General features: G+C 41.7%; 2 protein-coding genes across 3 annotated transcripts in view; one reads left to right on the top strand and one right to left on the bottom strand.

Moving 5' to 3' along the window:
* The window catches only part of JPH1 (junctophilin 1), a gene marked incomplete at both ends in the record, with an annotated part of 84,980 nt that extends 76,178 nt beyond the window's left edge, over positions 1–8,802 (bottom strand). For both annotated transcript variants that reach the window (XM_082015368.1, XM_082015369.1), the window contains 2 exons: positions 1,005–1,761; positions 8,424–8,802. In XM_082015368.1, coding sequence (XP_081871494.1) covers positions 1,005–1,761; positions 8,424–8,802 — 1,136 coding nt within the window. The remainder of the gene's footprint in view (positions 1–1,004; positions 1,762–8,423) is intronic.
* A 28,286-nt stretch (positions 8,803–37,088) lies between these two features.
* Positions 37,089–46,675, top strand: GDAP1 (ganglioside induced differentiation associated protein 1). The gene is made up of 5 exons (XM_081996942.1): positions 37,089–37,209; positions 38,817–38,990; positions 42,588–42,682; positions 43,145–43,259; positions 46,292–46,675. The coding sequence occupies exons 1-5, from the start codon at positions 37,104–37,106 to the stop codon at positions 46,672–46,674; spliced, it is 873 nt and encodes a 290-aa protein (XP_081853068.1). The 5' UTR covers positions 37,089–37,103; the 3' UTR covers position 46,675.
* Positions 46,676–72,089: the final 25,414 nt, after the last annotated feature.

Here is a 72,089-nt window from a genome sequence, read left to right as displayed (position 1 = left end):
CCCATCACCTCAATTTTTTCAGCACTAGGTCTTATGTACTGACAGAACATGAATGGGATCCAGTAATTTCATAAAGTTAGCAAAGCAGAGCAGTAATAGCTAATGTGATATGCTGTCATGTAATGCCTTACATATATTTATAGAAGTAATTGAGTACATGCTACCCTCTAGTTCCTTAGGTGACCAGTGCTCAGAAAGGTTCTTTAAGAGTATGCTAACTTCATGTTTGTGTCTCAACTAGTTTTCACTATGAGTCATCCATCTATTCAAGCTTTCCCACTTACACAGTTTTCAGTCTTTCCTGTATTCTTTATGACTGTCAGAAAAAGGATAGTCACTGAGCACACACTACTGACCACACTAAATCAGGACTCAGTTGTTCAGCTGTAAGTGTAATGTGACATCCTCTTTCTAAAATAGCATGAAGATTTTCTTTCATGCACATTTCTGGGCTCTTTTTTTGGTCCACAGCATATTTCAAGAAAAGCCTGCCTGAGGAAACAAACTAAAAACAACAGAGAAACTGCCACAGAAACTTATGCAAAGGCATTAAAAATCAAATAACTTCTTAAAGAGCTCTCAGGCTTAATAGTAAAACCTATTAAAATTGTCTATACTGATTAAATTTGTAATAATTCAATTTCAGACAGCTTTGCTTGGTTGTTGGTTAGGAGTTCAAAGTGAAAATAATGGTTTTTTTCCTCTACTACTAATACCTCTGCACTTCTATCTCAAACACTTGGCAGGGGTGTGAGGAGATGACGACCACCACTGTTTGAAGTGGTGGTTATAAGATCCAGACGAATTCAGACTGCAGGAGAAGCATGTAATGTCACTAAAGTCAGTGGAGTTACACACACAAAACAAAGGTTTTGTGTGTGTAAAGACAACATTTACACTCTTGCACGTTTGAGTCTTTTGTCAACAATAAGAGCTTACATATTGTAACACGTTTTTGTTTCTGAAAATTCAGTGATCAACAAATATGTTTTGCAAAAACATACCTTGAAGTTGCAATTTCAACTTTGGTTCTTGCCATGGCAGCTGCTCTCTGTGCACCTTCTATTGCTCTATCCACCTTTTCTCTAGTTTTTGTGTTCCGTATTGGTATAAGTTGCTTTCTTATTCCACGGACCAAAACGTTATTTTTGTATTTTCCCTCTTCTTTGGTGCCATCTGGAAACATGGTACATCCATATCCATGCCTCCTGTTATTTAGCCATTCTCCTTCATATTTCATACCATTTGAACGCTCACTAATACCAAAACCACTGCGCTTGTCATTCTTCCATTCACCCATATAGGCTTCTGTAGTGGTGGCATCAACATGGTCTTCCATAGGGCAATAATCGCAGTCACCGTCTCCGAAACTAATTGTAGAGTTGGCATCGCTAGAACTAATTCTGCTCATAGCAGCATCACTCCTGACAGAGCTCCGTTTGCTAGATATCGATGACCTAGATTCAGATTTTCTAAGTTTTATACTACCAAGGAGGGATCCTCTTCTGAATAAGCCTCCTTTTTTCTTAATGCCCATGGCTTCTGGATCACTGTGAAAATTGAGCACAAAGCCTCCTCTTGTTCCAGCCGGACTGTCTGAAGTGACGTCATGCAGAACAGTGCCATTGCTCTGCTCACTTCGAAGTGAAGCTAAGGACGTTCGGAGGGGTGAACGGATCACAGTTGCCATGCCATAGGGCACACTCTGACGTACACCATATCCATGTCGCATCCCTCCTGTCCATTGCCCCTGGTATGTACCTTTTAAAGTAATAAAGAGAAATTAAATTTAGGAAGCTGTAGAAGACCTAGTACTCTACATCCAGTATGCTACAGGCAATACTATATTGTCAGCTCTGTTTTTGGTAAGAATGTATGCAGAAAAATCACAGCACATGACACAGTAGTACACAAGTACTTTTATTGCTTGTGTTTCTTACAAATTATTTTTCCACTTAACAAAGCCGTCACTTTCCCAGCTGAAGTATTTTATTTTGGCAATTAAGACACAGTAGCTATAATCATAAGCATTTTTTTAATGGATCTGTGCGTGAAAAATTTTCAAGATAAATTTCTAAAGCAGGACTCCCTTAACAAATTTTTAAGGTGGTCAGCTGGGAAGGTGGTCAGCAGAAGCAGAGCCATGTCATACACAGTCAGTTGGGGAGGGAGACAGGGATGGAGGGAAGGGAGTGAGCTGGACACTCATGGCTCTTGCCTGCAGCTGCTCACAGAAAGAGCAAGGAGGAGCAGTAAACATCCTGTTATCCTGGGTTTAAGGTGATTACAGACCTCTTCTTGTCAGGCTGTATTTGACAATCCACTTGTCTTCAGACAGGCCTTGGGATCTACTGTTATAAACCTCTATTAAATATTCTAAAGTTTTTGCATGCACTTGAATGGAAGAACAAAACCTCAGTATATAATACACTTTTTATGTATGCATGCTTGATAGCAACATTATTTGGTATCCCCAGTATCATAAATATGGCACTGCATTCTGCATTATGTTGTGACAGATCAGAAACATGAATCCTTTAGCACTTTTTTTGCCGTTCATTCGTTCTGCAGTTCGTAAGAAAGGCAAGGCAGTGATAAACAGAATATTGCACGCCATTCTATTATGAACACATTTCATTGTTGCAATCATAACTATTTTTGTAATTTTTTTCAAACAGCAATGTAAGGAAGAGCAACATGGTATTTGATATGAGATGTCACAGATATCCATGTAACAGAGTCTATGCAAAGCTGCATCTGAGCCAAAACCCAGCATTATCAGATTACTACTGCAGACAATTTTTTCCTTGTATTCTCGAAAAGCATTTTCATTTTCATGAGATACATACGCCAGTGTCTGGTCTCTGAAAGCCATTTGTACCAGATGTTCTAAAGGAAGATGCCCAGAACCCCACAACTAGTAAATACAAGATAATTTGCTTTCTAAGATCGTTTCACTCTAATTCCCATTAAACTGCTTTAATCTCCTCAAAATTAAGTCTCTCGCCCACCTAGCACTGCTTTTTTTTTAAAGCTATTTTGAGTCTGAATATTCTTACAGAAGGATGAATAAGCAACCTTTAAAATATCATTCTTTGATTTTGATCTGCTTTAATTGGAGCACCTATTAAAAACTATTCTTCAGAGAAATAAATATCAAATGTCAAATTCAGTGATTGACTAAAAGTTTGTGAAAATATTTGTGAAATACCTGCAGCTTTAGATGTAGCTCAAAGCTTCATTTGCTTTGAGATTCGATCTCCTTTGTATAAGCATACTGTTCTGGTCACGTACATGACAATTATCTATCAAGTACTAATTTACTATATTCCCTCCCCTGATAAATTACACTTCAATGTTAACATGCAATTAAATTTGCCAAGTGTGCTTTCTTTATTATATAATACTAGATAGGTTCAACAACATAACTATTTTGTGTTGGTAGAAAATTCTACCAAGTGGAAGGTTTTTGTTTTAACAGATGGCTGTTGACACAAACAAACAACTTTCTTCATTTCCTTCTCCTTCTCTGTATCCTGGATACCTACTGCTGCACTGGTTGTAAGGGTGCTGAATCTAGAAACATGATTATTTTAAAAAACTCAGCATATGGAGAATAACAAATAGAAACATGAGCACAAAGCACTGGTATGACGCATTCTGTAAATACTGCAAAAATACAGCCACGGTGTATTATTTTTCTTTATTAAACAGACATTTCCCAGAACTATATTAATATTTTATGAGCATAAATGACTACATTTCATCCATAATTGTATCTGGGATCCCTCTAGTACTGTAATGATATGCTGGAGCTAAGAATCTGGCTACATATACTTGCTGCTACATACAACAATCTGTCTAACATTCTGAACTAGTTAATTTCATTTTAAAATAATAAATCTAATTCTGATTTTGATTATACCACAGTATTACATTAGAGCAGCAACTCATAATTATGGCTCTCCATGTTGCTATTTGAGTGTCAGACTCAAAGTAGAATCAACTTATTTCAGTATGGAATTTTATAAAAGTACAAAAGGTCAGCCTTTTATCTTACTAATATTTTGTTTTAATTAATAAACATGCAAAGCTCAGAAATACCTAATTCATTTAGGACTTGTATTTTTCACTGCTCTGTAGAAAGAAGTGGAAGTGGTCACTGCCGTCCATAAGGACACTAAAACCAAGGACAATCAATGTGCTGCTATTTACTTGTCCAATTTTTCTTTCTGCTGGGGAAATAAAATCAATGCAAGCTTCTTCTAAAGAGAAAATAGTCAATAAGGAAATGGAAGATTCATACTGAATTGGTCCTTAGAAAGTACCAAAGACATTTAGTTGGAATTTTGTGCAGTCTTGCAGATAACAACTATCTCTTCTATCACTAGAAATCCATTAAGGGAAAGGCTTCTGATACTAGTGCTAGTAATCTGACTTAATTTTCCCTGATTTTTTCAACTTACATTTTAAATGAAAAATATTTTAATGGCATATGGAGGGCAGTGTCAAGAATGCAGATACAAGAGACCTGTACAGTAACTTGACTAACGATATCAGACTGTAACTGTACCATCTTCTTCAACAAAAGAAATTTTAGAAAACTTTAAATGAGCAAGATAAGGTATGTTAATATTGCAATATAATTAAATACTACAGCATATGACATAAGACATGACAAAAAAGCTTTGCCGATATATGAAGATACAAACATACACATTATTTACCTGTGTCTAACTAGAGATATAAATATGAATGATACACCAACAAGCACACCTTATCCTGCTTCGCCTTATACTATAGCTGACTGTTCAAAGCAGTTCCTGGAAGGGTCAACTGTTAAAATTTCAATTAAAAACGTAATTACTAAGCTAATTTGAAATTGTATTTGACCGTAAAACAATAACATTGTTCAGCATTAATCTTCCAAAGGATAGACTTAGCATCCTTTGTAACCAAAGAAGCATTCAGCCACGACTTCTACTGACCATCTATCTGGTGTTTAATTGGTTCCCTTGAAAAGGTGTTCATATTTTGAGCCTGACAACTATTAGAAAGTATGTTTTCTCCTCTTGCTTTTGTTGGCAAACTGCTGTAAGGTATAATTTCATAACCCATCTCCTTACATTGTGCTATCCCTCCCAAAAAACCCTCGGCATATTTTACAGATGAAAATGTCATTGCCTACTTGCAGATAAAATTTAAAACTACGCTGTGTGAAAAAGTTGAGAGGCCAAGGACCTATTAACTACGCCACTTGCTCTTATCCTTTACTTACATCCTCTGTGGCTTAACAAATTCATTGTTCCATCAAGATTTTTGCATGCTTTTCAGACTCAAATGTTAGATAAGCAGACATCTAGAAAGAAGACTACTTAGAAATCAATGAACATATGTACCACTGATGACCTTTGCTTAAGGATTCATTTGCCACTGACTGACCTCTGTGGAACAACAATGCACAACTTTACAGCAAGACGCCTGTTAATTGCTATTGTTGGCAGGCCCATAAACTTCTAGCTAATTTACACATACAAAAATCTCAAATTAGGCCCTAGTCCCTCCATTTAAAAAAAAAAAAAAAGCAGCTCCAGTAGGCTTGCAGAGTCACACAGATTCAACAAAATCTAGCAATTTTAGAAGAGCCACAAAAATCCAGATCGCTGTAGGAAACCTGATGGGCCACTTGAAGGCCCAGCATAAGCACACGCAATGAATGGAGGATCATGGTTTAGAATTCACACTGTTTTCCTTAGAGATTTGACTGAGTGACAATTTTAAGCATTTAAACGCAGCATGACAAATATTACTTACGTTGTACAAAGTGTTGTGTGCAGAAAGACTGAGGAACACTGACAATGCTTATGTTCCTTTTTCCTCCCTCAACTACATCTCCTAATACCACCAATGCATTTTAAAACAACATACTGGGGAAAAAAAAATAAAATAAGAGAGGCCTGGATTTTAGTGGGTTTGAAAACAAATTGAAAATTGGCATAGTCTAAACAGTTATTTCCCTATGCTGGTATTCTCAGGTCATAATAAAGGAAGAGCTTGCCTGCAAATATTTCACAGTATGTTAAAGACGTATGTAAATCTGGTTTTCTTGTAAAAACATTTCAGACATTCTTCTGGTATACAAATACAGCTATTGTTCCCAGAGCACAAAAACAAAAACACATCTGCAAACATCTGTGACGTACTGCTTTGCTCCATTCATGAGCACTTTCATTAAAATCAATGGGACTTCACACCCTCTGTTCATATGAACTGCAACACGTAAAAGACTGGGGCCATGGTAACAGATTTCAGTTAAGAGGACTAAAAATCTCACAGTGTGAAGTGCACACTTCATATGCTGTTTCACACAAAGGATTTCCTGTGGGGTCTAAGTCTAAAAATTTAGAGAATTTACCTCCAATTATCAATATTATATTGAGATTTAAAAAATTCCACAAGAAGCCTAAATAAAAAGAAAAAAGGAACTTTAGTTTGAGGAAAATCAGTCCTAGAGCATTTACTAGAATGGCAATTTACTCTTCTGGAAAGAAAATAAAAATTACAAAAAAAAAAAATGGCCACTGCAAATTCAGCTATTCTTCAGCTTCTAATTTACTAGCCAAAAGAAATATAATAAAAATGGAAAAGTCTATTGTGTAGTGAAAGTGAAACTAAAATTCTGATCCTTTTCATGCTTTATTTTTGGGGGTTTTGTTTGTTTGTTTTTGTTTTGTGTTTTTTTTTTTTTTTAAATCCCCAAACACATATCTCAGCTGACGTTGAGCATCAGAACTTTCCACACCAGGAAACAATTTTCAGACAGCTAGAAATATGTATAAACAAAGGGATTAAAAGAGTTCAAGGTACAAAAAGCACAGTGCATTTCATTTTTTGAAGGAAATGAATCGTACCCAACTCACTACATTCTGCATTTTGGAAAGGAAAAAAAAAAGGACCCCAACAGTAAACATCTCTTCTTCTGCTTAATAGCTATTTTCTGACATTATCCCAGAAGTTTGACCACAAATCTCTTACCAAAAGTCCTTGAAGAAACAAGCAACAGCATCAATCAAGAGATCTGAAACATGGGTTAGTCCTTTAGTTGCACCATGTGAACACTACCTCTGATTTTGGTAAATTCTATTTCTCACATGTTACCTAAGCACGTTGCTCAAAGCTGAAGCGAGCCGCATTTCTGTAAAAAAAAACCAACAACTCGCTAGTCCCAAAACCAAGACCAGTTTTTTCCTGTTACAGGGGAACAAAGGAAGCTGAAGAGCAACTCCACAAAAGTTGCAGGTGGCACTTCCACTGATGCCAATGACATTACAGCAGCAAAGGAGGAATTCAAAAATATCAGGTGTATTTTTTTGTGCAGTGCATGAAATGACAGAGGTACAAGAACTGTAACTGACCGTTCAAATAAGCTCCAGTCCTAAGTGACCTTATTGAACCTTGACTTCTTGACCACTCCTAACTTAAGGAGGAGGGCAGACTGCCCAATCCTCCCTGCACGCTGACCGGGAGCTCAGCCCTAGAAATGCTCACTCCTTCGTGGTGAAGGGTGCAAGAGGCAGGCCTGGCTAATTTCACGACACAGCTCCTACTCAGACAGTATCTTTAAAACTGTACTATAATTTAATAAAATAGGAGTTATTACATGAGGGTAGACCCACGTTTCATTGATTTTATGCAAGTTGCGGACCCACCTCATGACCTTTAGCGTCCTGTCTACAAGCCGACTGAGTGTTGAGTGTATGAAGCTACCCCCGCTAGCAAAGCAATCGGGCACAAGGGCTGGCTTGTTAAGTTCTTGCTGTTTTACCAGGAAAACAGCGCACAGGGAGCGGGGCGACGAGCTCGCCTGCCTGCTCTCTCTCCGAGACCGGCCCCGGTTATCGTTATCGAGGGCGGGGAGCCTGGCAGCCGCCTCAGCGGAGAAAAAGGAAAGCTGTCTGCCGGCGGCCCTAATGCGGATTTCTACCAGCTGGCCAGGAGAAAGCGACGAGCCCGACCGCACCGCCCGCCCCGGGGCCCGGCCCGCGTCCCGGCGCGGCCGTGCCCGGGAGCTCCTCACGGAGCGGGGCGGAGCGGGCGCCGGGCACCTGTGGCGCTCCCCGGCCGCCAGCGGGGCCTCCGGGAACGGCGCGGCCGACCGCCGCCAAGAAGCGCGCTCCCCGCCGGATACGGCGCACGGAGCCGGGCGGGGGAAGGAGAGGAGACCCCGCCGCGCCGAGGGGACCGCCAGGCTGTGCCGCGCCGAGGCGGACGCCGCGCCCGGGCCCGGGCCCGGTGTGAGGGCGGCGGTTGGGGACGGGGGTGGGGGGAGGGGCCCTGCCCGCGGCGCGCGCGCCCACGCAGGCGCGCCCCCCCTCCGCCCCCCGCCGCCGCGCGCGCGCGGGGCGCCCCCCGCCGGCGCCCACCTCCGTCCCCGTAGGTCTCGACGCCGTATCCGTCCTGCAGCCCGTTGCTCCAGGTACCCTCGTAGCGGGCCGGCGTGCTGAGGCTCTGCCGCACCCCGTAGCGCCCCTTGAAGCCGTGGGACCACTCGCCGCGGTACATCCACCTGCCCTTCGTCTCCACGCCCAGCCCGTGGCGCTTGCCCTGCGCCCAGTAGCCCAGGTAGGTGTTGCCGCTGGGCCAGGTGTAGCCGCCCGCCACCTCGAAGCCGTGGGACCAGGAGCCGGCGTACTCGCCCTGCCCCTTGGGCCCGGTGCAAATGCCGTGCCCGTGGGCTTTCCCGTCCTCCCAGCCGCCGCAGTAGGTACCGCCATCGTCGAAGTCGAACCGGCCGCCCGTCATCCAGGGCAGCGGGGCGAGCGCGGCGCCGCCGCCGCCTCCCGCCCGCCTTCCCTGCCCTGCCTGCCCTTTCCGCCCGCCGACCGGCCGGCCCCGCCGCTCCCCTCGACTGCGAGCGCTCCGCCGGCCGCCCGCCCAGCCCAGCCGCAGCCCCGCGGCGGCAAGCGGCGCCCGCCCCCCGCCCCTCCCTGCCCGCCCCCAGCCCGGGACCGCCCCCGCCCGGGGCCGCCGCCGGGCAGGTGCGCGCCCCGCGGGCTGCCCGGGGCTGCGTGCGGATGAGCTTGCTCCCCGGGAGGGAGCGGGAGCAGGCGGGTGCCCCCCCTCCCCGGGACAGGTCTCCGTGTGCTCTCCCCTCCCGGGGGAAGCTGCCCCCCCCGCCGTGCTCGGGGACGCGCGTGTCTCGGGGCGGGGCGAGGCCGGGGCGCGCGGGGGGCGGCGGGGCCCGGCCCGGCCCGGCGGTGCCGGCGGCTCCGTACTGCGGCCCCGGCGCTGCCGCCCCTTGGGCTCCCGGGCAGGGTGCCGCCGCACCTGCCGGCACTGTGCGACAAGTGGGCAAAAAAAGAGAGTGCTTTCAAGTGACTTTTAATTCTGGGTTTTTTTTTTTCTTTTTACTTTCTCTGAGCTTTAAGGCCGGTTCTAGGCCGCAGCTGTTGCTGCAGAGCACAGCCGAGCTGCGCTCTCTCTCCCTGTTGCAAACCGCACGCGGAGCTCACCTTCCCGAAGGAGCAAAACCGGGAGTTCCACGGGCCGGGAAACACGGGCCACCGGAACGTAGGCGGTACCACGGCCTTTCAAGGACAGCGCTGCTGGGAGCGCAGGCAGGGAACTCTCGTCATGCCCGCGGCCGTTGGGTGACCGAATGGCTCTAAACCCTGCCAAGCACTCCTTTGCCAGATTTGATAATCTGATAAAAAACATACGGGCAAATGACAGGAGAAACACGGAAGCGTAAGAAATAGCAGAGAGAAACCGCAGAGAAAAAGCTGTTGTCATTCGGCATCAGCTTTTTTGTTCTTTTACAGTTACAGACCAGGACTGGAAGAAAATCGGAAAGAAAATGTTGCTCTTCAAGGGGGATTTTGTTAAAAGCATAGATCATATTTAGTCATGGGGAGTGGTACTACCTGGACACCGATGATTTGGAAAAGTGGGGAAATAGCAATGGCTACATCAGTAGTAGAGAGTGAAAGCAGAAACTTAGTTGCAAATGAAAGATTTGAACACAAACTGTCAGAAGTTGAAACAGTCAAAGCTTCAGAAATTTATGCCAAACAGCCCAGTTATAAGCAGTCCTGACTTAAATCTAAATGCAATTAAAATACTGCACATCCAAAATATAACCATTTCACCTGGACATTTTCACACTCTTCTGTGTGCATTTTTATTCCACGCTTGCACAGTTCAGTGCTGAAGTATCTCTGCTCTTTCCCGGAGAGAGTTGAGCACCACAGCTGGTGCATGCCCCCATCATCTCCTCTCTCACCAGAAGAAGTGGGTGCTATAAAGCCTCGTTTCTGTTCCAGTAAGGGACTTTGGGATTCCTGCTTCCGCTTGAATATGCGTAGGTAGAAGACCATGCGCACACCTTTGGGCACCTGCATACAAAGAGAGAAAGACAACATCAAAGACTTGTGCCTTGTCCATGAGAAGATGGGGAAGCTTTCAACTCCCCTTTGTGCCCTGGGAATTTTGTTCCATAGCTTTGGAGTGCAGAAACCCAGACGAGAATGTTGTTTCTGTAGCACAGACGTTATGCAGTCTTTCATGTATCTTTGGTTAAGTGTGCTGAAGTTAAGGACTGAGACCTTCACAGCGATGTGAGCTTTTGTGGAAAGCCATTAGTGAGAATGGAAGAGAAGTCTGAAAAGGTTGCAGTAGGTGGGATTGCTGAAGAAGATGCAGTTCAGTATCCTCTGGGTATTTCCTGAGCTCATCAGGTTTTATACCCTAAATATCTCGCATTTCTTAGTCAAGAAAAAGATTGGAAACAATTGTAGTGATGGCACGTGTGCTTTGAGGAGTTCTGCTATTTTCACTCGCTCAATCTCTCTTTTCTGTTTTCTTTCCTCTGACACAAGATAAAACCCTGTCATGTTTTAACAGAATTTCAGAAGAGTGAAATGGTTTATATGGGTGCGGGGAACTACATGTTGGAAGTCAGCATACCTATAGCTGGTAGCAGTTTAGAATTAAACTAGTAATTGAGGTCCGCTGTTTATAACCGCATGTTGTTTTATGAGCAGATTTTTATGAAGTACCTGAGTTGTCATGGCTGAACTGGAGCTGCTGAGCATTAGTTTTACCTGCTGTGGGGCTAGTATTGCCTTACACGGTGTTTCCGGGTGCTATGCACACAACGGAGGTGTGAGGCCGGTATTGCCTTAGACGATACTTTGCGCCCCATGCACACCAGGACAGGACCTGCACAGAGAGGAGCAGAGGTGGCGTGGGATGACTGGCTAGCAAGTCCAGACAGTGCTTCTGCAACTCAGCAATAGAAGAGATGGGTCTGATGAGGGAGTGTGGGACTCCCCCAGCCCCTCCATGGGTCTGAGATGCTCCTTTGAAGAAGTGTCCATGCCCTGCTGCCTGACGGCCTGGCTGGTAACCACGGTTGTGTAAGCCCTTGCCTGCCCGGGTGTTACATTTGGCTCAGTATCAGTGAATTACTGGATTTGCTGTCGTTTCCACCTGAATAATTGTACTACTGAATAGCTGGATTTGCTGTTGTAATGACCTGGATAATTGCACTACTGATGTATATGTGTGACTGCACTGTAACTTAGCCTTAAAAGGTCCCTTTCAACCCAAAAATTCTATGATAAATTGTTTATATCTAAAGCTGTTGGTCTTACATCTGTTATTGTATCCCAAACCTATACCTAATTGGGGCTGCCTTAAGTTCTTATATCTGTACACTAGAAGATGTCGTACCATTGCATTAATGAAATAAGTATCTGCTTGTTAGTCCTTTGGTTTATGCCTTGGTTTAAATTTTATAGGTTTTAATATTAGATCAGATGAACCAACAAGACTGGATGGGCCAGAGGTGAACAATGACAATTTTAGGAAGGAATCCTATACATTTTCTTCTGTTGTCGCAAGCGTGTCAATGGGTCTTTTTTAGTGACCTACAAATGATGCTAAAATAAATGGTAATTTTGCATATAGTTTATATTTCCAGGTGTATTAATTTAAATGAAGTAATCAATTTAAATGAAGTTGACACTTGATGACAAGATGAATTCATCACTGCCAGACTTCTCTTATTAGCTTTTCAGCAGGGGATAAATTTTGATAGATGTGGAGATAGAATTGCTTTGCAGGGAACTCTTAGTATCACTCAGCCAGGTCTTGATGATGTAAGAAGACGCAAGTGTCTCATTGCTGATGATGTTGCAGATATATAGTTTTTTGCCGACAGATTTTGCATTGACAAGCCACAACTTCAGTTCATGCCACTTTGTGTTTGCTTCTGGCCAGGATGTAGGTAATGATCATATGCAATGTGTAGCATGTATGTGTTAAATGTTAAAACCTCAGATCCACAGATTTTGTTTCCTTGGACACTTCTGCCCAGTATCAAGTTAAAAACTGTTCTAAAACTCCACAGATGCAGGAAGTAAGCAGTTATAGGCAGATGAATGAGTTTACCTGTTTTGTCTAAAATAAACATAATTGCTTCCACTTTTTTTTTAATCTGCCTTACAAGAGTTCTTTTCTGAAGTCATTGTGTCATGTAGTGTTCAGAAAACACAAGGTCTGGGTGCAGTTTATTTATCATGTACAAAAAAGTGTGATTTTTGTTGTATATTGGCCAAATAGAGAAAGTTTACCTTGAGTAGTTCTGTTGCTGTGTAAGTCATCACAGCACTAGGTCGGATGACACTGTATGTATGCAAAAACTGTGCTGCAGGGTTATATTTGAAAAGGTCCTTGGTGCAGGGATGGTAGATACAGCACGTGAAGATATTAAACTCCAGAGATTTAATATTAACTAGATACAAAACTGCTGAGTTTAAACTATTAGTCTATAGATATCTGATGCATGAATAAAAATTAGGCACACATTCTTAAACTTAAAAGCCTGATTCAGCAGGGAATTACTTTAAATACTTTAGTAATCCCATTTACTTCAGTGGGACTACACATGAGCTTTAAATTAAACATCTGCAAGATATCTGTGCTCAAATAAAGCAAAGCTCGGAAGAATACTCTCAAGTGCTTTGCAGAACAGAGGCAGGATGCTTAACTGATGAGCTCCGTGAGCTGCGCACTTTGTATTGGATGAGTTCATACACAGGACTGCTGTGTGGGAGGCAGAAATAGAGAAGTAAAGGTAGCACAAAAGGCACAGTGCAGAAATTTCAGAGGCAAGTAGGTCTTCCCTGGCTCCGTATGAAGAGCCACAACTTTTATGCCGATTTTTGTGTCGGGAGTCTAAACTAACATTTATAAACATAGTTCCGTATAGCACAAATTATGTTGTCTGACTTCTAGGACAGGAACATACCACTTTTTCTTACTATACTGCAAATTCACATAAGTTACTGTGGATACTGAAACAGTAATTTTACAGCATTTTTTCAAAAAAGTTGCTCTAATATTTGAGAAACATTGTGTTAAACATAGTGAAACTACTCTCCCAGCTGCATCGGTAAGTGTCAGTTCTACCTTGCACTTGAAGCTGGGACCAAGCCAGTAAGATAGTGTATTTAATTCCAGAGATATTATGCTTACGCAGTGAATACAGTTTTTCTTTGCAAACGTGCTGATAAAGCTTATAAAAACAAAAATACAAATCCTTTGCTAACTTGAAAACAAGCTATGTTCTGTATCCAAACTTCTATTTTCAGCATTGTTCTAAGCAACTGAAGTAGATTTTAAATAAAAATGCTGTTTAATTTTTTTTTTAAAGAAATGCAGTGTTTTTGTTGATCATCTTTGTTTCTGAAGTGATTTTACCAGCAACAGAACTCTCCATACAAGTAAGATACAGTGTATTGGAATGATTTTTAAAAAAATGTATAAAGATATTAGGTTATCTTATAATGATGGTATGCAATAGTGTTATGATTATGAGTACTTATGAAATTATGGAAAGATATGAAATATTGTTTCTGCCTGGGTCTTGTCAATGTTTAGTGTTTTCGTTGTGGGTTGTTTGTTTTTTTCTATGTCTGCAGAACAGAAATGAGTGCATCACTATACATTAATCCACTTTAAAAAAAAAATTAAGTCCAAACGTCTTTGATTTTATAGCGGTTGATTTGAAGAAATGTGTAACATCATAATGGTTACCCTAAATTACCACCCAAATTATATAGGTGGAAAAGATCTACAAAATCAGATTTATCCCTAGCAAGTTTTTCCTAAATGGTGATATGAATCCTGCAACTGTTGCAGTTCAAGTCTTCCTTCCTCAGGGAAGGTGGAAAGGGTTTATTGTTTTCCTCTTTGCAGCAGATTCATAAGTGATTGAAGATGGCTTGGCATGTCTTGCTTTAGCCCTTTTCTTTAGCCTAAGCAGGCTGTATCTTCCATTATTTCCTTCTAGACCTTGTGACTGCCACTGTTGCTGTTGTCTGGACTTTCTCAAATTATGTTATGTATTTGTTAAAGTCTGATTTTGAAAACAAAGCACATTACTTGGTTAATATTGTGCCTTATTAAAGCAGCATAATTCCATCTGACTTCCAAATGACACTATTCTTCCACACTGGTGCCAGGAATCAGCGATGTGATGATTCCTTCCCCATTACCCCCCAAAAGAAGGTGATGTGTAACAGCTCGTCTGCAGTGTGTGATTTGCCATTGTCCTAATCCTCTCAAACAATATTCTGTGTAACTGGCTGCTTCACAATTTGTATTAGTGAAATTGAGTTTCACTCGCACAGGTTTTCACTAGCACACTTTTTTTTCCCCTTAAAATTATTTCCCCAGCTTAAATTAATTTTAATCCCATATTGCAATTCCTCCCTGGTTTCTAACAGTTTGCACATTTGCACAAGCAATAACTGAACTCTTCCAAGACCAAAGTTATAAATGAACCTATTGACTCTAAGGATCTGGTACAGATTAGCATTTGATACATACTTTAGCCTTGGGACTTAGTAAGTAATAACCATTACTTAGTAACTGTAAACAGTGTGTACTTTCTTACCACAGCTTTGCCTAAATCACCTTTAATGAGCATCAGCAGCTTTGTTGAAGTCAAAATACATAATATCTCCTGTAGTGAAGACTGAAACAAAAAAGCATTTAACATTTTTGGTTTATCTCAGAGGTGCGTCTGAAAGCTTTCCTTCCCCGCTGAGCACTGGCAGAGCCCTTCCCTTTGCCCTCCTCCTCCGAGGCCGTCTCCTTTCCTTTTCTGTTGCTTCCTAACTAGGTCTCATTCTGTGATTTAGCCTTTCTGATTTTGCCCCTACATACTCGCACTCTTCTCTAATATTCTTCCTTTAGTAATTTGTCCTACTTTCTACTTGCGTATGCTTCCTTCTAGTGTTTCAGCATCATTGAAGAGCTCTCAGCTTAGTCAAGTTTGTCTTGTGATACTCATTTTCCCTTCACATCAGCGTAGTTTGTGTTTATGCCCTTCACACTGTTTCTTTAAGAAAACAGATTGTTCTTTTTTGGAGTTTATAATAAAATAAAACAAAACCTCATAGAGAGCAAATCGAAGTTCGTGGTTTTTACAAGACAGTCCTGGCCAACACTGGCTTGAGATGCTCATGCTCCCAGCCCTCCGTGCTGCCAGCACAACTGTTTCTTCAGTGAGCTGTGATTTGGATCAGGGAACCAATCCAGCTTAAAAATAATCCAGCAAAAAGATTTATTTTTATTTTGCTCTTAAAGCTGAATCGTTTGTTCTGTTTGCAGAGCATCTATACGAACAATTGCCCTAATACAATTGAAAGCATCCAGAAAAGCTGGCAGCTTTACAGTTCACCTCTTTTGTTTTTAATTCCATACTCTTTTTCCTAGGAATTACAAATAACATTTTCCCCAAATCTTTCACCCAAGTTGCTTGCAGTCTTGCATTCTCAGTCAGTTTGCTCCCTGTTTGTTAAAAGGAAAAGATATTCCAGATTTGATGTAGTTACCTGCTGGGTAAAAAAACTTTTGCCCAGAACATGGTGCTGTAATTGCCCTGAGGCACCTTCCCAGCAGGTCCCTTGGTTGTTGAAGTCCCCCATCTTCACCCTGTCCTGTGTTTTGAAGAGCTAACAGCAGCACCCAAAGCCCTCGAGTCTTGCACCGTCATGTCCTACAGGTTTTCCATGTGTCTGAAGAGGTCCATGGCCTGATTGAAGCTTTTCCTGTTGTTTGGAGCATTTGTATAAGCTCTCAGGTCAGCTAAAAATTGGGATCGTTTCATGATTTCTTAGTGATGTGCAAAGCATCTCTCTCTCCTGCCTGGATGTGTATTTTGTGGCTCTGTTTTGTTTTAAATTGTAGGAATGTCATACTTCAAGTTCTTAATTCCTCTGGTAATTTTCATGTAGATTAGCTAATGAGTTAAATAATTTTCATACATATTGCTTTAATACTGTCGTGGTTTAGCCCCAGCCGGCAACTAAGCACCACGCAGCCGCTCGCTCACTCTCCCTCCCACAGCGGGACGGGGGAGAGAATTAGGAAAAACCTCGTGGGTTGAGATAAACACGGTTTAATAGGACAGAAAGAAAGAAGGGAACAATAATGATAATACCAACAAAGGAATGTATAAGAACAAGTGATGCCCAATACAGAAATTGCTCACCACCCCGTGATCGACAGCCCGTCCCCGAGCAGCGATTTCCGCCCCCCCGGCCAACTCCAGTTTATGTACTGGGCATGACGTCGTATGGTAGGGAATATCTCTTTGGCCAGTCTGGGTCAGCTGTCCCGGCTGTGTCCCCTCCCAGCTCCCCGTGCACCCCCAGCCTGCTCGCTGGCAGGCCAGCACAAGAAGCTGGACTGTCCTTGACGGCTCAGCAACAACCCAAAACATCAGCACATTATCAACAGTTCCTCATCCCAAATCCAAAACACAGTCTCACACTAGCTTCTGTGAGGAAAACCAGCTCTATCCTGGCTGAAACCAGGACAGTATCCACCCCTTATTCCATACCATTTACGTCATGCTCAGGTCCTATACTTTTCAATACATTCCAATTATTCATTATTACTCTTCCTGTCCTTTAATATATACACACAGATATCACTCTCTTAGTCCATGGGCCATCACTTAAAATGTCTATGGAGTTCAGTCAGTCCATGACTCTGGGCTTCATCCATCATAGCAGTCTCTCAGGGCAGGGGAGATGGTATGTGGTGTTGGATTGTCATCTGGCACGGTCCATGTCCATGATCTGCAGGTCGAAGATGTCGATCTCGAGGGATTTGTTGGGCGCAAGCTGCTGAAGCCAGTTCTGGTTTCATCACTGCTGCACGTTGCTTGGTTTCAGTGAAGCTCATTCTTCATCAGTCTGGGTGATTCTTACTATAATACCATTGATATGGTAGATAGCAGCCATAGTAGTAATGTCATTCTGAACAATTAACATAATACAATTCAAATCATTGACTGTTTTCACCCAAAATCAAGTCTCCTTGAGGTACACATCGGACTTCCCCATCCTTCCGCATTACCCACCAAGTGCACCCAGGTCCCTGGGCAAAGGCAATCCCACGAATGGGTTTGCCTTTTCCTAATGCAGGAGTAACCCAGACTGTCTTCCCCAGCATGTTTCTCACATGCACCACAGGGACTTTATCCCCTTCTACAGTACGTAGAAGTTTTGATTGGGCAGGGCCGGCTCTATTAGTAGATCCCCTAGTGTTGACTAACCAGGTGGCTTTGGCTAAATGTTTATCCCAATTTTTGAATGTCCCATCACCCATTGCTCTCAGTGTAGTCTTTAACAGTCCATTGTATCGTTCAATTTTTCCGGAAGCTGGTGCATGATAGGGGATGTGATACACCCACTCAATGCCGTGCTCTTTGGCCCAGGTGTCTATGAGGTTGTTTCGGAAATGAGTCCCATTGTCTGACTCAATTCTTTCGGGGGTGCCATGTCGCCATAAGACTTGCTTTTCAAGGCCCAGGATAGTGTTCCGGGCGGTGGCATGGGGCACAGGGTATGTTTCCAGCCATCCGGTGGTTGCTTCCACCATGGTAAGCACATAGCGCTTGCCTTGGCGAGTTTGTGGAAGTGTGATATAGTCAATCTGCCAGGCCTCCCCATATTTATATTTCAACCATCGTCCTTCATACCAGAGAGGCTTTAACCGCTTGGCTTGTTTGATCGCAGCACACGTCTCACATTCATGGATAACCTGTGCAATAGCATCCATGGTCAGGTCCACCCCTCGATCCCGAGCCCATCTATATGTTGCATCTCTTCCCTGATGGCCTGAGGTGTCATGGGCCCACCGAGCTATAAATAATTCACCCTTATGTTGCCAGTCCAGATCCACCTGAGCCACTTCAATCTTAGCAGCCTGATCCACCTGATGGTTGTTTTGATGTTCTTCGGTGGCCCGACTCTTGGGTACGTGAGCATCTACGTGACGTACTTTTATGACGAGATTCTCTAGTCGGGCAGCAATATCTTGCCACAATTCAGCAGCCCAGATGGGCTTGCCTCTGCGTTGCCAGTTGCTCTGCTTCCATTGCTGCAGCCACCCCCATAGAGCATTTGCTACCATCCATGAGTCAGTATAAAGATAGAGTACTGGCCATTTTTCTCGTTCAGCAATATCTAAAGCCAGCTGGATGGCTTTCACCTCCGCAAACTGACTTGATTCACCTTGTCCTTCAGCCACTTCTGCAACTCGTCGTATAGGGCTCCATACAGCAGCTTTCCACCTTCGATGTTTGCCTACAATACGACAGGACCCATCAGTAAACAGGGCATATTGCCTTTCGTTCTCTGGCAGTTCATTATATGGTGGAGCCTCTTCAGCACGCGCCACCTCCTCTTCCGGTGATATTCCAAAATCTTTGCCTTCTGGCCAGTCCATGATCACTTCCAAGATTCCCGGGCGATTAAGATTTCCTATTCGAGCCCGCTGTGTAATAAGTGCGACCCACTTACTCCACGTAGCATCAGTCGCATGATGCGTAGAGGGGACCCTCCCTTTGAACATCCAGCCCAGCACCGGCAGTCGGGGTGCCAGGAGGAGCTGTGCTTCAGTACCAACCACTTCTGAGGCAGCTCGAACTCCTTCATATGCCGCCAATATCTCCTTTTCAGTTGGAGTATAGCGGGACTCAGATCCCCTATATCCTCGACTCCAAAACCCTAGAGGTCGACCTCGAGTCTCTCCTGGTGCCTTCTGCCAGAGACTCCAGGTAGGGCCATTCTCCCCGGCTGCCGTGTAGAGCACATTTTTAACATCTTGTCCTGCCCGTACTGGCCCGAGGGCTACGGCATGAACTATCTCCTGTTTGATTTGTTCGAAGGCTTGTCGTTGCTCAGGGCCCCATTTAAAATCGTTCTTCTTCCGGGTCACTTGATAAAGAGGGCTTACAATCAGACTGTAATTTGGAATATGCATTCTCCAGAAACCCACAACACCCAGAAATGCTTGTGTTTCTTTTTTGCTAGTTGGTGGAGACATAGCTGTTATTTTGTTGATCACATCCGTTGGGATCTGTCGACGTCCATCTTGCCATTTTATTCCTAAAAACTGGATCTCTTGTGCAGGTCCCTTGACTTTACTTTGCTTTATAGCAAAACCAGCTTTCAGAAGGACTTGAATTATTTTCTTCCCTTTCTCGAAAACTTCTTCTGCTGTGTTGCCCCATACGATGATGTCATCAATGTATTGCAGATGCTCTGGAGCTTCACCCTGTTCCAGTGCAGTTTGTATCAGCCCATGGCAAATGGTAGGGCTGTGTTTCCACCCCTGGGGAAGTCGATTCCAGGTGTATTGGACACCTCTCCAAGTGAAAGCAAACTGTGGCCTGCACTCTGCTGCCAAAGGGATCGAGAAAAACGCGTTAGCAATATCAATGGTGGCGTACCACTTGGCTGCCTTTGACTCCAGTTCATATTGAAGTTCTAGCATGTCCGGCACAGCAGCGCTCAGTGGTGGCGTGACTTCATTCAGGCCACGATAGTCTACTGTCAGTCTCCACTCTCCATTAGACTTTCGCACTGGCCATATGGGGCTGTTGAAGGGTGAGTGAGTCTTGCTGATCACTCCTTGGCTCTCCAGCCGACGAATCAGCTCATGGATGGGGATCAGGGAGTCTCTGTTGGTGCGATATTGCCGCCGGTGCACTGTTGTGGTAGCGATCGGCACCTGTTGTTCTTTGACCCTGAGCAACCCCACCACAGAAGGGTCCTCTGAGAGACCAGGCAAGGTGGACAGCTGTTTAATTTCTTCCGTCTCCAAGGCAGCTATACCAAAAGCCCACCGGTACCCTTTTGGGTCCTTGAAATACCCTCTCCTGAGGTAGTCTATGCCCAGGATGCACGGAGCCTCCGGGCCAGTCACAATGGGGTGCTTCTGCCACTCATTCCCAGTTAGGCTCACTTCAGCCTCCAGTACAGTCAGCTGTTGGGATCCCCCTGTCACTCCAGAAATACAGATGGGTTCTGCCCCTATATGGCTTGATGGCATCAGGGTACATTGTGCACCGGTGTCCACTAAAGCCTTATATTCCTGTGGGTCTGACGTGCCAGGCCATCTAATCCACACAGTCCAATAAACTCGGTTGTCCCTCTCCTCCGCCTGGCTGGAGGCAGGGCCCCTCTAATCCTGCTCATAGTACTCGTTACCCACTTCTTGTAAATAGGAATCAGAAGTCCCTTCAAGAGGATCAGAGGTGAGATCAGCTCTTCTATTCTTTCTGGGAAGCTGCCCACTGGAAAGTGGAGCGACGATTTTCCTCGAGGAACCTGAACCCCCTTTTGTAATTGTTTTTCCTTGCAGCTCGCGTACTCGTGCCTCTAGGGTCGAGGTAGGTTTTCCATCCCACCTCCTCATGTCCTCTCCGTAGTCACGCAATTGAAACCACAGGGTGGCTCGTGGTGTGTATCCTCTATATCTTCTCTCTTGAACAGAAGAGCGCTTACTCCTAATGGCTGAGACACTGGTCCGTATGGGTGGAGGGTAGGGCATATCCTCTTTGAATTGCCGGAACTCTCGGGACAGTTTCTCTATAGCAGAGACGCAGGCCCGTAGGGAGGAAGAGAGACTTTCTTCGTATTGCCGGAGCTGGCCAGCCAATTCATCCACCGTTGGTCTCTCTCCGTCCTTCCAGGCCATTACTGCTAATGAGTTGGCATATGACGATGGTGCACTGCGTACAAACTTCCGCCACATAGGTTGCGTGCAATTGACTTCATCTGGATCTTTGGATGATTGTCCATTGTCCAAGTCACCATAAATCACTTCCAGCACCGCTAGCTCCCTCAGGTACTGGATACCTTTCTCCATGGTGGTCCACTTGCCTGGGTGACATAGAACATCTTCCTTGAAGGGATACCTTTCCTTCACACCCGACAGGAGTCGTCTCCAGAGGCTGAGGACTTGTGCACCTTTTCCAATTGCTTTGTCAATGCCCCCTTCCCTAGAAAGGGATCCCAGCTGCTTGGCTTCCCTACCCTCTAATTCCAGGCTACTGGCCCCATTATCCCAGCATCGGAGCAGCCAGGTGACAATGTGCTCACCTGGACGACGGCTGAAATCCTTTCGCATATCTCGCAATTCACTCAGGGATAGAGATCGGGTAGTTACCGTCTCTTTTATAAGTTCTTCCTCTTCCTCCTCTTCAAGTGATGACTCGCTCTCTTCCCTCTTCCGTGCTTGTGATGGCCCTGCTTCAGAGCACTCTGCCTCCTCACTCTCTTCCTCTGGCTCCTTCTTAGCAGGATCTTCCTCCTCCCTTACTAAACGAGCTGACTTCCGCTTCCAAGATTTCTTCTTTTGTACAGGGGCAACTGATACCGGGATGGGCTGGTCCTCTGGTTCAGCTGCAACAGTCTGAGTAGCTACAGTGCCCGCCGTGGGGGTTGGAGTAGTGGCAGTGCCCGCCGTGGGGGTTGGAGTAGTGACAGTGCCTGCTACAGACGTTGGAGTAGTCACAGTGCCTGCCACATTGCCATCAGACCCAGAGAGCCCCTCTCCCCTTTGCATAGTGTTAAATAGGGTTCGGTAGGCATGGGCCAGGCCCCAGCACATGGCAATGATTTGTGTCTCCTTGGAGCTGCCAGGCTGACAGCATACTTCTTCCAGATATTCTGCTAGTTTATCAGGATTCTGCACTTGTTCGGGAGTGAAGCTCCAAAACACCGGAGGTGCCCACCGCCCCAGGCATTTGCCCATGCTGTTCCACACGCCCTGCCATTCATAACTATCCAGCCTTGGGGCAGATCTCCGGGTGATATTCTTAAATTGCTTGCCAACCTTAGACAAAACTGAAACCATGTTCCCCAGAAGTAGCAATAGAGGTATTTTAACCAGCCAAGGGTGTTCAAAATACTGAAAAATTATTGTGATGAAGGAGGAAATGTTATGATAGAGGGTATCAAAGGTACCATTCTGCATTTCCTCCATAAAAAACCTTTCAGAGGCAGAAGTATAATTGCTAATCGTCTCCACAAGACTGTAGCCAAAATACAGTAACGGCTTTAGTACAGAGCTCAGATGATACCACATTAAGCTCAAGGTCAGTGCTCTAAAAACAAAATTCACAGGCGAGACATTACTAATCATTGCAGAGTACAGCAGCCCGCAGAAACCAACACCGATCCTTAACATGTACAGCAAAGACGAGAGCATGATGCAACTCAAACTGATATTGTGACCTGCAACCGTTATTATCTCAAGCCTCGGGCCCCACGTTGGGCGCCAAAAAGGACTGTCGTGGTTTAGCCCCAGCCGGCAACTAAGCACCACGCAGCCGCTCGCTCACTCTCCCTCCCACAGCGGGACGGGGGAGAGAATTAGGAAAAACCTCGTGGGTTGAGATAAACACGGTTTAATAGGACAGAAAGAAAGAAGGGAACAATAATGATAATACCAACAAAGGAATGTATAAGAACAAGTGATGCCCAATACAGAAATTGCTCACCACCCCGTGATCGACAGCCCGTCCCCGAGCAGCGATTTCCGCCCCCCCGGCCAACTCCAGTTTATGTACTGGGCATGACGTCGTATGGTAGGGAATATCTCTTTGGCCAGTCTGGGTCAGCTGTCCCGGCTGTGTCCCCTCCCAGCTCCCCGTGCACCCCCAGCCTGCTCGCTGGCAGGCCAGCACAAGAAGCTGGACTGTCCTTGACGGCTCAGCAACAACCCAAAACATCAGCACATTATCAACAGTTCCTCATCCCAAATCCAAAACACAGTCTCACACTAGCTTCTGTGAGGAAAACCAGCTCTATCCTGGCTGAAACCAGGACAAATACCATCGGAAAAAAAAGTTCATCAGCCTTACTCACTGAGCTGCCATTTTTTCTGAATACTTCTATTGAGAGCCACTTACATCTTCCCAGAGATCTAGGCCGTCTGCCATGCCTTAGGCCCCCTATGCATTGAAAATCCTCCCTCACTAGTTTAGTTAGCAATTTCATCGTCAGTGAGTACAGACCTTCACAGAGGTTCTGGTAAAGAGAATTTCTTCATCAGACAGACAGTCCCAGCTCTGCAGTTTGTGTCTCCTGCAGCACGACTCTGCTGGAGGAGACCAGAGCTCTGTGGGTCACGCCGGGCCGCCTCTCCAACGGTGAGTGCACCTTGAGAAGGAACCCATCCCTACCCTCGCAGGTTCTCCAGCCGCTCCCTGGACTTTGCAGTTCCTTATGATCTGCCGTGCTTTTATCTGGCAGATTTTGCCAGACATAGGGATGAGGCCGCATGTCTGTCTGCATTCATACCTAATTCTGTCTTAACACGGAGTCCATCTTATGAATTTCTTTTTCTTCTTATAAAAATTGAAACGCCTTTTTTTTTTCTTTAAAAGTGATAAATTAATGTTAAAATAGCAATTAGATATGATATTTCTAATTTTAAAAGACATGGCCGTTAGCATGCACTCTGGTTACGTCCTGCTCGAGCAGAACAAAACGGCTGTGGCATTTCACCAATGGACCGGTGTTGGTGCTTCTTATATCTTGGAGACTTGATCAACTTTACGTAAAAGTATGTTCTTTTCTTCTGAGTGAATCCATTTGTGAAATGGATTGAAAATCACTGTCATTCTAAATATGAGTTACAGGTGCAACGTTGGTGGGTTGTTTGGGATTTTTTAGATGATGATGGAGAAAACAAGGCAAATGCTACCAGACATGCAAAAGCTGGGCTTTTTGCTCTTTGATATCGGATGTAATACAGATATTTTTATGCACAGTGTAGTTTCTTTTGAGATTTGTTTCTATTAATGAAGTCCTCAATAAGAGAATTGAGCTTTAGAGGACACGGCCACGGGACTAGGCAGGCTGCGCTGCAAAGACCTTTAACAGAAAGCCACTCCCTCAAGCTGCTTAAACTTTGGTGAGGATAATACGGCTTACCCTAACTGATTTTTAATAAAACAGTAAAAGGCAGACAGATGCTTGTTATGCATGAGTTAATAAATGCACCCTACTGATAAGTTTCTTGTGCTTATCCAGGAATATTTGTCCTGGGGAAAAAATTGCAGCTAACATGCAAGTTAAACACCTAAACGTATTTTGATGTTTAATTTTATGGGAAAAAACGTAGCAAGGGTTAGTGCATCATAATCAGCCTAAGCAATGAATTAAAACTCCCAGCTGGTATGAGATTTCATCTATTCTCGGTTTGCTGCTTTCCTGCTGGCTTTTTAAAATGCTGGTAACATAATGTTGTGATGTTTTTGTGTGATGAAGAAAACTGTTCACCATGTGGATTACACTATTAGCCCCTTTTGCATCTTGAAAACTGGATTTCTTAGCAAATACTCTTAACGTAATATTGCATTGCCGCAGAGCAGCTTAAAGATTAAATTGTGCTCTTTGGAAGACATAACCACCAAAGCAAAATTTTGGATGGCTCGCTCTGTGTTCTGCAGGTGCAGTACAGTTTTTATGCTCTTCTTTTGGTGCAGGCACATGGATTTGTGTTTGCAGCCCTGCATGTGAATATGTTATGTATATCTGTGTTGGCAAGTACGTGATGTACTTGGACATATTTGGACAAATTAGTATTTGCATTATTTTTTTTTTAAAGACAAACTGTATGATTGGGAGGGTTTTGGGGCTTAGTTTTGTTTAAAAGTAACAGTTAATTACATTTTTAGAAGAAAACACCTCATGCTAGGTGTGGAGTCTAAAACAGGTTTCCTAACGTTCTTTATCAAAGCATCATCCTTTGGTAGCTGCAGTTGTCATAGTAAACAAAATCCTTTTACATATGTTGTGGTTTAACCGTGTAAAAGTTTATGATCTTGTTGCAATATGTCCTTCATGAAAAAGTAGCCATTATTTGAGTTTTTGTAACCTAACTGTCCTGTGTATTCAGCATGTAACAGTGACGTTTAATCCAATATTCATACAGAATATAAAAATACACCTTCTCTGATGATGTCTGCTCTGATCATGGAATGTATATCTTCCTAATAATACAGTGTGTTTGAAAAACAATTATATGATGTTCTATAATGTCTGAATGCATAATAAGTGTGATTAATTGACTTATAATCAACCGTATTCAGTTAGGCATGTATTTATCATTAAGTCTTTCACTTGTAGGTATGCCTAAAACTAGCTGTGCTATAAAGGCCATGGTAGAGATGACCTCAGTTCATGTTTAAATTTATTATTTTTAAAATTTGGCAATGTCATTAACCTGGTTGCTATTTAGGTATGCTAGGTACAAAGTTTATTTCAGCTGATTTGAGAACTAAAATTAATTTTGAAATTCACTTGTTTCATATGACAGCACTGCATAATTTTTGTTAATTCACCCACATTTAACCATATCATATTTTTGCTTATATGAGGTTCTGCCATGAAAACAAAAAACGTAACAGAGCTGGAGGACTGCGGTTCTGTGATGCAGCATGCTAAATACTAGAAGTAGGGGCTTGCGGTTTTGATTTCCTGTATAAAGGGATATGGTTTTGGTTTTGTTAAGTTTGAGACTGCAGTTTTTGTTTGACTAATGAAACTTTTAATCAGATTTGATTTTTAACAGCTGGTTACTCAGCATATTTGGAAAATTGAGCCCAATACAATACTTAAAAAATTACAGTCATTTTTGAAAATTCATCATACCAGGATTTTCCTATCCAAAATTTCAGTATCCAGAAAGTGAATGAATTGGGCACTATGCAACTTTGTGATTCTCCAGATTTAGTGCTTAAAATTTATTTGTATAGGCTTAAGAGAAGAAAAAAAATTGTGATATTTTGTGTGCCATATGGTGTCTGTGACACGTTTGTAGATTTCTTCTTAAAATATATTAATATTGGCAAAATTAGAACATTTGAATTGTGAATGTAATTTTAATTTGAAATTTTGTTGGTGTTTTTTCCTCCTCTCTATTACAAAGTGTAGTACACATCTTGCACTAGATTGGGTTTCATCAATCACTGGAAGTGCCTGGCTCATTTTGCTGCCTACTGAGTGAGTTTCAGTTTGTATACCTAAAAGCCACTCACCTGAATTTGGAAGAGGTGATCCTATGTGCATGATTCCTTCCAGAAATGCAGTATTTTTTCTCCCCTATTTTCACAATTTTTGGAGACATGGTTGCTGTCCGCGTTTGGAGGTGTTGTGCAGAGCTGGAGCTACTGTGTTGCCACCAACCTGAGTTAAGAATTGATTTATGGGGACAAATAGGCCTGTGCCTCCATACTAATTTGAATTATTTTTGTATAGTAATACTTTATGTTCTTATGGTTCGATTTTTTAACAAATGTAGCTTAGGTGTCTAATCTACCTAGACTACAAATGTTTAACACGATTATTGAAATAAGCATATGTGTGTGTATGATGAAGTTGTTAAAATGGAAGTCTTCAACACGCAAGTAAGCTTGCCACCAGTAAATTTTGTTTTATTTCATCCTGCTAATGATTGGAGTGAGTGTTGAAAGACGAACGGGCAAGCATTGCTTAGCCAGAGGGGAGAAGCACGTCATACAGCCCCCAGAATAGCATCGGCAGTAAATGTGGTCATGCTGTTCTTCCCCGAGATAGACCCAGATCACATTTGTAGCACCCACCGAGTCTGCTGGTTACCAGACGTTAAGGGCCTTTGATGAAACATTTACAAATGCAGCTGCCGTGCGGAGGGATCTTCTGCCGGCAATGAAGAAGCTGACATCAAGAAGACGGGAGGAAACGGGATCACGAGCCAGGGAGTTCAAACAAAACACAATTTAGGGGGAATATCAATTTAGTCACAGTATTAAAACACTGCTTCAAGATATGAACCGTCTTCTTGTACGACTCCCTTTTCATGTTAACTTGATTATGTTTTCCAGTGACTTAGAACCACTAAAGTGTGAAGCTTTTGTAAAGGAGGAAAGTTGGACTGAAAAATAGCTCTTTGTTCAACTGTCTTAGGTCCTACACAATGTCAAAACTGGAATTAACATGTATTATTAAGTGAAGTTAGAGAGAGGCTGAGATAAAAATGTTTTTTCCAGTTACAGTTATTTCTCACTTTGTGCAATATACTGAAATAAAGTAAGATAGCCCTGAAGGTCTGTGGTCTAGCATGTTAGAGGGAAAATTTTAATTATTCAAAGTCAAGAGAAAACCCTGTTAATTTCTTAATCTTGAAAAGATAGATTATCCCCTCTGGGCCAAAAGGGTGTTCTCCCTTCCTTGTCCCTAAGCTCTGTTCACATTGACTCTTCTATTAATACAGCTTCTATTTTTTTTTTAATGTTTATGTTTTGCTCTGAGGACTGTACTACCAAGTCAAATTCTGCCTTTGTGTTCTGGCCACGGGCTTGATAGGACGCTGCAGGAATTAAACCAAGGCATTGAGTCTCCCCCCCCACCCCGGTTTATGAGTCTCTGTAAAATTTGAAAAGCTTGCTTCAGCTTCTACAGCCTCTCTCGTCTGGCTTTGCCTCCCCAGCCGGTGCATTAGCTTGGGTGTTAGTGGAAAGGGTTTGTTATTTCAGACACATACCATCGCCTGCTGCACTCGCTTCTCCCCTGCACTGGCACAGGGCACGGAGACAACTTCATACTTTCATTTGTATCAGTTACACACACAGGATTTAAATTCTTCCCTTTCTCTGCATAGCCTTTTTTTTTTTTTCTTTTGTCAGATAACTTGATAAATGCTGAATAGCAAGTATTACTGCCTTCAGCTGGCACTAATATACTACATCTATTTTTCTTAAGAAAATCTCATTGAGCTAAATGTGATGAGGGAAGTGTGTTTTCAGAGCAGTAGCTCTGGTATTTGTTCTCTATTTGTGAGTGACGTTATGCAGTTGAGAAAAAATCATGCCAGCGTGTTTCAGTTAGTGCCAAAACAACATAGACAGCGATTCAGTGCCCAGATCTATTGCTGCCCAAAACCGTATCTTGTGCTATTTATACTTTCGCAGATGAAGGTCTTGCTTACAAGAGGAGTTAGGTGAATATTGTATCCCTGTGCTATTCGATAATGAATTTGTCCAGCTGTTTTACGTTCTGCTGTTCTTTTATTTCAAGCATTGAAGATTTCAGGTTTTAAGTGGCATAGATAGTTTGTAACAATCAAGTCAAAGAATCCCAGTTTCTTAAATTATTGTTCCTCGCGTTGGAGTTAACTTCACTGGAAATACCTGGGTGCCACAAAACCCCTTTATCCACAAAGCAAGAGAGTTGACTGTTTCTTGCTATTCAGTATGCCTAAGCCATAAATATTGATTACTAAACTCTGAAACACTTAAACTATGTTTAAGATATACAGACTAAAAGAATAATTTAAATTAAAGTGGAGTCTCTTTGGATCAGGACTCAAATCAGGGGTTTACTAATTACTAACAGTTAAATTCTTTTAGGCTTTTTCATCAATGCCTGCCAAGGGGCTGAAAAACCCAAACAATTATCAATCAAATACGGAGCAGCAGTTTTGTTAGAAGAAAAACAGGAGAAGTTGTTTAAATCTGTCTGAAGACCTAACAAAATAGCATCCTGATGTCTGGCTGGAGAGGATGGAAGTTGTGTAAAATGGGAACGCTGAGTGTCCCTTCGTCAAGGGGATATCTCACAGAAATGAGAGCTGGGACTGGAAGTCATGCGTACCAAGGGCCCCCCGCTGGGAAATAGCAGGAATAAAAATTCCAGTTGGCTAATACAGATGTAGTGAGAAGTGGAACTCAACAAAAATTTCTCCAGCTTTCAAAATTCAGTAAACATAAGTTGATATATCATAATTGACCACTACAGTTTCCTTTTTATTCCTGCCGTACTATAATTTGAAACAAAACTGCAGTACTGGTGCGTAATTTACATGATTTAGATCAGAAAATAAAAAGATTACTTAGTAAGAGAAAATATTCTACCCATGCTTACGGCCCTCACCTCTCCGCCAGCAATCGTGAGCTGGGTTACCCAGCCAGCCCTGATGCTTCTCCTGCGGTGGTGTGGAGCCCACGGATGGTGCAGGGCAGAAGAGCCTCCATCCGTGTTGCTGTGCTGGTGCAGGGGGCTCGGGAACAGAGGGTGACCTGAGCTTCTGAAAGCACCTTTCTGTACTTCCACCTAACACGGATATCTGACCAGCTCATGAAGTGAGATCTTGAGGAGGCTCATTGAAATATTTTGCCTGTTACTGTTTGGTTTTTAGTCCAGCGTGCACAAAGGTAATGAACGAACAGTAAGAATTAAGGCTGAAAAAAGAATTTCCTTATTTAAGTTAGAGAATGATGTCTTGTCTTATGATTAAAGTTGTTATGAGTGAAACATTAAAGTGTCTGGAAGTACACAATAACCTTTTAAAGTATTTTAAAACTATTTTTGTGAAGAGTTGCCTGAAAAGAGATCAAATGTTTGGTTTAAACTCTTTTACAAAGTAACTTATAAAAGTTTTGACATTTTCAGTAAAAAGCATAACTAAGATTTTTAGAAATTTTTGGAAATGCTTGTTTAAACTTTGGGCTTGTTTTGGGGATGGAAACGATCTGATTTCTATATTTTTTCAGGAAAGAGCTTTTAAAATTATTTTTCCAGTCAAAGAAAACACTGCATGAGACTTCAAAGGACGTTTCACAAAATTGTATTTAACCCCTCAGATTTCTTTAAGGTTTGGTTGTCATCCCTGTTATTGGAACTTTATATTTTCCAGAGTGATTGTAGCAGAATTTGAACAAGCCCAAGACCTGATATATGACCCCCTGAAGTCAGTACAAATCACCGACTAAATTTGCTGGACTTCGTTTTAGCATCTAGATAATCTATTTTACTAGCTCAAAGCTGCATACTCTGTTTTTGGCCACAGGCAGTAGCTGGAAGGTACTATTTTTTACATTCATTGTTTGTGCTGTGGTAATATGTGAATTTTTTTTAATGGGCAGCCAAAACCCAGTGTGTTAGACAGTGCTGTACAGACATATAACATGATGGTAGTCTTTGCTCAACAAAATGTCATCACTGTTAGATTAAAACCAGTATAAAAATCAACACCTGGATGTTGCGTACAGAGCACAGGAGAACTTTTTAATATCATTTTTACTTGTGTGAGTTACACATCTACGTTAATGTGAGGGAAGATGAGCATGTGAAGCAATGGTACAGAATTGTTCCCAATAGCTCAGTAATGATCAAGCTCCTTAGTCAGTATGTTACACATACACAGAGAGACAACAGACATGGGCAAATACATAAAAACATGTTTTAGATCATTTGAATTTGGCTGACATGCTAGATTTTATAATTTGAAGATGCTGTTTGTATAAAAGCTTGAGGAGTGATAGACTGAATAAAGCTGGTATGATACTGCCTAGATCTTAAGGTTGATAGCTAAGAAATCACCTTTTTTGCACCTCATGTAAATATATTGAATGTGTTTTGTCCTTGATTTAAAAGCCTCACATATCAGGAAAATTGATTCCAATCATCAAAATTGTTGAAGTTTTTATAGCATTAGAATAATGAATATTTTTGTTATGTCTCAAGAATTAGAAATGTACATACTCACTGCTAATTATTTTAAAATAGGCTTACTATAAAACTACTAAGAATAATTTGATAAAGAAAAATTAATTATTAAGCATTGTTTCTGCAGTACTGATATTTGAAACTCCTTGTGCATGGAACAAGTTGGACTGGTATTCAGGGAAAACTTTGGCAGAATTTTGTGGTGAAATCCCTGAAGAAAACTTAATATGATACGTTAAGTAACTTTGAAGGTGAGTAAAAAAGCTCTATTAATAGGTGGATTTTGTTGGATGTAAAATGGTAATTCAGCAATTATATTTCTTGAGAATATGCATCAACTATCTAGAATTACTTAGGTTGGCATCCCTCCATGGTTTTTATACACACTTAAATTAGGGCACAGATAGTCTCAGCTGTGACTGTCAAGATGTAATTTTGCCCTCAGTGTATCTAAGGAGTTGCATCTCTAATTCATCAGTCATCTTAAAGACAGTTCTTGTGTCAATATTAAATCTCACCTGTGTATCTGAACTCAATGCTATGTTCTTTTTGACTCATGTCATTGCCAGTAATGCAGTGTTTGCAGCTGGAATTTAGCCAGTAACTATTGATGACAGAAGGTCCAGAATAGAACCCGTCTTACATTCCCAACAAGTATTAACTCCTGCACCACTCTCAATTAGGCCAGTTCTGCACTTGGAACTGAACCAATGCATCTGTTCATGATGCATACACAGAATCCGGCTAATTTTCAGCTATAGCAGCTCTGGTTGCATAGAAAAAAGTGAAACATTTTTTTCCCTGTAATCTAAACAAACTTGATGTTGAATATGCAAAAAGGATTGATGTGATGATAAAGAAATTGTGATTTTTTTTTTACTTGCAGTATTCACTTTAATGGCACATCTGGCCAAGATGTTTCCTGGCAATATCATGGAGTGAGTGAGTAGTGAAGTAAGGAAGAAAACTGAGTAACAGAACACTGATTTCCAGATTTTTTACGTAATTTATACAATACATTTATACATTCTGGTACTGCTTATCTTTTAGTAATACCTGTAAATGTTATTTTCTTTCCATGATGTGAAAATATGTGAATAAAAAAAACTTGTAGAGGGGTGTATATATATATTTTGTAAACATGTACAAGATACTAAAAAAGGCTCAAAAGAGGCCATGTAGAAAAACAGGGCAAGAATATCAGTAAGAAAACTGATCTATCACACAGTGTTAGTGGCCTGCTTGCAAAGGCAACGTGCCGCTAAGATGCTGGTCAGATTTGCAGTTGTGTGGCTTTGTGCCTTGCTTGCATTGCTTTTGTATTCATTACATTTACACGTTAGAAACTACTAACTTTCATTTCAGTGGTGTAAAGCTTTTGTTTTCTAGGATGCTCTGAGCTTTTTCATAATCTGACTATTGTGGTTTAACCTCAGCTAGCAACTAAGCACTACACAGCTGCTTGCTCACTCTCCTCTGGTGGTGTGGGGGAGAGAATCAGAAGGGTAAAAGTGAGAAAACTCATGTTTTGAGATAAAGACAGTTTAATAAGTAAAGCAAAAGCTGTGCAAGCAAGCAGAGCAAAACAAGGAATTTGTTCGACAGGCAAGTGTTCAGCCATCTCCAGGGAAGCAGGGCTCCATCACGCATAACGGTTACTTGGGAAGACAAAACGTCATCACTCTGAACGTGCCCTCACCTCTTCCTTCTTCTTCCCCCAGCTTTATATACTGATCATGAAGGTCAAAGAAAGCTTTTCCCTCTTGGTGAGCAAGACTGTGAAACTGGTAACAACAGACAAGGAGAAGGCTGAGGTACTCAATGACTTCTTTGCCTCAGTCTTCACTGGCAGTCTCTCTTCCCACATCTCTCAAGGGGATGGACTGCAAGATGGGGACTGGAGGAGCAAAGTCCCTCTGACTGTAAGAGAAGATAGATTCGAGACCACCTGAGGAACCTGAACATACACAAGTCTATGGGACCTGATGAGATGCATCCCAGAGTCCTGAGGGAATTGTCTGATGTAGTTGCCAAGACACTCTCCATGAGATTTGAAAAGTCCTGGCAGTAAGGAGAAGTCCCTGGAGACTGGAAAAAGGGAAACATTGCAGCTATGTTTTAAAAGGTAGCAAGGAGGACCCTGGGAACTACCAACCTGTCAGCCTCACCTCTGTGCCTGGGAAGATCAGGGAACAGATCCTCCCAGAAGCTATGCTAAGGCACATGGAGGACAGGGAGGTGATTCGAGACAGCCAGCAAAGGCAAGTCCTGCCTGACCAACCTAGTGTCCTTCTATGACGGAGTGACCACATCAGTGGACAAGGGAAGAGCTACCAATGTTATCTATCTGGACTTCCGTAAGGCCTTTGACACGGTGATATGACAATGACATAGACAGTGGGATCGAGTGCACCCTTAGCAAATTTACAGGTGACACTAAGCTGAGTGGTGTGGTTGACACGCCTGAGGGATAGGATGACATCAAGAGGGACCTGGACAAGCTCAAGGAATGGCCCATGTGAACATCATGAGGTTCAACAAGGACAAGTGCAGGGTCCTGCACCTGGGTCAGGGCAGCCCCCAGTATCAGTACAGGCTGGGGAATGAAGGGATTGAGAGCAGCCCTGCCAAGAAGGACTTATGGGTACTGGTGGATGAAAAGCTGGACATGATTCGGCAATGTGCACTCGTAGCCCAGAAGGCCAACAATATCCTGGGCTGCATCCAAAGCAGCATGGCCAGCCAGGTCGAGGGAGGGGATTCTGCCCCTCCGCCCTGGTGAGACCCCACCAGGAGTATTGTGTCCTACAGAGTACAGCTCTGGAGCCCTCAGCACAGGAAAGACATGGACCTGTAGGAGAGGGTCCAGAGAAGGGCCACCAAAATGATCCGAGGGCTGGAACACCTCTCCTATGAAGACAGGCTGAGAGAGTTGGGGTTGGTCAGCCTGGAGAAGAGAAGGCTCCGGGGAGACCTTTTTGCAGCCTTTCAATACTTAAAGGGGGCTTCTAAGAAGATGGGGACAGACATTTTACTAGGGACTGTTGCGATAGGACAAGGGGTAACGGTTTTAAATTAAAAGAGAGTAGATATAGACTAGATATAAGGAAGAAATTTTTCACAATGAGGGTGGTGAAACATTGGCACAGGTTGCCCAGAGAGATGGTAGATGCCCCATCCCTGGAATCCTTCAAGGTCAGGTTGGATGGGGCTCTCATGTCCCTGCTTATTGCAGGGTGGTTGGACTAGATGACCTTTAAAGGTCCCTTCCAACCCAAACTATTCTATGATTCTATATGGTGGGGAATATCCCTTTGGTCAGCTGGAGTTAGCTGTCCCAGCTGTGCCCCCTCCCAACTTCTTGCACACCCCCAGCCTACTCTGGAGTGGGGTGAGGAGCAGAAAAGGCCTTGAGTCTCTGTAAGTACTGCTCAGCAAGAACAAAAACATCCCTGTATTATCAACACTGTTTCCAGCACAAATCCGAAACATAGCCCCATACTAGCTTCTGTGATGAAAATTAACTCTATCCCAGGCAAAACCAGCACACTGGCACTTTGATTTCTTCCTGTACGAGAAGGTGAAGGCGCTTGGGAGCAACCATAGTTGGATGGATAGGTTCTCGTCCTGAAGAAAAAGGCGTCAGCCTCTTTTCTTGTTCAGCATCTCCGGAGGGAGAAGGTACTTCGCATCGTATTTTTGGAAAAGGGAGGCCCCGTGTGGTCAGTGGTGAGAGCAGCCGCCTGCCGGGCTGGGGGGGCCCAGCCGCCAGCGCTCCCTCCGCAGGGTGCCTGCGCTCCCTCCTCCAGCTGAACTCTTCGGAGGCAAGGCAGGGCGGTACACACGGCCATGCTGGTGGTACTTCATAGCAATACTGATGACAAGATTAAGGAAGAAACAGCCGAGTATGATTGCAGCTGCTGTGTTATTGAAGAAGTCTGAAGTAGGAAATGCTGTTCTCAATGGTCCTTTTCCCCTTATTGTGTTAGAAGGTACGATACCTTTCATTGCCTTTTTAGGCATCTAAAACAGGTAAGAAAAAACATAACTCAAACTCATAAGTCCATATTCAGTATCAAAGTAATTAGCTGAACAAAAGAATCGAAAAGGAGCAGTGGTCTGCCTGGTAACAGACAAAATGACAATATTTTGATTCAAAGGTGAAATTAAGAAAAAAAGGCAGAAACCTGAAAGAGTGTCTAGTGCATGTATATTTAAAAAAATAATGTCTGGGGTATCCAATGCTCAGTTCTTTGCCTTGAGATATTGTAAGGTCTAGCTGTAAGGATCTGTACAGCAGCCCAGGCAGAGACCTGTGAGAATGCCTGTGTATCAGCAAGCAGTAGGTTAAAGCCCAAGTGGGTACTCCAGCACTCTGACCTTAGACATAGATCTTGGAGAGAAGTAAATCCACTTGTAATGTATTTCTCTCATTCCATTGACTGCATTCTTATTATCAATTCTAAGCATATTCTCCAACATTTCAAAGAATTACAATTAAATTAAATTCCCCAAAATGTAGGATTTACCATCAGCAACACACTACTATCAGCTGGAGTTTGTGAGTGCCTGCCCTTCTGAAGAGATTGTTTTTGTTTGTGACTCTAGCTGGGAGTAGTCTCTGGGGAAGGTACACGGCTGCCCTTGTGCCCACTCACATGAACAGTGTGGGGGTGGAAGCTGGCTCTTTGTTTCTTCCCTTTTGATTTTTAAGATCTGTCCATTACCTTGTCTCTTTCAGTGTCTTAAATCCATTCCCTTGCTTAACATTAGTAAAAATTTCCCTTAAAAACAAATGTACTTGTTATTGAGACGTAGCTCTCGACACACTACGTTCAGGTCTTCAGGATACTAATGGTGGGATTCATCTGGTATAGAGAAATTGCATGTGGGAGTGAGTTACTGGGTTCACCTGAAGTAGTCGCCTTTATTGCGGATTGAGCAGTCAGGGTGAAGAGAACAATATTCTGGACCCTGGCGTCTCGCCATGGTTTTTAGGTTGCTCATCTCCCTGGTGCAGCAGATAGTGTCTAATGAATAAGGCAGGTACTATCAACAATAGCATCTTCTAAACTATCTATCTCCACTGCGAGATACAAAGGAAGCATTTTCTGGTGATGGAAGCTAGTGTTTGTTACCAGATGCTCTTCAGGACCCTACTTCACACAGGAAGAAAACCTTGCAAAATTGTTCATTATTTCTAGTTTTGTCTAGAAAAACATAATAATTGAGAAGCCTTTTCTCCTGAGATTGAAAGAGCATATTTGGAGGCAAAGGAAATTTATATTATTCTAGAGCTTTATTTCTTCTTGCTATAACTTAAGTGAATTTTGCAATAGAGTGTTTATACGCATAAGGTTCAGTTCAGGATGTCTTTTGGCAATATTTATTGGTTTTTCTTTTTCCCAAAAGTGTGATGCCAATGTCCCTGAAATTCATAGTGGAAGTCCTTGTTCAAGAAAAAAAGAAAAAGATTAAAAAAAAAAAAAAAAGGGGAAATCCTGCCATGTGACCTTTGTACCTGCGCATCCATCTTCCTGCCCTTCCCTAGGGGATGCTGCGGACGGTGCTGCAGGCGCTTTCCCCGTAGGAAGGGCCGTCCTCCGAGCAGGCGGGGGCAGGCTGGGGGGGAGAAGGGGGTGTCCCCCGCACCCCCCGGCCATCCCCTTCTTTTAATTTCCAACAGCAGGCCGCCGTGGGGCGGGCACGGCCGCCGCTGCGCGTCCGCGCAGGCCTCCTGCCCCGCCCGGCGCAGCGCAGCGCGCGTCGTACCGGGCCGTGCCGTACCGTGCCGTGCCGTGCCGTGCCGTGCCGTGCCGTGCCGTGCCGTGCCGCCGGGCATGGCGCCACTGGTGCTCTACCACTGGACGCAGTCCTTCTCCTCGCAGAAGGTGAGGGGGGCGGCGGAGGCGCGGAGGGCGGCCTGCAGGCCGCGGGTCGTCTCCTCCCGGGTGCCCGCGGTACTGGGCGGGGCGGTGGCGGCAGCCCGGGCCCTCCGGCGGCGGGCGCTGGGCGGGAGGGGGCGCAGCGCGGGCCGCCTGCAAGCTGCGGCAGGGCCGGGCCGGGCGCCGGGCCGGGCTGGCTCCGCAGAGCGGGGACAGCTGACCGGGGAGTGCTTCTGCTGCGGTAACCCCGCTCGCCCCGTTGCAGGTGCGGTTGGCAATAGCCGAAAAAGCCCTGAAGTGCGAAGAGCACGATGTAAACCTGCCGCTGAGCGAGCACAACGAACCGTGGTTCATGCGCTTAAATTCCTCTGGAGAAGTACCCGTCCTTATCCATGGGGAAAACATCATTTGTGAGGCAACGCAGATTATCGATTACCTTGAAGCAACGTTTGTAGATGGTAATCCCATAGGCATTTCGATGCAAAATCTGTCCCTGTGTACCCCATAGTGTGCGGCAGCGTCGGGGTCACAGCTCTGTATTGCCATGCGTTGCTCCGTTCACGACCAGAAAGTGTTCGTAGTCTCACAAGTAAATGGGCTCTTCTAGTAGTTGGGGGTGTGGGGTAAAAACCACCGCATAAGGTGTCCGGGGAGACCTTATTGCAGCCCTCCAGTAGTTAGAGCGGGCCTATAAGTAAGGTGGGGACAGACCTTTTAGCAGGGCCTGTTGCCAGAGGATAAGGGGTAATGGTTTTAAACTAAAAGAGGCCAAATTTAGACTAGCTATAAAGAAGAAATTTTTCACGATGAGGGTGCTGAAACACCGGCACAGGTTGCCCAGAGAGGTGGTAGCTGCCCCATCCCTGGAAACCTTCAAGGTCAGGTCGGATGGGGCTCTGAGCAACCTGATCTAGTTGAAGATGTCCCTGCTCATTGTGGGGGTGTTGGACTAGGTGACCTTAAAAGGTCCCTTCCAACCCAAACTATTCAGTGATTTTATAAAAAACCCGTTCCTTTAAAATGAGCTGTTTATGGCCTTCCAGCACCTTTCCAAGCAGCTCTAAGTAAAAACCCACCACTGACCTTATCCCTTCACATAGGCTGTTGAAGGCAGTAATGGCAGCACTGCACTGTGCTAACCCTATGGTGAGACTGCTGTGAAAAATAGTGTGTTGCACAACTTCTGCTGTGGTCGGGCAGCTCCTGCTTCTCCGCAAGAAAAGAAGAAAGATGCTTAATTCCAGAATAACATTGGGCGGAAAAGGGGAGTAGAATGAGTAAATTATTTTTGGAGCCAAAATGGAATGAAGAGGTAAAAAAGTAGGACGAAAAAACACAGAAGTGATCACATGCAGGCTTTTGAAATTCCTTGTGTATTGCCGGAAAATAGACTGCCTCAATTTCTGAAGAAAATGCGGAGTTGTATTTTTTTAGGTGTGAAGAGGCAGCATTTTGTGTTTCAGGGGTTTAGTGCTGTGATCTCTTAAGCCATGGAGAAAACTTCATTGTTAGAGGAACACAATATGTATTTAATGCTGGCATGTTCGTCAAACGAAGAGTCAGGGCCCAGGCAGATTGAGAGCAGGGTAAAACTCTGTGGTCTGCAGGAATACTTCTAACCATGCTTTGAGCAGGATTCCTGTACTGTAATTTTTATGGCATTACAGCTGTGGTAATGTTTTAGCTGTAATGGCTTGCTGCCACCTCAGTTGTGCCTTACTGTGAGAGGGCTAAAGGGTTGTGTGCTACGATCTCCCGTCCCTAGAAGTACAAAATAGACGCTGAATCTGGTTCTCTGATTTGAAGGCCTCTTAAATAGGTGTTTACATGGTTGCTGCATAGGAATTGGAATTATTCAGATGTTTTAAAATGCAGTATGTGAGTATGTTTTGTTGAACTGTGGTAACACTGGCAAGTTACAGTGGGGAATAGTGAAACTTCCTTAACTGTGGCTGTGTCACCTGTGCCAGCTGGACATAACTGAGGTAACGTTGGAAATACTGCTCTTGACCAATTATTACATGGTTCTTCTTTTCTTGACTTTATTTTTAACTTTGTATTGCAGAGGAGGTGCCAAGATTAATGCCAGAAGAAGGGAGCATGTATTATCCAAGGGTACAACACTATAGAGAGCTTTTAGACTCCTTGCCTATGGATGCCTACACGCATGGCTGCATCCTGCACCCCGAGTTAACAGTGGACTCAATGATTCCAGCCTATGCTACCAGCAGAATTCGTAGTATGTACTGATATAGCTCTGATTGCCTATTAGTTAGTAGGATGCTGCATTACATTCATCTTGTGTCTTCAGTGCATCTGAAGCAGAATATATTGAGCACAGATTTCCAATTTTAGTTGCAGTCCTTGATAATTTGTGCATATACTTTTTATTAATTTTGTAGTCTGTTATGATTTGAAAATGGGAAAGAGGAAGTGTTATTTTTGAGGTATCTGTGGAATTAATTTTCCTAATGATTGAAAAAAATGCTTCTTGTGCATAACAGAAAATGGCAGCTATGACAGCTGTATTTTACTTTCTGATTTTGCTGTTTATGCTTATAAAGCAATTTCTAGAAAACAGTGCTATTACTGCTCACACCAAACCACTACACTGAAGGAAACCCATTTTGTGTGATTGTAAACTTGTAATAAGTTTACCTATTAAATTAAAGTAACTGCTTTCCTCTCAACGTGGTGCAAATGCAGATTAGTTTCAATGAAACAGAGTCTGTTTATCTAAGAGGCCCATTTTTTCTGAGGAATGTACTAGTGTCAAATTGGTGCCAGGGGTAGAGAGGAAAAAAAAAAGGTGTGAAGAGGTAAGTAGCTTTCCATTATACCAATGGAAATTGTTAAAGCACAACTTAAACCAAAATCCTGGTGCAAATAGTGCAACAATATAGAATCAAGATAAAGGATGAACTGATGGACTGGTAGAATTAATGGCAAAATGTCCTTTGACTTCTTTGGCATCAGCATTTTACCTGATGGACTTTTATATAGATACCAGCTTCCCATGAAGAAGTATGTTAAGGGCAGAGGAAATAACTGTAGATTATGTTGGCCAGTCACCTTCATAACAGAGAACCTCCTGAAATGAACTCCTGTTTCAAATCCAGTAGTTTGCAGAAATACTTGGTTTAAACAACATTCAGTGGTACTCAGAAAAATCCTTGGCAAATAATCTTTCAGTTCTCATAGCTTTTTTTTTTGGCCTTTTTCTTTTTTTTCCCCCCTGGGTTTGAACACCAGAACTGGACAGCAGATTCTGTTCACTTTGGTGTCAGATAGGGAGATAAATATTTAATTCTTTATTCTTTTTTTTTCTCTCTGTATGTATGTTCAAGGACTCCAGTGTTACTTTCAGCTACAGAACTGCCCTGGGAATCCTTGTTCAGCTGGTTGTGGGTCATGACCTCAGTCTAGCTTTTCAGAACTGCTTGCAAACTTACAGCCCTCTTGCCAAGAAACGTAGCCTGTATCTTTTACTTCAATTTGTATTTTACATTGGACTGCAATGAAACATCCACTGGTTGCTTAGACCCAGTTTGTCAACCAGTCCAGACCACTGGGTTCAGTGCTATGTTTTTTTCTTGATTTATGTCCCTTCTACTCTTTCTACCATGGCAAATGTTAATTAATGCTTTTATGTTTCCTTCTAAATATTACAAAAGAACTAAATAGTACTAGGACAAGGATCAAATCCCAAAAACATGGCTGGATGACGAGTCCCTGTTTACAATTATGTTCTGAGATCTCTGATTTTTTTGTCAATGTCAGTGCTTTTATCGTGATGATTTTTTGGTATGATATTTTAGAATGTTCCATAGAGCAAAGTCAAATACAGCAGAGACTTTGAAATGTAGTACAGCTGTACTATTACCAAATTCATAACCTCATAAAAACTGATACTTTGTTAGTTTGAGAAGTTCTATTTCCAACAAACTGTGTCATGCTCCTCCCCAAAATTTTTGGCAAGTCAGTTCTTTTATTAGCCATGCCATTATGTTGTCAGAGGTGAAGTCAGGCAGTTAGTTTTCCTTATAGTTGCTTGAGTTATCCTTTATAAAACATCATTGCAGTGTTATTTTTCTTTCTGTCTGCTGGAAACTTCTTGAGCATTACAAAGTATTTAGAAGTCAGTGTTGCTGGTCCAATGATCAATGGTTATTTAAAAACAAATTCCTTATAAAAATTGTCTGGAGAGATGCAGAATGTATAATTTCAGCAAGAGTAATTAGCATTCTTTTTTTTACTGAAGTAACATGAATTATGCTCTTATATCAGTGTATTATCTGGTTTTTGGTTGTTTTTTTCCCCAAATGTGGATGCTGTTTATTAAACAATTGTACTTTACTCGTAGGCATTGATAGGTTTTCCGTTCTCACATGGTAATAATCAGTGCTTTTATTATGGTTTACAGTGTTGTCTTGTGTTCTTCTGACCGTACGTATTCTTCCCCTCTAGCTTCTAGTTGGTATAACCTGTTGTCAGTTTACACATACACATTCATACTGGTAGAGCTAAAATTACTACTTGTCTAAATTCAGACATTTTCTTATCTTTTTATACTTAAAGCATAGCCTGCTTTCTTGATTTGAGGCATTTTTTTTAAAAGCTCGTGGATGTTCCTAAACAATTCCTTTGCTTGTTCAAACTTGTCGCGGATGGTTTAGTTTTCAGCTTTGAAAAGCTGATCTTTTTCAGAGTGCTGGTTATAATAAGCCACCAGCCAGTTATGTATTATGTTTATGCGTACCAAATCCAATTAAGTAATTAATTGCATATGTAAGGCATATGTAAGATTTTAGTTGTGTGATTACATCCTTCAATTTCTTCATACACTATGTTGAAAGATGGCTTTCACAGTCATGTCAGGTTGAAAAAAAGAATGTATAAAGCAGTGAGTTCAGTATTCTCTAGTAAGAATTTTTTATCAGTTTAATTTATGAGACTTAATTGGAACTAATCTTATTTATCAAGTACAAGTGAGAGGTGATTCATGCCCTGTAATTATTCTTTTGTTCTCAGTTTATTACTAGAAACATTTATTTTTAGAGTATAACTTACTATTCACTATCTATCTACTGGTATTCTAGGTCTGTAAGTATGGCATTTTCAAGCAAAGCCCCATTTTAAGGAGAGAAAAGGCTATACACATGTAGTAGAAATCAGTAAAATTATTGTAAATTTTTCACATCGTTCCTTCTTTAAGTCATGTAATGAATGTTTTTGTATAACATCCATATACTCCATAACCAACATTTCCAAAAGGCATCACAGATTTTTGTGTCACATTTTAGCTAACTGAAAACACCTTGGTTCCATAATCAGTGGTATTTAGGCTTTTGCTGTGGAAGTATCCCACAACCTACAGTGACCTACAGAAAATATTGGTATGGGCCTATCTGCATTTTGACAGCCTGAAAAGTGTGTTAGGAACCCAGGACCTGAGGTATAAAAACATCAGAGTCCTGAGGTATTTGCAGCAGAATTTCATGGATTTAGCACCGGTTTTGGCAGCAAAGCGGTTTTATCTGAATAAGAGGAAAATATTAACAAGAATTTCTCATTCTGCCTGGCAGATCAGTGCTTTATAGAGTTCATTGCAAACCGATGAGCAGAAGTTATGGTGGGGTCAATTTACACAGCTGTTAAGTTTTCCAAAACATGTTTATGAATCCCAACTTGGTGGTGATGCTTCACTGAAGTACCACTTCTCATTTCTTTATTGTGATATGTGTACATAAACTATTGATCAGTTCCTGTGGATTGCATTATGGGTACGTTTGGATATCTAGTGTCATTCCTTTTTTTTTTTTTTTTTTTTAATCAGGTCAAATAAGTAACACAGAATCAGAGTTGAAGAAACTTGCGGAAGAAAATCCAGACCTTCAAGTTGCCTATATAGCAAAACAGAAGCGCCTTAAAGTAAGAAAATTCTTTGTATTCCCTGCTTTTATTATGAGCTTATTAGTTTCAGATTTTTTCTGTCACGATGTAAACGTTTTTTTCACCCATCATTACCAGTAATGTCATGAAGTGATTTAACCCTACAAGGCATGAAGCAGTCTGACCCCCACATCAGCTACACACTTCAAGTGTGTGCTGAAGTGCTGGACTGGTGCCACTGACTTCAGAGGTAAGTACACATCAGCACTGGTGTTGGGATGTTGAGACCCCGCAGAGTGAGGCAAACCTCGATACCTAGCATGTCTAATGTTTTTCTTCTGTAATCTGAATTGTAACCAGTATCCAAAAGGTGTCCAGCTGACTGTGGACAAAATAATCACATTTTATGAATAAGCACTGTAGTATCTTAAGTAAAAGTTTCTCTGATAAAAGTATAAACTCTGTGCAATGATTAAGACACTAACCTGTATATATGTTTAGTCTAAACTGCTGGATCATGATAATATAAAATACCTAAAGAAAATACTGGATGAACTGGAAAAAGTTTTGGATCAGGTTGAGACTGAATTGCAGCGGCGAAATGAGGAAACACCAGGTAAGGGATTATTTTTGCTAAATCTTGTTGATGCTTATGTTTGGGGAGACTGAGTAAACTTGTTGACAGCACTGTTATAGGACTGTTTTTAATGTGTCCGGTTTGATACTTTTAACATATACTGATATAACATCACAGGAGGGATCAATACGGTTTTAAATACTAGTTTAGTTTACTGCTGCTGTCAGTGAATTCTCACTGTGTTATGTGAGTGTTATATGAGTGCTTGATCACATTTTCAGCACAGCGAGTATAATTAGCTGCAAAGCTCTGCAGTATTTTATCAACAGAATAAGAAAACCTTAACTACACAATGTTATCCTTGATGTTGTAGGCCTCAGTTCACTATAATGATCATGACCTTAATGTTTAACATACGTTTATTACATTCTTGTGTAAATACTGTGCTGATATTTGTAGTATATGCAGAAGTAGCAATCTGGATAAGTGCTCTAATCATTAAGCAACCCCCCTCCGCCACCCTCTTGGAAAATAGTGTTATTTACCTGCTGTCCACCTAAATGAAAGTTGAATTTTGTTTAAATGGGATTAGTCTTCTGCTTATTCAGAGTCTAGTCCAACTCCCAGTGGTGCTAATAGGAATCCTTCCTCTGACTTCACTGGGAGCTGCATAAAGCATCAGTCAATATCAGCTGCATCTGCTCAAATCAATACCTTTTTGCATTTGGCTCTATAAATAGCTGTTGAAATAATTATCAGTTACTATCAAGACAGTAGATTTGAACCAGCAATTGGAAATCTAGGTTAAATTTTCTACTGACTCAACAGCAAAGAGTCACAGAAAACGTTTTAACTTACAAAGGCTGGTAGGATTTTTTTCAGCAAACTAAGTCTGTCACCATTTCCAGCAGCCCCTTTGCTTTCTCTGCAAGGAGTCAACTGGTACAGTATTGATAAGCTTATGAAAACTGCCAGGATCACAGGATTTAGTAAAACATATGGCTATTACCTGCTTCTTGGAATTTTGTCTGAGATATTCATATTTTTGAGGTTTGTGAACAATGCTTCTCCAGGTCCTGGTCAACCTCTGAGCTTCTGCTTCTCATGCTGCTGCTCAAATCCCTCATTCACTTACTGCTGCTGCCACTGCAGGCAACTTTCTTTCACACAGATTAACTTCTTTGGTCTTCCTTTCCATCATCTTTCTGACTTAATGCACTGGGTGAATCCCCAGCTATCCTTTCAGCAACGTAGGATACACTCGGTCTCTGCAGAGGCCTTTCTTTCCAGACCTGCATAACTGTTCAAAATGGACTCATGCTGGCAGTGTGCCAAACTGTTGCTTTCCTCTGGTGGCAAATGAGTTGAAAGCGACAATGCAAAATTTCTGTTTCCACAGAGGTGCTGCTGGACGTTCATGCCAGCGGTTTTGTGTAACTGTTGTGTGGGAATCACAGAATCACAGAATCACTAAGGTTGGAAAGGACCTTCAAGATCATCAAGTCCAACCACTAATCCAGCACCACCATGCCCACTAAACCATGTCCCGAAGTGCCACATCCGCATGTTTTTTGAACACTTCCAGAGATGGCGACTCCACCACCTCCCTGGGCAGCCTGTTCCAATGCTTGACCACCCTCTCAGTGAAGAAATTTTTCCTAATACCCAATCTAAACCTCCCCTGGAACAACTTGAAGCCATTTCCTCTTGTCCTATCGCTGGTTACTTGGGAGAAGAGGCCAACACCCTCGTCACCACAAGCCCCTTTCAGGTAGTTGTAGAGAGCAATAAGGTCTCCTCTCAGCCTCCTCTTCTCCAGACTAAACAACCCCAGTTCCCTCAGCCGCTCCTCGTAAGACTTGTGCTCCAGACCCCTCACCAGCTTCGTTGCCCTTCTCTGGACACGCTCCAGCACCTCAGCATCCTTCTTGTGGTGAGGGGCCCAAAACTGAACACAGGATTCAAGGTGCGGCCTCACCAGCGCCGAGTACAGGGGCACGATCACTTCCCTACTCCTGCTGGCCACACTATTTCTGATACAGGCCCGGACTCTGTTGGCCTTCTTGGCCACCTGGGCACACTGCTGGCTCATGTTCAGCCGGCTGTCAACCAGCACCCTCAGGTCCTTTTCTGCCAAGCAGCTCTCCAGGGAAGAACTGCAAAAGGTTGTGAATGAGGAGGGAACGGCATAGCCCTGTTTGAGATCTAGGCTAGAGCAGAGTACTCGTGCTGGCAGCTATGCTAACTATCAAATTTCATATCCTGGGTTTCAGAAGCACTCGGTGTAGTCAGTACAGGTAAGCCCTTTCAGGTGGTGGTGCTTCAGATCACTGAAGTTAGAGGTGTGATGCTGCCTGGCAGTGCCTGCACTGAGCCATCCCCAGGAAGATTCACCTCTCTCCTTTGACCGGAGAGGAAGCCTGGGATCTCTACCTGTGCTCTTGACTAATGGTGGGCAGTGTGAATATCCATCACTTCTCAAACTTCTCAGTGTAAAAACCCTTTGGTTTGGGTTCTAGGAGGCACAAAGGAAGGACGGGTAGACAAACTGTCTTCTCGCTGAGCTGATATGTTTGGTGCAGGTCAGTCATCTGATCCATTACTTTTTAACTTGAGAGTCTCCAGCAAATTAGCTGTTATTGAGTGAATGCTATAGAGCTGAGTCACACAGACAAGATGATAAAGTCTTCAGGCAAGTGGTAGCTCTTTCCGTAAAAGCTAAACTGTCTTCCTCCTTCCCACTCATGTTTCATTTAACCCCAATTTGAGAAATGTAGTTGAGGAAAATATGTGTTTATTGTGGGCTTTAATTTATGAAACTGAAATGTGGCTCTTTTTCACTTAACAAATGTAGGTCAGGCTGCTGAGCTTAAGACTTTACAATATTGTGTGAAGAATGGAAAAGGATTAGTAAAATGTTGTTGATTAAAATCATATCTTAGCTGAAGTGTTGGTGGTGTTTATTAGACAGCATTTTTAAATAGCCATAAACTAAATGTTATCCCATGGAGGCTTCTACATGTGCTTGTATTCTGTTAGCTCCTAATTCTTTATGTTTTATCTCTGCTTAGAAGATGAAAATCAGCCTTGGCTCTGTGGTGATTTCTTCAGTCTGGCAGATGTATCACTTGCTGTCACGTTACATCGCCTGAAGTTTCTGGGATTAGCAAGAAGAAACTGGGGAAATGGAAAGCGGCCCAACTTGGAAGCCTATTATGAGCGTGTCCTGAAGAGAAAAGCATTTTACAAAGTTTTAGGACACGTCAACAATATATTAATCTCAGCCGTGCTGCCAACAGCGTTCCGTGTGGCCAAGAAAAGGGCACCCAGGGTTCTTGGCACCACCCTGCTGGTCAGCATGCTGGTGGGAATGGGTTATCTTGCTTTCATGTGTCTTCGGAAGAGGTTTGCGAACATGATGTTATCGATTAGAACCAGGCAAAATTATTTTTAGACCCGTCTGTGCCTGGTGGTGAGTAGAGCACATCTCTGCCCATCAGGAAAATACCCCAAATAAAGTATAAACGTAGAAGAAAGGTTATGTCTTTGAATTAGAACATTGTCACACAGTAATTGTCTCCTGCTGTTGTATAATTGGATTGAGAATGCCAAGATATTTGTGGAAAGTACATGTTGGGGGGACAACAAAGAAGAGACTTTTGTTTCAGATGAGCACCTATAAGGGCTGTGACAGTGCTTTGTTAAAGTGGTTATTGTCTCCTTTACCTAGTAGCTGACCTAATTATAATGCTTTTATTTAATGGATATGCAGCAATGTGACAGCTTTTCTCTGTGAGTGAAATGTAATACTGTGCAGAAACCAGCATTATTGAAATACTGAAAATAGCACTTATTTTTAATGCTCAGAGTAGGATTTAAGTGGAACATAGGCTCTGTGCCTGTTGTGTAGAGGAGTGAGTATTTCTGTACTGATTAATGTATACTGATTTGCAGTTGGACCTTCAGGAATGTGTTAAAAAGTAGTCTTGTGGAGCCACTTTTGTCACTGTATGTTCACGCAGTAGTACAGGAAGTGACCTGAAACACGTATGCACATCAGTGATTTGTGGGCCACATGAGTGAAATTTTCCAGAGGCATCAGCGGTCAACAGATGCTAGACTTCAGCTGAAATACAAATGGGAGTGAAAAACCTGACACTTGGCTTTTGAAAGCCTTCTGGCTGGCCTTTGGCCCAGCCAGGTACCCAGCTCAGCCCCAACCCTGGCTGAGTCAAACCAAACTGTCTTGGTGCACATTTCCTGCTTTCATTCCTACCAGCTCCATCTATCTTTTGCTTTTGGGGTGGCTTGATACAGTTGTCTTCATCTTAGTGTCCCATGTACCCTTTCTTTGTTTCCACTCTGAGCACTGGCTATTTTTTGCACACTATTTGGCTATGTTAACAATTGCATGTGCCTGTCTGAAATGTTTGCCCACCACGTGTCAGAGCCAGCTAGAAAAAAATGCGTCTTGTAAAAGTAATTTAAAATAGTTCACTATCTTTCAGTCTGGTTAGGTGGCCTAGATTGAAGGTGAAACAGTAATTTAGCAATCTGTTTACTTATGGAGAGGTGTCATATTTCTGGTAAGTGAAAAATATATGTCAGTTTGGAGACAGGTGATTTGTACTACAGATTTTTTGCAAAGCTGCACTCTTGTAGCTTGTAGGAAAGGTATAGAAAAACACTTTGATTACTTCCCACTACTCAGTAAATGCTGAGAGTTTTATTAGGTTTAAACTGAGCTCCTGTTTCAATGCGAAGTGCACATTTACCTGAAGATAGACTTTGAGTCATTTTGCAGCGAGAAAGCAATTGGGAAGGGCTGAAAATTCACATGACAGTTTATTAAGATTTTCCTTTTCTTGATGAATGTCTGAAAGCCTCAGAGTTTTGTTTACAACCTGTAGATAACTACAACAAGCAAAACATAGCTTTAAATGTTTGCCTATCAACAACCAGTGCTAACAGGCCTAAGGACATTTTAGATCCAGTGCTGCTGGTGGCTGTGGTCTCACACAACTGCTTTTGAGCACCAAGAAGATCCTCTCTCAAGTTTGCTGGAGACAGCTGAGGCAGTTTGTGTCTGGGCAGTCTCACTGTGTAGCAGATATCAAAATGGATAAAATTGTTGAATACTCCTGTTTACAATTTAATATTGTGCTAGTTGTGTAGCAAAAGGAGACCTAAATCGCATTGCTCCTTTTCAGTAATAAGAAACATCTTACCTAGGAAACAATGCTTTTTTATTTGTCAAAAAGACAGTTTTATATAATTCTATTTCATGACACAGTTGTTCTCAAGAACTTGTTGAATTAAATGTGCTCTATTTAAAAAAGTTTTATTATATCTAGAGTAAGTTTAATCCAACAATACTATTAATGTGTTGGCAGCTTTAACTGAGTTTGTTGTTTGTATATTGTAGTTCATCTGCATTTACTTGTAATCAACAAATTCCACTAAGTTAATAAACTCAGAGTAAGGTCTGTAACTTAATGCTTCCTGGCATGTATTTTTGACAGGCCATCTGTAAAATATAATCTGATCAAGTCACGGTAAAATTCAATATATGTAACTTAGCTTTCTTCAGAATTTATATTTTACTTTTTCCTTCCTCTTTTTTTTAATATGTTAGTTCTAGATAAGAACACCTGTATTCCCAGAGGCATGCCAGTTAATTTCACACTAGCAGCCCTGTGTCCTGTGATAGAGGCTAATTATTGATGAAGCAGTTTTACTTCCCCCCGCAAGCCTCAAGGATCTCTGCACTTCAGCTAGCACTCCTTTGCCTGCCTGCAGCTGCAGGTACTGTTGGGAAGGACTGAAATGACCACCAGATGTCAGTGATCCTCCAGGGCTACGCTTTGGCATGCCTTGAGATGTGCAGGAAAACACTAGTTTTCACAAACAAAACGTTTGTGATCTCAGCATAAGATGGATGTGAGCATCCTCATCAGACTAGCGGTCTCTCAAGAGCTCTTGAAAGAACTGCTTTGGTCTACTACGGGGTGATTCTGTGGTACCTATCATTCATGTGTGTGTGTAGTTTCTACACTGAATAAATAAGAGGGCAAAGTTGAAATAATACTTCACGTTAAAATGAATGTCACTGAACAGCAGTTAAACATGTCGTCTGCAGGAATGAACATGGATAAAACTTCCACTGTGGAAAAGTTTGGATCCCTAGTTTTATTCGTGCCTGTTAGTTCAATTGTTTGATAGCCCACATATTTTCACTGTCCTGAAGTGCTCTGTGTGACATCGATTTCTGTACAGGTGGCAGCAAAAGGCTTATCCATGATTAAATTCCTGAAAATAGGATGAGATTTAGAAGCACATATGCTGTATATGGTGCTCTGTGCAGGATAGCTTTTGTGTAGTGCTTGTAAAGTTTATTTTCAGCCTGGCTTATTTTCTTTGCTCTGGTACCTCTGGACACTATTTAGATTGGAAACACAAGCAATCTTCTGGTTTTCATTTACTATCTGCACTCATAATCAAGCATCAGATATATTTCATATCATATCTTTGTATGTGGGACCTGCACAATCAACATCGATTCCAAGACCACTTTCTAGACTGTTTTATGTCTCCTCTGTCAGTAAAACAAAGCACATTTGAGGATCCTACTGCTTTAAGGAGTCTGATGCTGTTCAAGGAGAGAAGCCTGTGGTATTTCAGTTTAGGGGGTGTTCAACAGCTTGTCTTGCATCTATCTGGAGACAACAGTTACAATGATAGTTTTCTATGGTTGTCTGTGCTGCATATGCATCAAGCTCAACAGAAGCCATTTAATAATGTTAAAAACCCATTTAAAGAAGGAGGGCAAGCAGTTTTTGTGTTTTCAATTAATCCATACAAAAAAAAAAGCTTCTTTTCTGAGTGTGACCCTGTTTCTTTGTTTATATTTTTGAGCTGCAGAAGCTGGGGCTACTTTCTGTAAGGGGCATGACAAGCACATAAGCTTATGTCCACACTGATAGTGTCATTAACAAGACCAAACAGTGTGTCCTGACCAATGCTGGCCATAAGCATTTTTTTTGCCCCATCTTGCACTGTAACAGTCTGCACTGGATGTTCTTTTAAGCAGAGGAAGAGGCAGCACTACTTGAAGCTTGCATGTGTTTCCTCTTGGTATTTCTAAAGTCAGCACAGCTGCTAGGATCAGATAGACAGCTGGTAGGGCTTGAGTTTCAGGAGATTATGACACCTATGGTCTATGGGCCAACTTTGAGCTGGCCTTGATGTTAGCATTAATCAGAAAACAGAGACCCTGCTGTGAAAAGCTTATGTCTAAGCAGACAAAGAGGAGCAAGAGTGAATGGGAAGTACAGCAAGTATAAATACCTTGTCCAGATTCACACAACCATATGTCCATTTTTGTATATCACATTTTTCAATTCTTAATTTTATGAGAGCAAGGAGCTACTAAGGTTTAGAGAGAGATTGACATGCCTTAATTCATAAGGATTAGAGATAGCAGTAGAGAGAAAGTAGGTAAAAAGTAGTGGATCTAGCTAACTGGAGCGCACTGTACTCTACAATAAGGCATATGACAGATTATTCCTTACAGAGGCGTCCTTATTAAGTTTATCTCTCTGTTTAGCTGATGTTAGACAAAGAGGTGTAAGGTTGTGCTTAGGCAATTTGTAAGATGTGCTAAGGAAGTCAAAAGTATGTTGAAAAATCTCAAACAAAATAAGTTTTTTTTTCTTCCCTCCTTTCTTCAAAAATAATTTTTTAGTTTTGGTGCAGTACCAAGTCAAAAAGTTAGGCACTCAAAACTCAGGAAATTCCAGAAGCCAGAGTTCTTACAATACTCTTAACTCACTCATACAGTACTTCAGTAGCATTCTTACTTCTGTTTTTCTTTCTAAGTTACAATCATGGTGCTTTACTTAATGTGAAGTTAAAAATGTTGCACCATAAAATAGTTAAGCTGTGGATAAGCTTAGTGTTGTGGGAAGAATCTGTTGGAATTTGCGGAGTTGAAGTCCTAGCTATTTCCATTTTAGCTTTACATCAGCATTTATTTTTACTACAGTTTAAAATACTCTTAAATAGTTGTATAAAAGTGTATTGTGTAAACTAATACATAATAACGGAAACCATATTAATCTACTTTATAGATATTACTATATATTAATCTCCTTTATATACATTCTATAGAATATCCCTATTTATCCCTTCCATATTTCTTCTGCTAAAAATGACTAATTGACAATTATTTATAGTACTATATTATTTTTATTTATAAAATCCAGCTCTAAAGCTAAAATGATGAAAATTTGGTTGATTTATTTCAAATTAACCCCATGAGACTCGTCCTGGTTGTTCAAACTCAGTGCTTTATTACGTGCAATTTTTGAGATCCTTTGTAAAAGTGAATACATTGTCTAAATCCTGCTGTGAAGGCAGGTATAGTCCCCACCAGCAGCCTGGAAGGGAGTAAAGGAGGGGTTCTTCACATGCCTGGCTATGACTAAAGAACCAAAGAGAAACAGCTTCTCTAAAGGAAACTGGTTTTCAGGCACAAGTGGGGAGCACATGGAGAGGGAACAAGTCAGACTGCTCGTGTCACTGGCATATTTTTGTGTGGGGATGTGTTCCCCTTCACTGATTCTACATGAAACATCATCGGCTGCTGCCTGTCCTTATCTACTTTGATAGCATTATTAGTAATATTTGATAACATCATCAATGTAGGGACTTGAGAATATACATTAATGTATTTGGTGCTTCTTGTCAGCTGATCATCCAGATCAGAAGCTGAATGCTACTGCATTTAGACTGGACAAAAAGCAGTAGCAGTTGAGAAACGATTGCCATCCTGAAAACTTCTCATTTAGGGCTTGTTTCAGAAAAGTTATCTAACTTCAAGTGCTTAGGCAGCTGGTGCTTTTGTTCCCCTACGCAGCAGAAAATAGAGCATTCACAGGGCCAAACCTGGTGTGAGGAGACGACTGGTTCTGTCACCTGCTGGCTGAGGCATTCACCTTGCAGAAAGTGAAGTCCTTCTCTCCCACTTTGTTGGTAAAACTCAGAAGTAGAGAGAAAAACACCCCCCTCATAGATATGTGCCCTATGCAGTAGGTTGCAGAGTCAGGCTACCTCTTTATCAGCACAAAACCTGTCCATCTTTGCAGATGTTGGAGGCATTTCCTTTGACAAAAGGTAGTTTGAACACGTGGAGGGCCAAGACTTCCAGACACTCAGCAACCTTATGGAGAGCAGGGCCTGCCACATAGCCTCCTCTGCCAGTTATGTTTAAAAGCCAGCACTTAGCAAATGCTGACCTCCTGGAAAGAGTGTATTTAGATGCATAACACAGGTTTGATGAAGAGGAGGAAATTCTGGGCTCTGGAGCTCAAAAGAACTGGTGAAGAAAGTATCCCGAAAAGCTCCATCACCATATCTTCTGGTCCAGCTCTGGGTGACTTGTCTGTGGGTGGAGAGAGGCTTTTGGATGGCCACTTCGCAGGATGTATTTGTTCTATCTCACTTCAACTACTTCACTGAAATCAGTGTAGGGAAACACTATGAAGGAATAGCTGTCTTTGTTGAATGCATGGTGAAGCCGGCTTCGTAATACAGATGTTTAATTTGGACCGCTGTTCAGAAAGGTACTGTGAAAGCATGTGCTTTGAACTGCATAACTTTCCCCAGACACCTTGTCACAAGCCTAGACACCAACTAGAGGTCTGGACTGCACCCCAAAGCCAGAGGCAGTAAAAGTAGAAGGACCTACTGCTTAGATTTTCAGATCTTTTAATAGAAATGGCTTCAGAGACCAAGATCTCACAGGAAGTCTGTACCAGATGAGGCCAGATGCTCTTTGTCCAAATCTGGTGCCTTAAGAAGTTGTGCACCCTTCCATTGTGCTGAATTTTAGACAGCTCTAAAACACAGAGGCAGAAGCCACTAAAAGTTACAGAGGAAACAAAATTGGCTGATGTTGCAGTAATGGAGGTATCAAGATTTCATTTTCTAACAAAGAGCCAGATTCAGATCTGGTGTGAGTCATTGTTACAAAAAATTTAGTGGTGCATCTAGTTACATTGGATCTGAATTTAATTTTAAAGTCATTATGTTGTGAATCATAGTTTAAGACTTTGCCTTGGAAAGTTTTGTTTTAATCAACCTATTTGTTACAGAGACAATGAAAGCTGCACAATACCTTTCTGAAACAAAGGGTATATGCAGAGCTTAAGCTTTTAAAAGCTGTTTAAGCTTTTAATATGGGCAGCACGTACTGAATCAAAAAATTTTGGAATATGGAGTTATTTTTGGAGTAAAGAATTCTTTTAAAACAAGTCCAAGAATGTATGTTTAGGACTGATTCCAGAACAGCATCATAAATTTTTTATTCTTTGGATTTGAAAGAGAACCAAAAAGCTATAGCTGACTTCATTTTTTCTGTTGTTAACAGCAAATTGTGACCACGGTACAAGGAAGCTCCAGCAAATATAAAGGTAGCAGATTTCACTTTTATGTATATATATATTTTAAAAAAAGGTAAAAATAACTGTGCTTGGTTGATTTTCTTATGAATATCGTACTGGATAAGAGTTCTGCCCATTTTTACATGTTATAAGAAACTCTCAGGATACTTTTGTGCAAAGGGAAAGATGCAAATATTCCCAAAATGGCTGTAAGAACAGCAACACCATCAACATCAGCTGAGCCTCCGGTTCCACATCTGTAGCAGCACACGGAGGTGGAAGTCCAGCAGCAACTGAAAGAAGTTCATTGCCATCCACCAGCCTTGTATGACATGTGGTTATGGTTTCAAACCAAGCTTTGAAATCAACAAGAATTGGCAGTGCTTAAAGTCAGAAATCCCTCAAGCTGGTTGCACAGCTAGATGTCTAACGTGTGCCTAACACCTCTATCTAATTTGGAATGAGAGGATACCTGAGTGTTTAGACAGGCTGCATCGCCAATGGCTGCATCAGTTGTCAGTCCAGGGAAGCTTTGGCAAAGGCCTAAATACAGAGACCTGGAATCAAAAAAAAGTTTGTGCTTATATTTGTGTAGAGAATGGCTTGAAGATGTATTTATGAAGAAAAACATATTCATATCTTGCTTTTGAAGAAACAGGAAGAAAAAAAGATGCTCACGATTTTTTAACCAGTGTTGTAAGTTAATGTTTGAAACTCTCAAGGCAGCCCAAAGACAGCCTCTACAGAGCAGGGGCAATAGAGACAAGATGCTGGTCAGATCAACCATGAAGTTTCCCTCATGCATCTTTAAGTAAAGAGGGAGGTATTATTATTTAAAGACTGGAGATCTCTCTTCTCCTCAGACTAACTGCCTTGAAGAAAGCCTGGAAATCTTTCCTTGGTCTTCCAAACTGTAAAAGGTCTTTTGGTTCTTACAGAAGATTATGTTGCATAAAAGAAGCACCAAGAGAGCTTTCTCTGGAGGATGGGCAGTAAAAGAGAGGCAAAACTCTTACCTTAGCTAGAATTAGTTCTGAAATGCAGGCATTAGCTTGACACTTCCACACTGACACGTTTCAGCACCATTATTTTATGGGAGAGAAAAGGTATGGGGAAGACACTAATGGAGGCTCAGAAAGAGGACCTGAAATGGTAAGTTACATTAGGAGGCTGATGATAACCCTAAGGTTTATGCTTTGTTTGGTTTTGTTGTTTGGGTTTTTTTTTTAAATAAAGAATAAATCCACACCTCATAGAGTGCTACACTGCACTGTATGCAATACTGTCGCAAGGGAGATGAGATCACAGGATGTAGTCTGTTGATGAACAGGTAGAGACTTTGCTCACTGTGTGTGAAAGCTTATCTGAACACCTCTTGGTTGGGGGTTCAACATGCAAGGAAACAAGCATTATTATTACATGGTTCATCAGCTCATTCAATAATGATTGTGTTTCATGAGATACTCTATTTCAGACACATCTTAAAACACTAATTCAAGATAGCAGCAAGTAATTTCCCTGCTTACTTCCATTAATGATTTATTAGGTATTAACAAATTTTATGTTTTTGCATGTATTATAATTAATCTCACCACAGGACCTTGCCTCAAAAGTAGTTTTGTTCTGCCACACTGCAGTCCTTCATCTTGTGTTTGTTTGTACAGGACTGGTTCTAATCTGGGCTGTTTGCCCTATAACCTGCAGTTCCCTAGGCTCCTGCTGGCTCTGGACACTTTGTGTAATGTTGCATCTTGTTGACATGCAATGACAGAATTGGATTTTGGAGCAGGAGACTGACATTGTCTAATGTTACTGTCTCACGATTATATGTTGTACTTCCATAGTGCTGTGTATTTGGCAGTTTGAAGGTGCTTAAGAAAAGTAAATGAGATATATTCACTAACACACTAATACTGTAATATTAGAATAGCATTGCATTAATAAATAGTGTCACAAATGGGAAAAAAATACCCAGGATGCTTTCTCATTTTAACAATTTTACCAGAGCTGGTGGAGTCCTAGCTTTGGCTATGGGAATAGGGAAACTGGGAGGGGGATGTTGTCCCTTTAAGAAAAGAATAAGGGGCAAAACCTTAGACAGGCTTCTATTGTTTCATGAAATAATTATCTATTTTAATGTTGCCTATTATGTCAGTGCTGCCACAAATTGTATTTACAGTGCTTTGTGCAAGGTTGTTTGGAGTTGCACATACTGACTCTGGCTGCCAAAATGGTTTAATTTAAAGAAATTGCTTGCTGAACTTAAGAAAGCAAGGAATATATCAAGCTTTATATGCTCTGAAGCAAAATTCTTGGTAATAATAGCTGTTTGGCATTAGCTGTAATTGATACGACAGACACTTTTGGTATTTCCTAGCTTTCCATGAGGAAAATACATGCATATTTCTAACCCTACCTATCTTCAACACTCTGTGCTCCAATTCTATCACTTATAAATATAACTGAAAGTTTCTTGCAGTAATCTGCAAAGGAGAATGCCAGTTCTCCAGACCTTAAATGACAGAGATCCATTTAACATTGTAAATACTTTATCTGTAACATAATGATCTTTTCGTGACTGCCTGTGAGAATATATCAGTCTAATTCTCAAAGCTGCTGGGAACTTACAGCTCCCACCTAACTCAGTAGGACTGTGGACAGTTAGGACCTCTGAAATGAGACCCACAGTTGATGTCCATGTGATTACATATAATCTGGTTCATGTGGGAGAGATGTACACAGGTAAGGTTGAGAAACAGGTCCTATTCACATGTAAAATTCCTTAAATGCATATAATGGGCATATCTGAGAGAGGATGGTGTGATGGTAAGCTGTCTGATGGATTGCAATTTATGCAAAAGCAGAAGTTTCACTTCACAAAATTTTGTGGAAACTTTTATTCCCTGTGTAGTTGCACTAACATTTTCTGTGTTTTATCTTTTGAGACTCATATTCAGACAATCTAAAACTGAGGTTGAACCTTTGACAGATAATTCACTGAGCACCAATCGTAAATGTCTTATTCACTGACCTTATTCATGGAAGTGAACTGGTTAAGTTCAATGAGATTTCTGAAGAAGTATTTTAAAATACTTAGTTTTTCAGTCTGGCTGCCACTGTTCCAGAACATCACCAGGTGGAAAGCTCAACAGAATTGCAAGTGCTTATTTCTGTAGTTTGTACACTAAGACTTTTCACTTCTGTTCTTGCAAAGAAATACTGAACACAGGATAGATTGAAAAAAAAAAAAAAAAAGAGCTAGTTAGCTGTTTGGGAACATGAATTGCCAAGCCACTCTACATGATATTTGAAAAGTCCTGGCAGTCAGGAGAAGTCCCTGGAGACTGGAAAAAGGGAAACACTGCAGCTATTTTTTAAAAAGGTAGCAAGGAGGTCCCTGGCAACTCCCGACCTGTCAACCTCACCTCTGTGGCTGGGAAGATCAGGGAACAGATGCTCCCAGAAGCTATGCTAAGGCACATGGAGGACAGGGAGGTGATTTGAGACAACCAGCATGGCTTCACCGAGGACAAGTCCTGCCTGACCAACCTAGTGTCCTTCTAGGATGGAGCGACCACAACAGTGGACAAGGGAAGAGCTACCAATGTTATCTATCTGGACTTTTGTGAGGCCTTTGACGTGGTCCCCCAGAACATCCTTCTCTCTAAATTGGAGGGAGATGGATTTGATGGGTGGACTGTTTGGTAGATGAGGAATTGGTTGGATGGTCACATCCATAGGATAGTGGTCAATAGCTCAATGTTCAGATGGAGGTTGGTGATAAACATTGTCCCTCAGGGGTCCATATTGGAGCCAGTATTGTTTAATGTCTTCATCACATAGACAGTGGGATTGAGTGCACCCTCAGCAAGTTTGCAGATTGCACCAAGCTGAGTGGTGCGGTTGAGATGCCTGAGGGATGGGATGCCATTCAGAAGGACCTGGATAAGCTCAAGGAATGGGCCTGTATGAACCTCATGAGGTTAAACAAGGCCAAGTGCAGAGTCCTGGGTTGGGGCAACCCCCAGTATCAGTACAGGCTGAGGGATGAAGTGATTAAGAGTAGCCCTACCAAGAAGGACTTGTGGGTCCTGATGGATGAAAAGCTGGACATGAGCCAGCAGTGTGCACTTGCAGCCCAGAAGGCCAACCACATCCTGGTCTGCATCCAAAGCAGCGTGGCCAGCAGGTTGAGGGAGGTGATTCTGCCCCTCTACTCCACTCTGGTGAGACCCCACCTGGAGTCTTGTGTCCAGCTCTGGAGCCCTCAGCACAGGAAAAGCAGGGAGCGGGTCCAGAGGAGGGCCACAAAAATGATCTGAGGGATGGAACACCTCTCCTATGAGGACAGGCTGAGAGAGTTGTGGCTGTTCAGCTTGGAGAAGAGAAGGTTCCAGGGAGACCTTATTGCAGCCTTCCAGTACTTTTAAGGGGGTCTATAAGAATGATGGGGACAGACTTTTTAGCAGGGCCTGTAGCCATAGGACAAGGGGTAGCGGTTTTAAACTAAAAGAGGCCAAGGAAAACATTTTTCACAATGAGAGTGGTGAAACACTGTCACAGGTTGCCCCAGAGAGGTTATAGGTGCCCCATCCCTGGAAGCATTCACTGTCAGGTTGCATGAGGCTCTGAGCAACCTGACCTTGTTGGAGATGTCCCTGCTTATTGCAGGGGGGTTGGACTAGATGACCTTTAAAGGTCCCTTCCAACCCAAAGGTTCTACGATTCTAGGAACTGCCTCATTCCTCAAGCTGGAGAAAAGGCCAGCAAGTATCTCCATGTGTTATTTTAGCAACTGTCTTATTCTTCTCTGTGCTACTTGGGAGACAGCTAGATTTCAGATAAATACAAATGGTGGAATTTTCCCTTCTAGCCCAGCCATGCCAAATGTTTACGGGGTTTACATGCCTACACTTGAATTTTTGCTGATGAAGTGTAGCCACTGTGCTTCATCGAAAGAAGCTCAGTACAAGCACATGGTTTATGGTCAGCAGTGTTTGGGTAAGACATTTGCATAATTTTCTCAAGTGGCAATGACTCCATACTGTCTGCTCAAGTAGCTTTAAGAAAACACTAGTCTTCAAATGGTAGTACATCTGTCTGAATATGAACCTTGATGGCCGTGTTTAAAACAGGGAGTTTTCAGATGTGGTAATTTTTTTCCTTTAGTCTCTGCTGTCTGGCCGATATGGTGTATGTAAGGAGGATGAGGAAGTATGATTTCTGAAAAACTCTTCTCCAGACCTACAACAGAAGCACCACAGCAAAGACTGATGAATAAGTAGTCTCTGCTTCATATTTCTGCTAACAGTACTTCTGTTAGCAACTTGGGCGGGGGGGAGAATTTTATTCTGTGAATTGGACCTATATTCTTAAGCTATTAATTAATACGGGTAGCAATTTGGCCTTACTCATATGCTTCCTTGTACTTTGAGCATATTAGAGAGCTTTTAATCTGCCTAGAGTTCTTGATAAATTTTCTTTCTTATTCCTCATTGCAATAGTTGATATGATTAGCACAGACTGTTTAAGAAATTGTCAGCTCTTTTGAACTCCTCTTTTTCCTATGTTATTTTCTAGGGAAAATATAACTACATTATGAAGGTACGGACATGTGCTTCCTTAAATTCCTTTCTTTGTGTTTTCCTTTCCTCCTTTCCTAAGAACAATGAACCTTCATTGTTATTGTTTAGTTTTACTGAAATTGCTAATACATGCTCACCATTTAATGGTCGGTTATAACCCAGTGTGGGAGAGCATCTTATTAGTTGCTTACTTCACTTTCTGGAATAAAAAATACGTCCTAAGAACTCGGCTAAATTTGTCCTGTTTTGAGAGGTATCTGAGAAGCCTCCTCTTAGCTTTGTGCCACAGCTGATTTGCAAAAAGCCTAGTCTTTTTGATCTTCTGGATTTGTAGATATATAAAGAGACACTCAGTTTCAGGGCACTGTTTCCCCTGCTTATCATTACTACAAGAATTTCAACAAGTTTGTTTCCTTTCCTCCCTTAAGAGAAAGTGCATAGTGGACACAATTAACAACATGTTTATCACTAATAAGGCACCATTTTATCAAGCACTTTTTGTTGCTTTTCCAGTTTTTTAGCTTATATTTCACATCTGCCATGAAATTTCTCTGTTTCCCCCTCCTTTTCACAAGTCTTTGAGCCAGTGCTTTTAAAATGTCAGTTTCAAGGTCATCCCCAAGTCCTCATTTGGGTGTGGAGATCAAAGATCAAAGAGCTTGAAGATAGAGCCTCCTAGTTCATGCTCAAGGACAGTCCTGGCCCTTTTCACAACATGTTGTGCTTTAAATCATAAACTACTACCATGGAAAAAACCCATTTCATCATCACATACAAACATGCCTCCTCCTCCTACAAGACACCTTTTGTGTTTGTCAAACTTTTCTGTCAGTTTGAGTCTTAAAATAAATTTGGCTTCTTGCTCCTCCCCGCCCAAGTTGCAAAGCTAGAGCAGAACGTCCGTTCTGCGATGGTTAAAATTTCCAACCTAAGCTTATTTCTAGCTCTCATAGCTCAGTCATACCCAGTTATCCTTGTACCAGTAATGTTGTTACAGCTTAAGCAGGTTTTCTTTCTTCCTGGCATATATCCCCATAACGTATCTATGTGCAATAATCAGCCTGTAAAAATAGCAGAACAAAATAGTAGAGTAAAACTATTAAACTGGTGTATTTTACAGAAGGAGAAAAGAAAATTTCCACAGGATGCCCTACCCCATAAATACTTCTCCAAAAGGTAAGATTATAAGCAAATATCAGTACTTGGAACCCTTACTTTCAAAGTGTATTTGCTAACTAAAAGTCTATTACACAGAAGGACACAGCAAGTAAAAGCAGTATTCAGTGCAAAGCCAGCATTTTCGGCAACATGCTAATGAAGTTAAAATGCTTGCAGAAAAACTGCCAGCAGAAAACAAAATAAAACAAACCCACAAAAGCCTTAAAAACTCTTTTGGAAAATCAGTTCAGTCCAAATGAATTCTGTTAGTACTGATAAATAAAGAGTGATTTCATGATACTGTTTATTTACTGTCACTGAGATTTTATCTTGGAGCGAAATACGTAAACAAATACACAACTCCAACAGTTTTGGAATTAAATACAGGACTGGTATTAAAATTATAATTCCCCTTGATACAGAGTACAATCCAACCAGAAACTTAAATTAAGGTCGAGTCACAAGCCATCTGTACTGCCATAAACACCCTTGCTGTATGCAGAAACCCAGTCACAAAAGAATACTCCTTGTTCAATGCTGACTTTCATTAGAAAAACACATTTATTCATCCCACTTATTTTATATTGTTTTAATTATCCCAACAATGTAATCATTCAAAAAAGGCATTCTTGACCATGAAGAAAACTGTGATGAATTATTAAAATAAAAATGGTCGTTTCAGAGTCTACTTTCGAAAGCTTCCCCTCTAGCCAAGAAGTTGACATCATATGTGACGCTGGCAGCTTCGGAGTATTGTACATCAGCCATGACAAAATAGTTTCCATCCTAGTTTAAGAACAAATACTAATAACATGTAATTAATTACTAGGTTTCCAGATGATCAAAAAACATTAACAAGTCCCCATAGCAACCCCTCCTGAGGCCGCAGGGCGTCAGCTGGCACCACTGAATAAACCCGAGCTGCTCAGGGGACGTGGGCCACGGGCTATGGAGAGTCCCTCCGAGACCACAGCAGGAGCTGGGCAACCATGGGAGAACCAGGCGTGCTGGCTCATGAGCCTGCCCCGACCCGTGCCCCTTTGCTTGATCCCTCCCTTGAGAAAAGTGTGATTTTTTCTTTTGCTCTTAAATTCAGCCATGTGCTGGCCATGAGTAGCTGGGTGTGGGCAGGAGGAGCTGTGGGGGAGATGGGTGCGGGAGGAGGCCGTGGACAGCCTCTGGCCCTGGCGTGAGCACCCCGGCGTGTGCCAGAGCTTTGGGCAGTCAGAGGAGCCCACGGGGTCTCTCAGCAGATGTATTTAGGAAATGGGGTTGAGTTCTGCTGAGGGGGACATACATACACCCCTGAGGGACTGTGGCTATGGGTGACTCATGCTGGGGCAGGGACACCCCTGAGGCACCGCCATCAGCGCAACAGAGCTCTGCAGCAGGCAGCCATAGCCGCGTTTCTCTCCGGCGAGGGACTTTCTGTTTCCACAGCCCTGCAGATGCTGTGCCCAGGGCCTCTGATGTGTGTGTCCCCTGCAGCCGGTGGCACTGCAGCTCCGGTGACACACCGGTTGAGGGTCACCTCATCCCAGTCTCCACCGGCCCAGTGTTGTGTGTGCTGACAGGGGAACCAGCCATGGCGCAAACGGTTGAGTTTCTCACTTTGACGGGGAGCACTGTTTGGGCCAACGGATCAGAAATGCAGCCTTTCAAGCAAGCAAATCGAACCCCAACATGTTGATGCACATGCCTACAAGCTTCAGTCAGGGTTGAATTTATTGCAGTGGGTTAAAAAATATAGGTTAGACACACAAGAAGAGAGATGGCTGGCAAGGAGCTGGTGGTCAGAAAACTGTTATTACTGCTAAGTGTATGGGTGAACAGCAAATTAGACAGTGCTGCTCCATTTCTATGTGCCAAGCTGTTCCACTCTTGGTTGTAAATGCTTTTCCCTAAAAAATGTTTTCAGAGAGACAAATCTACGCAGCACAGCTTCATCTCTGAAGTAAACAAATGTTTTCACTGATCTATCCCACGCTTCTGTCTCTAATTTTACTTTTTGATTGTGCTAACTCTTCTTTAAATTTCCATTCTCATTCTCTTCTTTTGCAGCTCTGACAACTGGGCTTTCCTCCAGGCCTCCACCCATCTTTATACATTTCCTTTTTTCCTTTACCAGCACTTTACTTCACACTGGTTTTCTCTCCTATTTTGTGTAACTTGTCTCTCTACATTGCCAGTCTTTTTCACTTTTCACCACAAATTTATGTATGCATATCTATCTATCTATCTATCTATCTATCTATCTATCTATCTATCTATCTATCTATCTATCTATCTATCTCCCTCCCTCCCTCCCTCCCTCTCTCCCTCCCTCCCTCCCTCCCTCCCTCCCTCTCTCCCTCCCTCTCTCCCCCTTGGTGTTTTCTGGTTATGTTTTTTCTAGCTATCATTTTCTTCCTTCTCTCTGCAATCTGTTGTCTCTTTCTCCCTTCTTTCCTACTATACTTTATTTGCTGCTTTATTATTTAATCTCTTCAACACAGTCTCTCCAGGTTTATCTCTGGTTACTCTTTCCATTTCTTTGGCATTTACATTTTCTTAATGTTAAATATTCCTTCTAGATGCTGAACAGGCTCCAAATTCAGCTGAGTTGAGTGGATGCTGGATGGCATTCCCCATCTCACAGAGTGTGACTCTCTCTGTGTGTTGCTCTCTTGTGTGTCTGTCCTTGTGCTTCCCATGACTTTTTTTCCCTGCGTTTTTGGAATTATTTGGTACTCAATCCTTCTTCATTCTTCCTAGGTGATTTTCTCTCTTCTTCCTCCTCCCCAGCCTCCATTTCTTGCCTCACATTTACTCTTTTATTGCTCATCCTTCATGAGTCTTTGTGGTAATTTAGTTTGCCTGGCACTAACTCAACCTGATTTAATTTGATGCCCACCTTGCACAACCCGTGAGGCAATGCGGTCTGTGGTGGGTCAACTGCCTTCAGTGCAGCTCCACTAGTTTATCCCAGCTGAGTATCTGGCCCCGGGGACGTACTTTCTCTCCGTTAAATCTGGGTTCCTTTGTCCACCCACACTACACACTGCAATGATAAAAATTTTCACATGATTTCTTTCCAGATGTGTTGTGGCAATTTTTTCTATTGTACGTTTTGTCCTTCACAGCTTTACCATTGCTTTTGTTTCGTAAACAATATGAATTTAATTATACTACTGATAATAAATTTTAAAAAATGTAAATATATTTTATGATAGCTATATAAGAAGTGACGTGTATTATATATAATAACACAAACAAAACGTTCTAAATTAATTTATGTAGAATTTATTATATAAAACATAGAAGGCTAAATAAAATATAGAATATTAAATAAAATATATAAATAAACCACATTTATTAGCTATACAACTTTACAGAGTGAGTGTAAATATCTTCTTCAATGTATGAATGTTTTGGAATTTTTCTGTCACTGAATCAGATGGCACTTCAAAGCCAATTCTCATGAAGCATTTTCAGCTATGGAGGGTGTGGAATAGTTGTATTTTCACTGTTTTAGAAAAATGTATGATATAATTAACAGCAGAAAGAAAGAAAATAGTCTTTGGTTTGGGATTCCTTTGGATGCTGTGCTTTAATAAATGTCTTAATTTTATTTCCTTTTTGGTTTCTAGAACTGTAAACATACATGTAAACCTTCTTTTCAAAAGGAAAAGTCATATTTAATTTTAGTCATATATAATTAAATCTCCCAACCTGCTATTAAAACCCAATTTATGCCTTTATTTCCATTACGCACTATTTATTACTGGGCATGGTGCCATTTTCTCTGCATTTCATGCAGAGGTAGGTTGCAGCTGATTTTTGCTGGCTGTGAAAACTTTCATGACAATACCCAAATCTTCCTTTGTTTGAGAGAATTGTTTTGCTTTGGGCCTTCCAAAAGAAGCCTGACAGCATATTGGTGGTGCAGACTGTATTGCAAGAGCGCTAAGTAGCATGCCGGAAACTTTCCTGCAATAGCACGGTTGACTTGGAGAGTACTTACAGAGAAATGGCTTCTCCGAAGGCACAGAACTATCCTACCATTTAACCCAAGTACAACTGTTGCTTATAGTTACCTCTGGGAGACCTCTAATGCTTTGAGAATGGAAATGCTGTTGAAAGAAGATAGGTAGCATATTAAAAGTTCTTTATCATTGACCAAGAAGACTCTGGGTCATAGCAGTTTTGCTGTCTGACAGCTAAACAGTAGGAAAAGTCTGAAAGTGAAACATGCCAAATGGCTTCTGTCTCAGTCCTGTAGGTTCAGAGGCCTCATATGGTAGCTATGTGGTGAACTAATGTAAAGGTGGAGCATGAGGGAAGCCTGCAGAAGTTTAAAATATATACATTTTAATTAAATACTTAGCACCTTTTGTCTATTTATGTACTATACGCAGGGAAGACTTGACTTCTGAAATTCTGGTGGATATAAAGTGGTTATTGTGATCCATTACTTCTTGAAGGGGTTACAAATTTTGCAGTGGGGTATAAAAATTGTAACTTAAAGATGAAAGTTACCTGAGAATGTTTGCAGTCTATGCGTAATGCTCTACTATGAGGCAGGAAAGAGAGGTGTGGAGGTAGTAATTTGTTTAGTTTTTGCATAAAAAATGTGGTTAAGAAAATCCAACCAGAAGTAGTCACCCGTATTTGGAGATGACTTCAGAGTTTATAAAAGGTTCTGCCATGACAGTAGCAAGGACTGAAGTCTTTGACTTGACCTCAGCAGTTTACAGCAGGAATAGAAAAAATATTTTATTCTCTGTTCATTAAAAAGATTCCTCCTATTCTAAATGGAAGAACGCAGTACTCCTGTTTTCCTGCAGCTGAACTGTTACTTCTGAAAACTGGTATATAGGCAATCCTTTGAGATTAATTCATCCGACAGCCAAAGAATTGCCAAATTGTATGATCTCCCATGCACCTCACAGAAGTAATCTGGATTTGAAACATGCATGAGAAGGAAAAGGTAAGCAAAGAGGGTAAGAAAAGACACAGTACTTCCCTGTAGTATCTAGACATAAAAGGTTTTTTACCCCCTGTCATTTTTAACTCTTAGTCTTCAAATTTTTCTGCTAGTTGGCACATGACTTGCCTCTTCCCCTGAGTCCTGGGAGCCTCGATGACACCAGCCCCTGGGGTATGAAGCTCTGTCCCTGAGCTCCCCCAGTCCAGTGCAGGGTTCGTTCTAGTTCTGTTCTACCTGGAGCACTCCCTTTGCCAAGGGAGGATGATCTGCCACCTCACGCAAAAATTTAAGAGCAATTATTGAAGAGTGTTGCAGTTGCAAAATCACTTACAGTAAAAATAAGAAAATGTGGCTTTTCATCATGTTTCAAAACTGCATTTGACAACAGCAATTACCGACAACTCCACAATGCAAGGAAAGTAAAACTGTTGGAAACCTCCTGTCATTACATGAAGAATTATCTCCAGCATTGTGGTTATTTTATTAAACTTGACAGGTAATGAAGAGGGATTTTGTTGTAAAAAATACATCTATAACAAGATGTATTGTTTCTGAGATCAAGTATGGTTACAGCTGGTGCTTGAAAGTGCATAAACACTGAAGTGTTTGAATTAAGAACTGCAGGGCAAGTAAATGTCAAATCACTGGAAAATATTTTAAAACGTCATTATGGCAGCTGAAAAAGAAAAATCATTGGAGTCATGTGTGAAATGTAGACCATTTACTAGTTTGTAAAGGATTAATCTATTATCTGATCAGTTGTTTAACAGGAGATAAAAAGAACTGTAAAGGAGGTAAGTAAAAGCAAAATGGAAATCTAGCGGCAGACAATCATATATTCTCTCTTATTTCACATTTGGTTTTACCAATTTATGTAAGCTGATGGGAGATTCAACAAGTTTTATGAATGATCGGAGTCATCATGTTTAATGTGAAATCACCAGAGGGATGAATGCTCCACTAGAACATGGCTTTGAAATCAGGGTGACTTTCATAGACCAGAAAGGATCATTCTATCGTCACCTATATATAGTATAACACAAAGCTTCGATTTTCTTACTCCCTTTATCCCTTTCCTTCAAGTCACACTTGGGTCTCACCAAATAACACGTTTGAGTAAATCATACCTCTCTAACTTGGCATAAAGTTTCCAGAAAAACAGACAATCCCTTACTCCCTTTGTTAGCCTTTTTCAGCAGTTAATTGCACTTCTTAAAAATGAAGACCTGAATCTATGTATTTGAAGTGTGTTTTAGATTGTATTCTTCCACGTTTAAATAAGCCCAGCTGTGCTTATCATCACTTCAAGCTAACTCCGATGAATGAACATTAAACCAAACAGATGCTTGTCCTTAAAGACAATGGATTGCATGTCCAGGTCAAGCTCTGATATCCATGGTGATGGATGAGAAACTGCTAAAATAGTTAATGAATACATTATATTGGCATGACTGTTGGGATGACTGTTGGGCTATTTGTTTAGTTAAACACTGGGCTGTAAGAAAAGTAAATAAGAACAGAAGAGTAGTTGGAGATAAGCCATATCTTGGTAAACTTTTAAAGACAGTTACACAACCAAGGCAGAATCAGGGCTTGACCTCCCACGTAGCTCCTTCTAACGAAAGAGAAGCCCAGCGACTGAAAAGCAGTGGGCTTAGAGGGTATCTTGCTTGATCTACAGAACTGGTAAGTCTTGGAGAGGGGGAAGAACCAGGCCATGACATAAGCATCTGTTCCAATATTTGTTGTTTTAAAGCCCATTTTATACTTTGTATACACAAACAAGCCAATGAGCATCACAGAAGAGAGGCTGTATTAGGTCACTCTTTTGTCTTGAACAATGGCCTAAAGCAAATGCCAGGAAAGATGATAAGGTTAGAGGAATCATACAATGACAACTGCTCAGATAAAAGTCCTGGCTTACAATGGTTTGTGGCACAGGCACTTCCTGAGCTAGAAATGGTTTCTGTGTGTTTAATATCCCCCAAGTATTTCTTTTCAATGTACTTGTCAGTGTCATTTTAAACCTATGTACACTTTTAGCAGTTCACTATCTTGTGTCAAGGAGTTTCATAACTTATACATTATGTGTAAAAACCTCTTTTTTTTTTGTTTTGTTTTGAATCTCCCACTTGCTGGCTTCATTTGAATGTCCTCCACGCTTGCATGGGAAAAAGCAGTGAAAAAATATTTCAACATGTGTTGACAGCCACTTCAAATCCTGAAAACAACTTCAAACAAGTGTTTCTGTCCTTCTGAGGGCTTCCAAGCACTATGCAGCTACACAGCCAAAAGACAGAGCTGTAGGTTTTGTATCAAAGGAGACCTACTGAATAAAGTTAATTGACGTATAAAATAATGTAATTTTGAGATACTCATCACAGAACTGCTAGTTCCTTTTCCAGGAGCAGTAAAGGCCTGAGACCTGATACATAAAGAGATACCCGCTGAGAGATCCTCAAGAGACAGAGGCTTTGAGAATCAATCTTTAAGAAGCATTTGGATTGGAGAAAGCTGAAAATGAGTTCTTTAATTAACCCCCAACACAATAGCATCAGCTGTAGATAAAAAACAAATCCATCATTAACATTGGCAAAGCAGAATTCTTACTATTTACTATTTGTTTCTATTACTAAAGTGCAATTTTAAGCTAGTCTTTGGTATCAGTTGAAGCCCATGGTTATGATGCCAGTGCCTGATAAAAAGAACAGATTGCTTTCCTTCTTATGATGTGCCCTCTAACTTATACGTAGGCAGCCAGTGGCTCTTGGCTGTAAAGTGTAACTTTACAAAACTCCGTGAAGTTAGCCCAGATTTCCCTTTTCAAACTGTAGAATCATTTAACAGGCTGATTAATCAGGTATTCAGACAGCAGCTGCAACTTCTGTTTGCAGTAAAGGTCTGACATCCCTTTACACTAGTTTTAGTCTAGTAAAAATCCACACGGAAGAATCACACCTTTACCTCAGTTCCTAAACTCTAATGCCAGCTGAAGCAATCAAGTCCTGTGCTGATTATAAGGAAATGGTCCCTCCTTTATTTTGTGGGTGATACCTTTAGCCCTTACAAACAAACCCATATCATGCTCTGCTTTCCCATGACAGCTTGAACAAGTCAATGTAACCTGTAATAATTTCACTGAATTGTATTTCTCCATGCCTGGATGTTAACATTATAACAAATAACTAACAAAAGCCAAGATATACTTTAAGTGCAATTTCCCTCATCCTTTGGAAAACATACTAGTGTGGCATGATGCTGCTTTATGAGCACGTGTTGCCTTTATCCCATTTTCTGCCAGTGCTTATGAATTAATTGATAGTTGGATTTTAAGTAGAAATTTAAGATTATATGCCCTATTATAAATCAGTGAGGCTTGTGCTTCCACTGTATTCTGGCACTAGAAAAAAAAAAAAATCACAGTGCTTCAGTATTATTTCTGCCACGACATGTGAGAATAACACTAGCTTATACTTCATGCACTTCTCACTTTCTCAAATGGATGGTATGGATATTTTGTTTTCTTTTTCTCATTGACTTATATCTTACTTAAAGGGAAAGAAAGATATAATTATTGTCCTTTTGCCATTCTGGGGCAAGTTCATCCGCACTTGATCCCCTTTAGTCAACTTGATAACAAGTGACAACAACAATTGATAATAAACTGAGTATATCTATTTCCTTGGAGATAGGTAATGATAGACTTAACTGCAGGTGAGAGTAAGGCTCATTAATGCTCAGCTCATGCTGTTGAATTAAAAAATAACTTCAGCTGTACTTTCTGTACCATTTTGTGGAGGTATGTAAATTTATAAGCATACCAAGAGTCTAAGGTGACATGGGAAAAAGCCGGTGTGCTATTGATGTGGGTGAATACAAATAGTTCTTTGACCTATTTTCTTCTGTTTCTTCCTTTTCAGAACCCCTTTTCTACCTCTGATAATCAAAGAATGAGGCAAACAAATGAGTGCAAGTAATGCATTTCTTTTAAGAATATTTTTTAAGAAATCCTTTGCTTAAGCCAGACATTGACTGTTTCTAAGCTGAAACCAATTGTCTGATCAAAAGAAAGGATCATTTTAGGAATTAAATAGTCTTGCTAAATACTGCAAGTTCAGGAATACACATTCTAAAAGACATTTTTTTCAGAATCTCACTGAGTTCCCTTTCAAGCTGCAGGTATCCCATGAAAGTAAGTGTTTTCTACCTTCACTTCTTCAACTTTAAGATGTTGTTTCCCTCGCAAGAAGGGAAAAGTTTAAGTAAGTTTAATGTTCTAAGGTCTGAGATCTTGACCTGCAAGATGCTATGAGAAGGTATAGAATACTTATCTTTGCAGTGCAATCTTTGTCAGCTTAGATCTGAATTGAAGTTACCCTTGATGAAACAAAGTTTTGGTTTAGAAAAACACATCATTTCAGAGCAGAGTGCAGGAACATGTGGTGTTTGAAAAAAGTCAAGTTCTCTGATACTTATCAACAGCTACATTTTCTTGGAGAGAAATATGATAAATGAAAATGCTGTACTGCCTTCCAGGAAGGGTTCAGCTCCTCCAAAGAGGAACACAAGTTCAGAAGGAATCACTGATGAGCCAAGGGAAACAGCTGTGGTTAGTTAACATAGTAAGGATTAAACAGAATAATTGCAAGATGATGATAGTACAGCTAAATGATTTCAAACTAACATTTAAATGAAATTAATTACAGCAAAAGACTTGCAACTTTATAATCTTGCAACATGTAAGCAAACAATGGTGAAAAAGAAAGAAACAACAGATGAGGGATTTTCTTAGTTAATGTCTTAGTTCCTTATTGACAAATTTACAGTTTGTACCTACATGTATAGTGACTACGGGACGGTGTGCTGGAGACACCAGTTTCCTAAAATCTCTACCTAGAAGGACCAATGTGTAGCTCAGCATTTTGTCCAGTCAGGTCACTATAATACTGTCTAAGGGCTCATTTTTTTATTTAATTTAAAATATGTATCTAACGCACAAAAAGCTTACTTTACCCCTGGGCAAAGTGTTTTTCTTTTTATTCTCTATTTTGCTGTTGTCCATCTCAGTCTCCATTCTTGGCAGCTAAGAAAATTCAGTGTTCTGGTGTTTGTAATGCAGAAACCCTGGACTAATTGTGATGTATTTTTGAAGACAATGCCAGGAAGCATAAATGTCATATTTATAATACCTATTATGGTAGGAATGTGTCAAAGAATATTCTGCAGAACTGTTCTAGTTAGCATTGTTCAGTTGTAGGAACATATCTGTGGCCAATGGTTTTGATAGCCAGACGTTCTAAAGGGCCTTTTGCACATGCAGACATCTTAATTGATATGGCACTGATGTCTGAAGTAGATCTTGTTGAAAATTTGCACTTAAGTGTCAAAAATCCTGCATGGAAATTTAACAACTTAGTAAAAATCTTAGCAAAAAGAGAGACATCAAACTTGTCTGGATGTAAACAGTCATGACCTTGAGTTGGGGGCAGAGCTAAAAATCAGAAGAGAGCTTAGGCTAATGTGTTGGAAGACATGAAAAATATTGCAGATTGGTTTACCTCATGTGCTCTGGCTAGTTGTAAATACTAGCATTTCTCTTCTTAATTCTGCATTTAAATTCCAACTATTTCCAAACAGCTCACTCCTTTTCCTTACTAAGTCTTTTTCCATGCAGTGAAATAACCTGAGGTGTGAATTTAAAGCACAGCATCTTTCCATGCTCAATATGCTCCTCTACACCTTTTTTTTTTATAAAACACTACCAGGACAGGTTAAAAGGCATCTGTGTCAAAGGGAACAAACAGATCTGAGCTTCATCTGCCTTGTTATTTGGTTTGGAAGCTGAGTAGCCACACTGTGTCTCAGTAAAGATATATCTCCTATTTTATACTTCATCAGAAGGGAGGAGGATGAGCAACAGAGATGTAGACAGGAACAGAGAGGAGTTAAAAGGGAAGGCAAAAATAAACCTAGGATTATCACTTTGAAGCTTTCATGCCTCCACCTCCTCAAACATCATTATCTTTCTAGCCACTGGGACTCATCCAGGTTCATTTCCTTCATTTTGCCAGCTTCCCTGGAGAGAGACAGGCCATCACCTGCCCACTTGTGTGTGCAGATGCAGCCTGCTTCCTCGTTCCTCATACTTTGCTGTAGTTCAGTCAGCTGAACTTGCTGGTCTTCTGTGCCCATTCCTCTCCTGCTAATTCCTGCCCACGCGCCTTCCCACCCCATGAGCTTTCACCTGGCACACGGTCTCCAAGGCGGCTGGCGGAGATGCAGGGTGGTGGTGGGGAGAAAAGATGAGAGAAAACACTCTAGGGATGGAGGGAGCTCAGCTGTGGGAACAGCATCACTTCTGCCTCAGTGTGCTCTTTCTACACCCATAATGCTCCCTTGTGATGCTCAGGATATTTTCGGAACCCCTCAACTTTGAGAGGAAAACCCCACCCAATAACCACGGAAATAACAACTGTTCTTGGTTTCGTTACTCATTTCAGACAGTTTAGGTTTTTCTGGTTATTGATATGCTCTAAGAGCGGCACTTCTGTTGCAACCAGGAAGCATTTGACATGAAGTGTGGTAATTTTTGCTACTGGAAATGGTTGAATGGTGAAAGCAGAGACAAAACCATTTATACTAAGAAGATTTATGCTCTGATAAGTATTTTGAGAATTTTCGAAAAGCAGCATCTTCCTTTAGCTTTTTGGTACTT

The sequence above is a fragment of the Phaethon aethereus genome (genome assembly GCF_964289735.1).
Source record: "Phaethon aethereus genome assembly, chromosome: 2".
Lineage (NCBI taxonomy): Eukaryota > Metazoa > Chordata > Aves > Phaethontiformes > Phaethontidae > Phaethon > Phaethon aethereus.
The sequence above is the reverse complement of the archived record's forward strand: the minus strand, read 5'-3'. Positions and strand labels throughout refer to the sequence as shown.

Coding starts and splice junctions, on each gene's coding strand:
- GDAP1 (XM_081996942.1), top strand. CDS start 37,104: ATGCGCTTAAATTCCTCTGGAGAAGTACCCGTCCTTATCCATGGGGAA. Junction 38,991..42,587: donor TGCTACCAGCAGAATTCGTA/GTATGTACTGAT, acceptor TTTTTTAATCAG/GTCAAATAAGTAACACAGAA. Junction 42,683..43,144: donor CAAAACAGAAGCGCCTTAAA/GTAAGAAAATTC, acceptor ATATATGTTTAG/TCTAAACTGCTGGATCATGA.